We start from the raw sequence: 71,295 nt of genomic DNA, 5'->3' as shown, positions 1-71,295 counted from the left end.
ATCTTTATCGGACGTACCGTAATGACAACATACGTTATTCCCTTTGTCATCGGTATGTTACTTGCCCGAGATTTGATCGTCGGTATCTTCATACCTAGTTCAATCTCGTTACCGGCAAGTCTCTTTACTTGTTCCGTAATACATCATCCCGTAACTAAATCATTAGTCACATTGCTTGCAAGACTTATTATGATGTGCATTACTGAGAGAGCCCAGAGATACCTCTCCGATACTCGGAGTGACAAATCCTAATCTCGATCTATGCCAACCCAACAAACACCTTCGGAGATACCTGTAGAGCATCTTTATAATCACCCAGTTATGTTGTGACATTTGATAGTACATAAGGTATTCCTCCGGTATCCGGGAGTTGCATAATCTCATAGTCAAAGGAATATGTATTTGACATGAAGAAAGCAATAACAATAAAACTGAACGATCAATATGCTAAGCTAATGGATGGGTCTTGTCCATCACATCATTCTCCTAATGATGTGATCCCGTTTATCAAATGACAACACATGTCTATGGTTAGGAAACTTAACCATCTTTGATCAACGAGCTAGTCTAGTACAGGCTTACTAGGGACACGGTGTTTTGTCTATGTATCCACACATGTACCAAGTTTCCGGTTAATACAATTCTAGCATGAATAATAAACATTTATCATGATATAAGGAAATATAAAATAACAACTTTATTATTGCCTCTAGGGCATATCTCCTTCACTTTTTTCCCGACATCTCCGCATTTCATTTTCCTGGCACTTTTGAACATTGTGTCTTTTAAAAGGCTTACTGCACAACTACGTGCCTCCGAGGAATTGCGTACTTCTGGGAACCTGGTTTACCTTCCAAGATTTTTCCTGCGATACTTTCGTACAAGTTACTTTTTCCAGAGTAACGATCTTTTTGCTTTCTCTATATTTAGACCCCTACACCTCTTTGTGCATGAGATTTGATTCAAGTCATTTTCCACACACTTGAGAGCACAGTTTCCTTGTTTGAAGGCCAATATCCCCCTTTACTGGACCCCCTTCTCTATTGTTTGTCTCTTTTTTTCTTTAATCCTATATGTGTGTGTGCGCGGGAGAGTGGGAGAGAGATAGATATGTAGATAGATAGAGAGAGAGGGGGGAGAGGGAGAGCAGTGTTGTTCCTGAAGTTTTGGAGGCACTAGGGCGAACTTAATGAATGGTCCCATCATCTTCATTGGAGGAAAAAATTGATTCCATACATTGACAGAAAAAATCTTGCAAACCTAGAGTAAACAATGATAATTTTCCCTGCTAAATAATATATGATAACGATGTCATACTTTACGTGTAAATCAAATATCATAGAAGTTACAGAGCATAACAAAAATAAATGCCATGTTAACTAAGCTCGAAGCCTCCAACAACCATGAGAAACGTATCAAGATCAATGTTTTCCAACACATCCTTCTTAATACAACATATTGCCAATTCATTTCTTATGACATAGTTGACCCAAATAATTATCAATAACTTCAATTTTAAAAACTTTGTTCAACTGATGTTAGAGTCACATGCACAATTAAGAGAATGCGATAAGCAATTAAGACATTTGGATAACATTCAACAGCTCTAACAAACTCAAATATATGATTAACTGACATGAGTGTATTTGGCAATGTCATCTGCGATACTTTCAATTTAGAAACAAAACCATACAAGCCAACATCTGTTGAGTTGTCATGAGAAAAACTTGTTGTGAAATTAGTGCAACATCTTCTCATATCATTATCATCCAAGGACTTCACATTTCCGGAGTTGAATAAGAAGCTAAATATCCCCCAATGACTTATCCCCATCAAAATCTGTTGGCCGGGGGATTAATTTCAACATCTATCATCATGAGAAAGTATTTAACTCTAAATGGTTCCTCCTCAACTGCTTGTATCTCTTCCATCTGATCATTTTATTCGTGTCATTAGTTCCATCAAACTATTTTGACATTTTACAGGAAATGCAGGCTCCATATCCATGTTTGATGTATATTCATATTGCTTGCTCTGAGGGGTTTCAAAGAAGACCACATTTAAAGTTGTGATAAGTTTACATTTTTCACCAAGTTTCAAACATTAAAACTTGATTATACTCAGTATGTATCTATGAATAGTGGCTACGGTATTGAAAGCTTCCATTATCCAAAAAATAGACTACAATGAGGTATTGCAAAAGTAAACACTCGCTTACTAGTTGGATGTCCCTACATGCATGGTGCAGTTGGTCGAGTCGTATAAACAGATCTTTCACATGAACATGAATAGCGAAGCATATTGACTCAATGATTAGACATGTATAGAACCCCAAATAAAAAGGTTATAGACTCGTTAGTATGATATTACTTTATCACAACCCCTTTTGGTGACGACTGAAGTAGAGAGCACCAATGTAGCATCTCTAACAACATCGCAGATCTCAAAATTTCAAAATGAGGAAAATAAAGATTTAGACATGTTAACTAGCATGTAAGTATTGGTCAAGCTTAGTAGAATTACCTCCTCAGACATGAAGGCCTTTTCAAATTTCTTCACAACTGGCGTCAGAGTGCCATTGTAGTCAAAAAATAGCACAATCGTCTTTAACGCTCTCCTATTTTTTATTAATGTTATGGAATTTGCTTGTCTTTAACACTCTCCTAATTTTTGTAAATGTGTATGTGCAGAATGACGAAACATATCCCTTCTGACCTAATCACGAGTATTTACCTACAAATAGTTAAGTTAGGTTAGGGGCAATTGCCCCCTCCCCTACCTTATGTTAGGGTGGGGAGATTTGACCCACTCCTCTCATGATACATGCTACATTTCTTAGTTAGTTGTCTATGTTGGAGGTCACGTACCCTATTATCACATATGATTTATTACTTGCACAACAAGACACATAGCGTCTCAAAGAGGTTGTCAAAGAGATCAAAGATGCTACCGTGGAAAACACAAGTTCTGTGTTTCGGTGCACTACCGAATGTTTGCAATAAGGTAAAACTGAACCTCAAGTTTCATTATTATTTCCTCCTTACTGTATTAAGATAATTCACCTCATGTTTGGTGTCTTATTTTTGGCATGATCAAAAGTTGGTTAAGAACATCAGGATGAGAATTGCGACAGAATTTCCTCATCTCAAAGTGGCCCAATATAAAAGTTAAGTAGGTTTGATTGGACACCAATCATGTTTAAGTGATCTAACTATATTTAGTACATGTATGCATGTACACATTATATATGTTTTAGAGGTTCGTACAAAGGCAAACTTAACCAAGGGACATACGACTAAGCATCTCCTCCAGCACCTCATCAAACTGTCTGTAATTGTGCCCCTATTGGCTCACCATGGGGCACTGTGTTTGTAATGCATATAGTGGTTGTTTTGATGGAGAGTAATAATAATCAGTTTTAACAAAAAAAATACTGATATGATTATATGAAAAAACAATTTTAAAAACAAATATGCCAGGAATGGATTTACAAAAATCTTGCTTGGACTCGGGACGACTTAAACTTGTTGTAGGTTAAGTATGATTGGTTGTATTTGCACACATGGGGGTACAAAGAGAAAACATATCTGCCTAATACGTAGGAATAAGGTTGTTGATGATAGCACCCTTGTGTTTATTGAATAACAAATGCTAGTATATTCCCCAAAACTTGACTTTTAAGATTTCAGGAATTAGTATTAGATATCCTTGAATTAGTTAGATGAAACCAAACAAGATGTGTTTGTTATGCTGATAAACCAATCCAAACAAAATGGTTCCCTAAATATTCGTTATCAAAACAACCCTGTCACTCGGGTGATTTGTATGAATGGTTGTCGGCTAAGCTAGTTTTTTAGTACCTCTGTCCTGATTTATTGGTCCCCTTTGTATTTCGTGTCAAATTTTGGTCATAAAACACAATAGAGCATTTTCATGCAAAAAAATACAATAGAGCATTTGGTTGTGTGCATCGCTTGATGCAGATGCCGGTTCGGAAAAAAAATTAGAGCACAGTCTTTATAGTGGCTGTCATTCTATTGTGTTTTTTTGGGCCCTTCTAGCCACAGTCTAATGAGCACAATCTGCAGAACATGTTCTATTGGAAGTAATGACGTTTGATGATGTTGTTTGTCTTGTTCGAAGCCTTTACTTGAGGGGAGTTAGGAGTATTTTCTTTTCAGTCTGCCATTCGGTGCTGCTATTTATTTATTTTATATTTTGCACAAAGTCCTAACTTGAGGGAGTTAACAGCCTAACCGTTTGGAGCTTATTCGCTGTTTGGGAGAGCAAGAACAACGAGCTGTCCATAATTGTGCCCCTGTGGGCTCACTATGGGGCGTTGTTTTGATAATGCTTGTAGTGTTTAGGTTTTTTTAATAGAGAGCAATAGTAATTGGTTTTAACAGAACTTGTATTAATATGATCTTTTGGAGAACCAATTTTGAGCATAAATCTATCAGGAACACGTCATACAAAATCTTACTTGGAGTTGGAATTTCTTTTAACTTCTTGTATGTAACCATGATTAGTTGTAAAACTTGACCTTTGAGTTTAGAACTAGTATTAAATATCCTCGAGTTAGTTAGATAAAACCAAACAAGATGCTAGTTCATTATGCTGCTAAACAAATTCTAGCGAAACAAGTTCCCTAAATATTCGTTATCCAAACAACCCGAAACTCAGGTGATTTGTATCAATAATTATCCGCTAAGCCAAATTTCATACAGTATGATATGCAGAGCAGTTGTAACCTTGATTGTGAAAGCAATAATGAAGTGTCTCAACCCCCTGATTGGGAGCCTGCGATGTTTATATAGATTGTAAACGTGAAGTACAAGTCAGTCCGTTGTTGTAACCGGACAGAATACAAGAGAGAGAGGAGATCGAGATAAAGGGAGTTGTAATAGGACAGGAGATCTATCCCTAGATATTTAGGTGTGAGGCGCAAGACAGGAACCCTTGACGCCTCCACATTAACATGTTTAACACCCTCCCTTAATCTGAACTGCGCAAGTTTAGATTACGCTTAAACTCCTCAAACGGCCTTGTAGCCAGTGCCTTTGTAAACCCATCAGCAACTTGATCCTTCAAGTGAACAAATCGAATGTCTAATTCCTTGTTGGCAACTCTTTCCCTCACAAAGTGATAATCAATTTTAATGTGTTTAGTACGTGCATGAAACACGGGATTAGCTGACAAGTATGTCGCACCAAGATTGTCACACCAAAGACAAGGTGTCCGAATGTTATATATGCCAAGTTCCTTAAGCATAGACTTCACCCAAATAATTTCTGCTGTTGCATTGGCAAGTGCTTTGTATTCTGCTTCAGTACTAGATCTGGAAACTGTGGCCTGTTTCTTTGCACACCAAGAAATCAAGTTGGGACCAAAGAACACTGCAAAGCCACCAGTTGATCTTCTATCATCCAAGCAACCTGCCCAGTCAGAATCAGAGAAGGCACTAACAAGAGTGGATGGTGACTTACTGAAGGTTAGACCAACACTTGGAGTGTTTTTCACATATCTCAGTATACGTTTGGCTGTCGTCCAATGAGCAGTGGTTGGTGCATGAAGATACTGACAAACCTTGTTTACTGCAAAGGAGATATCAGGCCTGGTGAGAGTCAAGTACTGAAGCGCACCCACCAGACTTCTGTATTTGGTGCCATCCTCTTGATTCAAGAGTTCTCCTTCAACAAGTGTGAGTTTCTCTGAACTAGACAAAGGTGTTGGGGAAGGTTTGCAACCCTGCAACCCAGCTCTCCTCAAAATATCTGTAGCATACTTTTCCTGAGAAAGATGAAGACCACCTTCTTTGTTTCTCTTGACCTCAATGCCAAGGAAAAAATGCAAGTCACCAAGATCCTTAAGAGCAAATTCTGAGTTCAAATCTGACAAGAGGGCTGTCACTGCTTCATTAGATGAGCTTGTGACAATAATATCATCAACATAGATAAGCACAAAAACTGAAGTGTTTGACTTATTGTAAATAAACAGTGATGTGTCAGATTTTGAAGGAGTGAAACCAAGTTGTTGCAATTTTGTACTCAACCTAGAGTACCATGCTCTGGGGGCTTGCTTCAGTCCATAGAGTGATCTGTCAAGCCTGCATATGTGAGACGGTTTGTTTTTGTCCTCAAACCCAGGAGGTTGCTTCATGTACACTTCCTCTTCCAGAACACCATGAAGAAATGCATTCTGCACGTCTAGCTGTCTAAGACTCCATCCTCTAGACACAGCAATGGATAGAACAAGACGAATGGTAGCAGCCTTAACAACAGGACTGAAAGTATCTTCATAATCTATGCCATACCTCTGTTTAAAACCTTTTGCAACAAGCCTGGCTTTATAACGATCAATCGTGCCATCAGACCTTCTTTTGATCCTGAACACCCATTTGCAGTCAATCACATTTTTACCTTGCTGTGAGGGAACTAAATGCCACGTGTTATTCTTCTAAAGAGCATGATACTCATCCTCCATAGCCTTTTTCCAACTAGGATCAGCAAGAGCTTCCTTATATGTGCGGGGTTCTCCTGTGGAAGCAGCCAAACCAAATTTAACTTTATAATTTGTAGGTTGAATCACACCTGCACGGAGACATGTACGAGGTGGTGTAGCAATAGCATGCGTTGGTGCTGAAGATCCAGATGCACCAGCATCAGCAGAATCGGCGATCTCCCCCTGGATCGAGGCTGGCGATCCCGAGGAACCAGGCACAGGATCTTCTGCGGCCTACAGGACCAGAGGAGAAGACAGGATGGCCACAGAGGATCCGGGCGGGGCGGAATCCATCTAGGAGCGCGCGCCCGGTGCGGTTGCCACAGATGGGACCCATCTGGTGTAGACCCGAGGTTCCGCCGGGAACCTAGTTGGTTGGTGGAGCGCGTCCGCGGGGTCGGACCCAGGCGCAGACCGATGCGGGCTGGCACGGGATTGGCGCGGAGCAGGCGCAGGTGCAGGATGGGACGAAGGAGCGGATCCCGACACAGATCCTGTCGGCACTGGCACGACTGGAAGCGCAGATCCCGAAGACGATTGTAGCGGCTCCATCATGATAGCTACAGGGTGCAACGGAGCACTGTTTTCAGCAGAAATTGCACCGTTTTGGACCCCGTTTTCAGCACATGCTCCACCTGTAGCAGCAGACTCAGAAGACAGATTAGAAGAATTAGTCAAATTTAAGTCAATACAATCATCGAGTTCCACAGGAGTAATGCCGGAAAGATGAGATGGGAGGAGAAGTATTTCCTTTCGAAGGAGAGCTCCGGCATTCGGATGAAGTTTGGCAAATGGGAATTGAGTTTCATCAAACACAACATCACGGGAGATGTACACACGACCGGTAGGCACATCAAGACACTTGACACCTTTATGTTGTGCACTATAACCAAGAAAGACGCACTGTTGAGATCGAAACATAAGTTTCCGAGAGTTGTAGGGACGAAGGTTTGGCCAACAGGCACACCCGAAAACACGAAGTGTATTATAATCTGGTGTGACGTGAAGAAGGCGTTCAGTGGGGGTTTCATTGGCAATAGTGCGACTAGGCCACATATTGATAAGATGTACTGCCGTGAGAAACGCTTCGTCCCAAAATTTTAAAGGCATAGAGGCGGAAGCTAGGAGGGCAAGACCTACTTCAACAACGTGTCGATGTTTCCGTTTAGCGGAGCCGTTTTGTTGATGAGCATGCGGGCAGGACACGTGATGAGAAATTACTATCTTTTGAAAAAAAGAATTAAGCTTCTCATATTCACCACCCCAGTCTGATTGCACGGCAAGAATTTTGCGATCAAACTTTCATTCAACAAGTGCTTGAAAGTTATGAAAAACTTGGAAGACGTCAGATCGTTTTTTAAGAAGATATATCCAGGTGTATTTGCTATAATCATCAATGAAACTCACATAGTAAGAGTGTCTACCAACGGAGGTGGGTGCCGGACCCCAAACATCAGAGAAAATAAGTTGCAATGGCTGAGTAGACACACTAGTAGAAATAGGATAAGGCAACTGATGACTTTTTGCTCTTTGACAAGAATCACAAATAGTTTCTAAATTTCGCTCACCAACAACTGGGAGTTTATTTTTACTAAGAATTTGATGAACAGTAGCAAACGAGGGATGACCTAAACGACTGTGCCACCTTTCAGCAGAAAGCTTGATGGCACCATAGACTTGTTTGTTGAACTGACAATATTGAGGAAGCAGCGCATATAGTCCTTGCACACATGTACCCCTATGGAGAACTCTCTTCGTGACCTGATCCTTGATCAAAAAGAAGAATGGGTGAAACTCAAGAAATACATTATTATCAAGAGCAATACGATGGATGGAAAGAAGAGTTTTGGAAGCATTGGGTACATGCAAGATATCTTTCAGAACTAGATTTTTATGTGGAGTTTCGATAATTGATTGACCAATATGACTAATCTTCATACCTGCACCGTTTGCTGCGGTGTAAATTTGATCGTGGCCGCGGTATTTTTCTTGCATCGTCACCTTGTCGAGTTCTCCGGTGATCTGATTGGTTGCACCCGTGTCTAAGTACCAATTGGTATCGACACCATACGATGCATCAGCTATAGCAGCAACTTTTTTCTTTTGGGATGCGTCATCAGCATAACGCCAATCACAATCTTTGGCGATATGGTTAGTTTTTTGCAAATTTGACAACGACCTTCATACCCTTCATACCCCTAAAAGTTGTTGTGCCCTCTGCTGTTGCGTCGAGGAGGGTAGCCGCCGCTGTTGTTTCCCTGGTGATAATGGCCACCGCCACCACCACCACCATAGTGGCTGCTGCCACCATTGTTGCTGTTGTAGCCGCTAGGATTGTAGCCAGAATTGTTGTAGCCGCCGCCTCCGTTGTGGCCGCCGCCGCCGTTGTTGTAGCTACCGCCACTGCCACCTGGACGAGATCCGCCACCACCACCACCCTTCTGCTGACCACGGGAGCCTTTGTTGGGTCCCTGGTGGCCACGAGAAGCAATGTTGGCGGAGGACTTGAAGTTTCCAGCGCCTGTCCCATGGAACATCTTGACACGCTGGTCGAAATTGGCTACCATGGCGAAGAGGTTCTCGACGGTGACTAGATCAGTACGTGCGTCCAAGGCGGAGATGATGGGCTGATACTCCATGTCAAGCCCCGCGAGGATGAACGACACCAGCTCGTCCTCCCCGATCGGTTTGCCTGTTGCCGCAAGCTCATCAGAGAGAGCACGCATGTGCTCGAAGTAGGTTGCCGCTGGCTGGTTGCCCTTCTGGGCGTTGGTGAGGGAGGCCCGTATGTTGTTGACGCGGGAGAGCGATACAGCGGAGAGCATGTTGCTCAGGGCCGTCCAAATCGCATGTGATGTTTCCATCGATGCAACCTGAACCAGCACCTCCTTGGAAAGATTGCGAAGGAGATATGCGACGATCTGTTGATCTTGAATTAACCAGGGGGCATAGTCAGGGTTGGTGATCACCTGATCCTTGCTGTCCTTGTCCTTGGTGGTGATGATCTTGGGAGGTTCTGCCGTGGTTTTATCGATGTAGCCATATAGGCCGGTGCCCATGTAACGCCCCGAGACCGATGTGCCAGGTGTCTTCCTGTTATTCGCTGTTGTTGCCATTTCATTGCTTGCGTGTCATGCATTGCATATCATGTCATCATGTGCATTTCATTTGCATACATGTTCGTCTCATGCATCCGAGCATTTTCCCCGTTGTCCGTTTTGCTTTCCGGCGCTCCGTTCTCCTCCGGTGGTCATTTCTACCTTTCTTTCATGTGTGGGGATTAAACATTTCTGGATTGGACCAAGACTTGTCATGCGGCCTTGGTTTACTACCGGTAGACCGCCTGTCAAGTTTCGTATCATTTGGACTTCGTTTGATGCTCCAACGGTCAACCGAGGGACCGAAAAGGCCTCGTGTGTGTTGCAGCCCAACACCCCTCCAATTTGGCCCAAAACCCACCTAACTCTGCTCCATCATCTAGAGCGTTCGATCACGATCGCGTGGCCGAAAACCGCACCTCATTTGGACTCTCCTAGCTCCCTCTACCTATAAATATGTGTCTCCCTCCGAAATTCTCGCGCAGATAAACCCTAACCTTCGTCCACCTCGCGCCGCCGGACAAATTCATCCGCGCCGGACATGTCCGCCGCCTCAGCCACGTCGCCCGGACCAATCCCGGGGCGACACATCAGCGCCGCCGGCTCCCTCCTCCAATTCCGCGGTGCCACGTCGCCCGCGCCGCGCCCCACCTCACCGCGCCTCCTCCCACGGCCCGCCGGACCCGAGGCAGGCCCGCCCGGGCCCGGATCTGCCCGCCGCCGCCAAGTCGTCCCGCGCCTCACGCCCGTTGTCTTCTCCGCCTCCGGTCGCCGGCCGAATCGCCAGCGCCGCCGCCTGCAGCGCGCCGCCCCGTCGCGTGTGCTCCTCGCCGGCGCCCCACGGGACGCGTGCTCCGCCGCCGCCATGCAACGTCGTCGCGCCGCCCAAGCCGGTCGTCGCCTCCTCCAACCGCGCCTCACCGGACTCCGGCGATCCCCGCCGCCCTGGCCGAGCGCCACCGCCACCTCGACGCCGCCTCGGCTCCCGTGCGCCTCCGGCGACCTCGCCGGACCCGGCCGCCGCCCTGTCTCAGATCTGGCCAGGTGGGATCAGATCCACCCGGCCCGCCAACCAAACAGCCCCGCGTCTCTAATCTCCTCGTCCCGGGTCCTCCACGTCCCGGTTCCCGCGGGGTAAAATTTCTACTAAGTCCCCGAATTCCCAGATCCATATGCTCATGTTCGTCTTGCTATATCTCCGCATCCGTAGCTCCGATTCATGCATATAGCATATCAAAATGTTCGTCTCAGAGAGTACATCATTTCATTCCATTGCATCATTTTCATTTGAGTTCATCTTGATGCCCTAAATGCTGTTAGAAGAGGGCTACTTGAGTTAATTGTCAGATCTTCTACTTCATCTTAGACATTTGTCATTTTTGCCATGATTATTGTGTGCATGATATGACCATGAGCTCTACATATGTTTTGTTAAGGGTTTTGTTATCTTTCCAGAGGTGCAACCCATGTATTTTTGTGATGTGTGTGGTGCCTAGTGCAAACTTGCAAAGTGAGGCACTTGGTAATTCTGTTTTCAGGGACTTAGTAATTTCACTAAGTCCTGGGATTGTTTAGTTCATGATACCATATGTCCATGTTGTTTCCTAGTGATCCGTGCCTCTTTTGAGGATGATCAGTAAAGGAGTTTTGTTAATATTGTAGTGCTCTATCCATCCATGTCTTTGTTTGCATATATGGAGCACCCTAGCTTGAGTCAATCGAGCTCTACTTTTGCTTCGTTGTGAATCTGGGCAGATCGTCAACTTGTTTGCAATTTTGCCGATGTTGTTGTAGTTGATCCGTGCATGCTATGCTATTGTTCTTGCCATGCCTAGCTTGCATTTTGTGCCTTCTTAATGGATGTATGCTTGTCTTGCCATGACTTGCTCCGTAGTGAGTGCATCGAGCTCGTAAACATGCCTACTTGATATCTGTTTTCAGCATGTCTCAGTTTTCACTAAGTCTGAAAACTGATTATGTTTTTGCTATGTTCATGTGCTTGTTAGTATATTTTGTGATCCCTTTTGGCTCAAGGTCACTAAGGGTCTTTTGTTAAGCTCTTTGAGTAGATCCATGCCATGTTTTACTTTGTCATGTTCAGGTCCTGTAGCATATAGTTTTGTTGCTCCGAAGAGTGCTATCTGATCTGAAATTCCAGACAAGTGTTAATTTCACTAAGTCTGAGATCTGTTTACCATTTGCATTTTTGCCATGCTTGTTTGAACCTCCTAATGGATGAATTGGCCATAGCTCAGTGCTAGACTTTTGTTAAGCATCTTGAATGCATCCCTGCCATGTATTTTGTTGCCATGTTTGGGTGCTGTAGCATGTCCATCTCATTGCATTTAGATGCCTACTTGCTGTAAATCGCAGACCGGTGTCATATTTGAATCGCTTGCCATTTCCAAACCGTAACTCCGATTCCGGTGATCTTTATATCGTTTTCGAGCGATTTCATCTCATCTTTCCAGTGGCACACTTGGTTGTCCAAGTTGAGGCCAGGTTCATGCATTCCTTGTCCAATCATGCATATGCATCGCATCCCGCATATCATACCATGTTCTTGTGTTGGTTGTTTACTATGTGTGTGCTTTCTTTTCCGGTGTTTGCTTCTTCGGGTTGGATCCGGTTACTTCGTGTTTGTGAGTACCCGTTCGACTACGTCCGTTTGTCTTCTTCATGGACTCGTTCTTCTTCCTTGCGGGATTTCAGGCAAGATGATCATACCCTCGAAATCACTTCTATCTTTGCTTTGCTAGATGCTCGCTCTTTTGCTATGCCTATGCTGCGATACCTACCACTTGCTTATCATGCCTTCCATATTGTTGAACCAAGCCTCTAACCCACCTTGTCCTAGCAAACCGTTGTTTGGCTATGTTACCACTTTGCTCAGCCCCTCTTATAGCGTTGTTAGTTGCAGGTGAAGATTGAAGTTTGTTCCTTGATTGGAACATGGAGATCGTTCCTTGTTGGAACATGTTTACTTGTTGGGATATCATTATATATCTTATTTAATTAATGCATCTATATACTTGGTAAAGGGTGGAAGGCTCGGCCTTATGCCTGGTGTTTTGTTCCACTCTTGCCGCCCTAGTTTCCGTCATATCGGTGTTATGTTCCTGGATTTTGCGTCCCTTACGCGGTTGGGCTATAATGGGAACCCCTTGACAGTTCGCCTTAAGTAAAGCTTCTCCAGCAATGCCCAACATTGGTTTTACCATTTGCCACCTAGCCTTTTCTTTCCCTTGGGTTCTGCAGACTCAAGGGTCATCATTATTTTAACCCCCCCCCCGGGCCAGTGCTCCTCTGAGTGTTGGTCCAAACTAGAGCCCTGTGCAGCGCCCCCTCGAGGAAACTCGAGGTTTGGTTTTAGTTGTACGGATTGCTCATCTGAGTGTGCCCTGAGAAAGAGATATGTGCAGCTCCTATCGGGATTTGTCGGCACATTCGGGCGGTGTTGCTGGTTTAGTTTTACCCTGTCGAAATGTCTTGTTGTACCGGGATACCGAGTATGATCGGAATGTCTCGGGTGGAGGTCTATTCCTTCGTTGACCGTGAGAGCTTGTGATGGGCTAAGTTGGGACACCCCTGCAGGGATTTGAATTTTTGAAAGCCGTGCCCGCGGTTATGGGCAGATGGGAATTTGTTAACGTCCGGTTGTAGAAAACCTGAAGTTGACCTTAATTAAAATGAATCAACCGCGTGTGTAACCGTGATGGTCTCTTTCTGGCGGAGTCCGGGAAGTGAACACGGTTGTTGGAGTTATGCTTGACGTAGGTTGTCCTAGGATCACTTCTTGATCATAGCTTCTCGATCGTGCTTTGCCTTCTCTTCTCGCTCTCATTTGCGTATGTTAGCCACCATATATGCTAGTCGCTTGCTGCAGCTCCACCTCATACCTTTTACCTTACCCATAAGCTTAAATAGTCTTGATCGCGAGGGTGCGAGATTGCTAAGTCCCCGTGGCTCACAGATACTTCCAAAACCAGCTTGCAGGTGCCGACGAGTCCGTGCAGATGACGCAACCAAGCTCAGGAGGAGCTCGTTGAAGATCTTGTCCTTTGTGTTGTTCCGTTCTAGTTGATCAGTAGTGGAGCCCAGTTGGGGTCGATTGGGGACCTTTGTCGCTTTTGGGGTTCTTCTTTTATTTTGGTTCCGTAGTCGGACCTTGATTGTATCTGGTTGATGTAATGCTTTATTCATGTAATTGTGTGAAGTGGCGATTGTAAGCCAACTATGTATCTCTTTCCCTTTATGTATTACATGGGTTGTGTGAAGATTACCTCACTTGCGACATTGCTTTCAATGTGGTTATGCCTCTAAGTCGTTCTTCGACACGTGGGAGATATAGCCGCATCGAGGGCGTTACAGCCCATTATCTGGGATCGCGCCTGGACTCGCCAGAGGACATAGTTCGTCCGGGTGAGCGGCTCGGAGACGTTGTAGTTGAGGCCGGAGGAGACCGGAGCGGCAGAGGTAGACATGGCAGTGAGATGGGTTTTGGGAGATCGATGAGGAGAGGCTAGACGTGGTGGAAGAAACTTGCTCTGTATACCATGAAAGCAATAATGAAGTGTCTCAACCCCCTGATCGGGAGCCCGCGATGTTTATATAGATTGTAAACGTGAAGTACAAGTCAGTCCGTTGTTGTAACCGGACAGAATACAAGAGAGAGAGGAGATCGGGATAAAGGGAGTTGTAATAGGACATGAGATCTATCCCTAGATATTCAGGTGTAAGGCGCAAGACAGGAACCCTTGACGCCTCCACATTAACATGTTTAACAGATTGGAGATGAACAGATCACAAGCTTTTCGTGGAATTTTTTTTACTGAGTTTCTTTTTTGCTCCCCTCTACGCAGAGTCACCCCGACACTCAGGGCACTTCTTAGGGCATGTACAATGATGCTATCTTACGAGTGCGACACAGGATAATACTGAGATGGGGGACAGAGAAATCATAAGAAAAGACTTGTCTTCTCTTATTTAAGAGGTGATCTTTTAACCTCTTAAAGAAAAGATGATCTCTTAGCGCATATGTCTCACCACCTTTTAGGAATTGCTAATTATTAAAGATGAAGCTAAGAGATAACCCATTGTAGACATCATTTTATTGTCATCTCTAAATTACATGCAATGTTTAAGATAACATTGTCTTATCAACCACTGTACATGCCCTGAGCATTTGGTTCTCTTATCGATTTGCGCCAAATACATGTTGGCTCATTCTTGGTTCATTTTTGTAAGTTGAACTTCTTTATTATTTTAGATGATTTGGAGCGAAATTCATGGTCTTTGTACAAACAGTGCATCGTACCAAAAATCATGTTTTTGTAGGGGATACCAAATATCATGTTGAGAAAAACACATTAAAGGGAATTCATGAGAGTTAGTTGGATAAAATCAAAAATAAATTTTAAATATTACTGTAGTTAGCCAAAACAGATGATTCGTATAAATGATTATGGGTTAAACAAATTTTTAGAGAAAAGTTATAATGAGTTTATTTTTTACTCTTGTATCGAGAATCACATCGACATGGGTTTTTTAGCACCTGGATCTCTTTTTTTTTTGGCTGAAAAACGTCAAAAATGAAATTGACCGGAGTGGGATTTGAACCCACGCCCTTTCGGACCAGAGCCTTAATCTGGCGCCTTAGACCAACTCGGCCATCCGATCAGCCGTGCTTTCTTTCCATTTCTACTTTATATATCCGCATGCAAAACGAAGCTCGCCGTGACCTCCTCTCCAAAAGAAACAGTGCGCGGCACAGACACACAAGACTTTTGGTGGATTGTGGCACCGGTGTTCGGGCACTCGTTTTTTTTACGGGAGTGTTTGGGCACTCTTGAATCAACATGACCCGTCGTCTCGGCGAAACCACTGAAAAAGGGCGTGCGATTTGGTACGCAGTCGCCGGCCTTCTTCACCCGTTAGTTGCTCCTTGACCCTGGAGTTGGCTAACCGAATTAACTGCTCATGCCCACCTCTGTCTCTGTGTGGGTACAGTCCTAGGGCAGTTCTTTTCAGCGATTTTCCCAAAATTACCCCCCTCCCCAGCTTCTCCCAGAATCGTCATTCCATATTTTTTTTATAATTCTATCTAGTTAAAGTCTAATTAGCTAGGATTGTAAAAACTATATGGAGTAGTGATTCTGGAAGAAGCTCGGGAGGGGGGCGATTCTGGTAGAATCGCCCAAAAGAACTGGCCTCTATTCTCCTAGAGAGAGATTGGCATGAAGCAGACTGCTTTCGCTTTCCTTCACTGTTCTTGGCGTCAGTGTGGTTCTTGGTTGGTTGGTGGTCTAACTTGGTCATTCTTCTTCCCCCTCGTCTGCTACAACAAACAAACTTCTCCGACCACTCTGTCCCAAAGCCAAGGCGAGGGTGGTTAGGATCACGCACAAGCCATCCAGGATCACAGTCCGGAGGTACACCCAACAATCGGAGTTGAGTTGGACGGGCCCTGTTATTTTTCCTTTGCTTCAGCGCCGCAGTTCGTTGGCCTGCCCGAACAATTAACAGGTCAGGTGCAACCAAATCGCGCAGGCGACGTCAAACAGCCGATTCCCCGACCATTCGGTTAAGCAACCAACTTGAACTTGCTGACGAAGCATATAGAGAACTAAATAATACTACTATGCCACACGCGTACCACCGCCAGGAGCGAAATGAAATCTCTAGCACCGCCTCTTCTTTTTCTCGGCAGACGTAGCCACTCCGAAGAACAGTGCTGCATAACGTAAAAAACGTCCACGTTGCTGCTAAACTATACGCATGTCGGCCAGCAGAGACAGTTACACGTTTGTTTAGTTGCCACATAGTGATGCACTTGGTACCTACAGTACGTATTACTGACCGATGCGACGAGAAGCCGTCCGTCTCAGCTCGAAAACAGCTCGCGAAAACGACGAGGTTATGGGCGCAGCGTAGTGTTTTGTGACATGCTAATCGGACGGGTTTGGCCACCTGTTACGACGCCCGATGTCACGGAGAAGCTGCGGTCAGCAGCCAAATTATTCGCCTAACCGGATAGCACTGGACGCTAGACACTTGGGCAGAAAAGGCGAATATTCATGTAAAAGAAAGGCGAGGATAAAAAAATGTTGAAAAGGAAGAAAAACGATGCTCGGGAAGGATACTGTAATCATGCTCCATCATCATGGCACGGTGCAATCACGCTGAGAACAACATGCGCCTACTTTTACGGAAAAGTCAGAGCAAACAAATGGTTCCATTCCATCCCTGCAAAAGAAAAGAAAGATAACGAATTATTTGATTTCATGTGAAGTTTCTGCGTCATAAACAACTCGAAAAACTGACTGCATCAAAATTAGTGCCTGTTCCTGAAGCATCTTTGGATCCCTTTGGACCTCTTTCCAAGGAGAACGGCAGGGAATTGGAAGTTACTACGTACTGTGGCGTGGCCATGATGAAACCAGCCAGAAAAAATGAAGGAGCACTCTGCACACGCATGCGAGCAACTGTATCAGTATAATTGATTGCCAATCAGCAAAAGCGACCGCACGGACGGCAACGTTCCCGGCGGCATGGCATGGGAGCCACGACGCGCAACACCACAAAAGAAGTGACCGCAACATCTTCCACTCACCTCTTCAACGTGTCATTGCGCATACATACCACTTTCTCCCGCAAGGACACGCATCAGCTCAAGTGGCCATCTTCTGATACAGTATAAAACTTCTGAATGACCCTTTGCCCCAAATCTTCGTTTGTAGTATTGTTAAGCTTTCGGTATTTGAATACAAGGATTCATTCTTGATTTCAGTATTTCACTTTTTTTTTGAACCAAGCATAATCCTTTTCCATTACTTTTCATAACGAAAATACATACGTTTTCACCAAAGGTTCAAAAGGAAACTAGAAAGGGGAAAGCGAGTTCAGCGCATCTTTGAAAAACCCACTGTAAGCACTCGTCATCGAGCAGCTTACTAGGGGATTTCAGTATTTCACTTATTCAAAACAATATATACACGCCATAAATCCCATTTCATTGGAAGGCCAAATCGCTCTATCAATGAAAATGATATGCAAGCTTTGATATTCTCAATTGAAAAGAAGGCATATAGAAAGACATCGCAAACATCATTTCCTTTGACAAATGATATTTTCGTCCAGTCATCTTATCAAGGTGATACAACCGGCCTGCGCAAAAATCTTGCTTCACTCCCAAAATGTCGCTGCAAAAAGTGACGCTGCTCGTGAAAGGATAATTAGTTTTTGTCATTTCCGAGGGGTTTCTCAGCAATAAATCTCATTTCAGTGGAAGGCCAGAGCTCTTAATACGCAAACTTTGCATATTCTCGATTGAAAAGAAGGCAAAAGCTATAGACAGGCACCGCAAACATCTTTTCCTTTGACAAAACAATATCTTCGTTCAGTCGTCTTATCAAGCTGATACAACCGGACTGCGCAAAAATCGTGCCTCAGTCCCAAAGTGAGGGCTGCAAAAGGTGACACTGCTCGTGAAGGGATAATTAGTTTTTGCCCTTTCCGAGGGGTTTCTCAGCGTGCGAAGTGCACTTCTTAAAGCCCTCCCCCTTCTCCCTAATTCTAGCTTGCTGACAAATACACAATCCACTGGGGAAAAAAAGGACATGTCAGTACCGAGAAAAAAGAAAAAGTAATACTACCAAGTAAACAAAAGCAGTGGGTGCAAAAGAGACCTTTTTCCGGAGCATAAGTTATTGGGCGTTGCAGCGGTGCTGCTGTGTTCCCAGTCCCAGAGCCTGCCTGCAGAGTGCAGACGGCCAGACGGGTGCTGCAGTGACCAACGCGGCAGCCATGACCACGACCACGGCCACGACCAAGATGAGGGGGAGAGGAGCTGCGGCCATTGGAGCGGCGCTGCTGTTCTTGGCCACCGCCTCCTTGGGGGCTCATGCCAACACCGACTCCAACGATGGTAAGCGAGTTGTATTATTACTTCTTGTACTCAATTTTATTTTCTTTCGGTTTGATTTTACTTCGGAAAACCAACAAACAATGCATTTCTTAGCTTGACTGAGTAGCAACGGATGGGGAAAAATCTGTGTTCTTGGTTCCTCCTTCCCCCCTGCTTTGGTCGGTTCACCTCAGTGCAGATAGGCCGCTTTCGGTACCCATTCCTGGATTCCTGAAATTTTAGGTTTAGATGGAAACAGGAAACCATTGTGCTAAGAAGATGCGTTTCGGCTCAGGAGAGGAAGCTGGAAGATTCATGGACCCAACGGTCTCATTCGACCCGTCCTTGCTTTATGCTTTTGGTCAATTTGGAGCTCTGCTTTGTTCATTGGCATCCCATAAACATTTTCCTTGGTTGTCAGTTAACCAAACCAAGTAAAGATGTTTCTTACTTTCTTTAGCTCTTCGTTTGTTCCTGCTGCCTTTTTTTATCCTTTCTTGGTGGGAATTTTAGGGTTGTTGCAGTTTGGGACGAACAAATAGCAGAGTTTTCAGAAGTTATAATTTTCCTTAATTATAATATTTTCCTAGTGGTGATGCTAAATTTGTGGCAAGTTCTAGATTTCTTGGTTTTATCCACCTAGATGTCTGACTTCAGCAGAGAGTTTCTGAAAAATTAGTTCATTTGTTCTTTTATGCCTGGTTCTGTGCGGGGTTGCAGACAGCTGCTAGTCCGAAAAAAATGTTTGTGTGATTGCCAAAATAACCCAGCTCTTGGTTCTATTAATATTTCATTTGGTTCGAGAATCAAACTAGTCTTGATGAACATTTGGTTACAGAATAATGGGGATACCTTGTTAGACATGACTACTTATTTGCAAAAGTCAACTTCGAAATCGTCGATGGTACAGACAAGTTAAGTACAGTATTATTTTCCAATTTGGAAGTAAGACAAGTTAAGTATGATTCTGAAACGTACTATATAAAACTATCAGTGTTTACAAAATCTTTAGTGACCAATTCCAGCATGCAGGAATGAACTAAATCATACATAACATCACTATCCTTCACACTATTACAACATTAGCAAGACAAGTTTGGTATTATTTGGAAGCCGTACTATATATAAAATTAATAATTGTTTACAAAATCTTTAGTGGCCAATTCCAACACTCAGGAATGAACTGAATCATACATAACATCACTAGCCTTCACACTATTACAACATTAGCGATGGAATGAGTAACCACATTTGCATTCCCATTAGACGAGTTAAGTATTGGTTCTGTGCAGAAGGAAATTTAAAGGAAATATTGCTACATAATGAACTAAACGATAATTTCCTTTTGCTTTTTTGTGTTGAAAAAATACTTTCATTGGGAAGACCAAAGTAAGAACAAAACATCGTTACTCATTTATCTGAAATATCGATCCACAAGCATTACTGATTCTCCCAAAATCTGCATTTGCCTATGCAGTGACAGCCCTCAATGTCTTCTATACAACAATGAACCACCCACCCCAGCTGAAAAACTGGGTGTCACAAAATGGAGATCCCTGCGGGCAGTCGTGGCAGGGGATCACTTGCTCGGGTTCCAGAGTGACAGCAATGTGAGCTGAGATTCAGATGTGGTGTTTTTGCAAGTCACAACTGTTTATCCTTCTTATCTGATATTTATTTATCCTAATACCTGACAGAAACTTACCGGGCATGAGTCTTAACGGGACTTTGGGTTACAATATGAACCTACTGACTGCACTAGTTCAGCTGTTAGTGAGATCTCTCTCATCCCAAACATCAATGCCCTCTCACCAAAAACAAGTTTTGATCTAGTTTAGTTCTGTGCAGTGATATGAGCAATAATTATCTTGGAGGCAGTGACATTCCCTATAATCTTCCTCCAAATCTCGAGAAATTGTAAGTAGTACTTCTATGTGCAACTCAAGCTGCTCTTATCTATATGCGGAACAATCTTTTAGTTCTTACAGAGAACTTGATCTGCAGAAATCTTGCTGGAAATCACTTCACTGGAACCACACCATACTCTATTTCCCAAATGGTCGCACTTAAGGATTTGTAAGTTACTTATCTCTGATAAGCCGATGTATCAGCTGACTTTCTTTGTCATTTTTTTTTCTGGTATGATCTGACCAAATTATTTTAATGTCTCCGTTGCAGAAATCTTGCTCATAACCAGCTCTCAACCATCAGTGATATGTTTAACCAGCTCACCAACTTAACAACAATGTGAGTGATTTTCTGTTTGAGCAGTAAGCTGCCAAGCTAGTGAAAAAACTGAACCATTAATTCATTTCACTCAGGGATATCTCATTCAACACATTTTCTGGTAATATTCCACAAAGCTTCAACTCTATAACAAGTTTGAAAACACTGTGAGTACATTGTTTTGTAATGTTTCTGCATCAATTTGTTTCATCAACAAGAATAAAGTCCATATGTTGATTACAAATGTAATATCTCCTCTTGCCAGTTATCTGCAGAACAACCAATTCAGTGGCACGATAGATGTCCTTGCCAATCTTCCTCTTACTGACTTGTGAGTTGATATACCCACAACCTTTTCTAATTCACGGTTGAATCGTCCTATAAATGCAACATTCGACCATTCTTGCAGAAATGTCGCGAACAACCAATTCACGGGCTGGGTCCCTGATAAGCTAAAGAAAATAAGGAGTCTACAGTAAGCAGTTTTACTACAATTGTCATGGTTTGGCTGATATAAGCATGTAGAATGGAATCACAGTTAGTACTCCACTCCTTTCGTAGGACAACTGGAAACTCATTTAGCAATGGTCCCGCGCCACCACCCCCACCAGCTACAAATCCAACGCCAACGCCAACGCCAACGCCTCAACGCCCTGCTCTTCCAAGTAGTAATGACAACAATGGTCCGTCCAACAGCGGCAGCAAACACTCCAAACTACAAGGTGGTGCAATAGCTGGAATTGTTATATGTTTGCTGGTTCTTGGTGCAATGTTTGCATTCTTTGTGATCAAGAGGAAATCTTGGAAGTTGTCCCGAGGACAAGACCCCGAACAGAAAGAACCTCTAAGTCCCCTTGCTTCAGGATTTAAACGTAAGCGTCATTGCCTCTGAGTTCCACATGGTCATCTTACTACAGTTCTCTAGCCCAGGAATAAATTATTCAACCTTCCTTTTCCAGTGAATTGTGCATTTCCTTACTTCTTTACTCACAATTTCCATTTTGCAAGGTGTCTCTCTTAAAGTCAAAACTATATTTTTCAGAGATGAAGTCCATCAAGATCATCTCAACAACTGGCAAGGATCAATTTCAAAAGACTGTTTCAATGAGCTTAAAACCTCCAACAAAAATTGACTTGCACAAGTCCTTCGATGAAAATGATCTCACACCCAAGTCTGTTACAAGGAAGATAAGTTTGTCTTCCATCAAAATACCTGCATACACAGTTGCCGACCTGCAGATAGCAACAGGAAGCTTCAGTGCTGACCATTTCATCAGTGAGGGATCATTTGGACGTGTTTTCAGAGCACAATTCAATGATCAGAAGGTGCTTCCCCAATTACTTGATGTCCATTATTTCCCGGATTAAACATATCATTCATGCCATCATACATATCATTCATATCTTGTCCTACTAAACATCTACAGTATGGGGATTTTATATCTGTCATAAATATTTTTCATCAAATTATACCTGCTTCAAAATATATCCATGTAATAGCACGAAAGTTTGTTGTATGCATGGGAATACCCGATCTATGCTTGTATCATTGCAAAATGCTGTTGTCTGATTTTATATGGTGCTAATTGGGCTCAACAATCTCATTTCATTAACCATGACTTGATGTTGAATAAAGTCCCCTTGCTACTATTGCATTCTCATCATCTTCCGGTATTTTCAGGTCCTGGCTGTAAAGAAAATCAACTTTTCTGCATTCCCAGGCCATCCTTCTGATTTGTTCATTGAGTTGGTTGCAAATATTTCAAGGCTAAATCATCCAAACCTTGCTGAGTTAGTTGGCTACTGTTCAGAGCATGGGCAGTGCTTGTTGGCATATGAATTCTATCAAAATGGTTCTCTGTGTGACTTACTTAACCTGGTGGATGATCAAAGCAAACCACTGTCCTGGAATAGCCGTGTAAAGATTGCTCTTGGATCTGCAAGGGCATTAGAGTAAGTGGAACATGCCTGTCAACCCTTCGTATTAATCTGGAATTAAAAATTCATGTCAATGACAATCATCGGCATTCTGCAGATACCTACATGAAACATGTTCGCCGTCTGTGATCCACAAGAATTTCAAGTCATCAAACATTTTACTGGATAATGAGCTGAACCCTCACCTTTCGGATTCTGGATATGGAGATCTTATTCCTAACCAGGAATTCCAGGTAATGTCGTGCACTATATCCTCAGACTTCCTGACAACCTGCCAGGAATATCACACAATTTAATGTTAATCATCAAAGGGAAATGCTAGAATTATTTGCCATTTTGCAGCTGAAACATATTATCATTTTGTTTATGTCAATTATCCATAATTAAGTATTTCACATAGCATGATGCTAGTTTAATATGGATATTAGTGGAGCAAACATGAGTTGCTGTTCAACTATTACTTGTTAGTTGGATGCAAGGCTAGATAGTATCTGATCGAACAAGTGAGATGATACTGAGTTTGGTGTTCTGCATATTTCGCAATGCAGGTGCTAATGATCATAATTTAGGGCCAAACATTTCTGTCAATAATTACTTACTTACATATCATCAATTCCAGGAATCAGAAGAAAACTCAGGATATAGGGCACCTGAGATAGCCATGTCTGGCCAATACTCACTGAAGAGCGATGTATATAGCTTCGGAGTAGTCATGTTAGAGCTCCTCACTGGCCGCAAACCTTTTGACAGGTACGCACCGCAATCAAATACTACTGCACTATCCATATCTCTTCCTGAAATTGTTTCAGAAGTGCCCAAGAATATTCAGGCAACTCCCTGTAAACTGTAATAAGAACATGTAGCCCACTGAAGTGTACTGAACTTCCAGTTACTGTCTGAAATGAATCACCGCAGGTCCCGACCACGGTCCGAGCAGTCGCTGGTCCGATGGGCCGCCCCGCAGCTGCACGACATCGACGCGCTGGACCAGATGGTCGATCCAGCGCTCCAGGGGCTGTACCATTCCAAGTCCCTGTCCCGCTTCGCCGATGCGATAGCTCTTTGTGTGCAGGTGCATTCCATAACACCTCCTCTTGCAGTTCTCATGTGTCTCTGAAATTTTTTTTTGCCACACCGCTGACGCTTGTCCTGAAACCTGAGCAGGCAGAGCCAGAGTTCCGGCCGCCGATGTCCGAGGTCGTCCAGTCGCTGGTCCGGCTCGTGCAGCGGGCGAACATGACGAGGATGTCCAGCAGCGAGAGCTACACGCGGCGCGACGGCGAATCCGGCGACTACGCAGTATAAGCGTCACACTGTTGTACATAGGCCTGAAAGTGTTCCAGAGACCTTTTGGGAAGTAGTAACAGTTGTACAGATTTACAGTTTTGTTGCCGAGTCTTAGGGTCATTCTTGTTCATCCGTCCCAGCAGCAGCCAGTAGATGCTGTCCGCCGTAGCAGTGAAGTCGTATTCAGTGACAGTTTTCTGCCGCGTTATGATTCTTCTTTGAAAGAAAAAAATCCTTGTGCAATTGGGACGGTGATAGTAAAAATCCCCCTTTTTTTTGCGAATGTGTCCTTGTATCACCCTGATCGAACAGCGAAATGAAACCTCTAGTCTCATCAAAACATAAAATAAAATAAAACGAACCTCTAGCGAAATCAACCAGCATCATCCGCTTGATACAAAGGAAAAAGGACGCCTGAGAAGCTGGGGAGAAGAACATATCCGCATACCATGATTGGTTACTGACAAGCACCGGCCACCGCGACGAAGTGGCGGGCGCCCTGCGCACACGCCGCCGGCCGAGGGAAGGAGAGAGCTCGCGTTTCGTTCGCCACGATCTCTTGGCGCGCGCTCCTCGGAGAAGAGAGACGCCGATCGTGCGCACGCGTGCGTGTGTGTGTGGGCTCAGCGGTCGCGCAGCTCGTCTGTGCCCTTGGTATGGGCTATTGGGCTGTCGCGTGCACTGTACGTAACAAGCCCAGCCAGCGCTCCCGGTAGGTAGTAGGTTAGTGTAGGGGGGGTAGCCGATGATGATGGAGTAAACAAATCCGAACCCAGCAAAGCAGCACCCCCCCGCCGCCGAAGGCGCGGCGCAGCATCCTCTCTCTCCCCTCCACTCCCCCCGCCGAGCGACCGACGGTACCACCAACCTCCGCTGTCAGCCTAGGCTCGAAGGACCAGCGCCGCGGTGCGTCACTCGCCTGCATCTCCAGGTACGCTTGTGTGTGTGTCTCTCTCTCCGGCTTCCGTTACGCCGCAGATTTAGTTTAGCTCCAAAGTACAGCAAGCAGATTTCGCCGCAGCTGACGCGGCCGAGCAGATTCACTCCGCAGGGCATCGACCACGGGGATCCCTCCGCACGGCAGGGAAGAGGTTGATGTGAAAGAGAATCTAATCAGCAGGGCTAGTCCTGGCTCGCATGCTCCAACATGCTCCATGCTAAGGAGACACTGAGGAAGATGTACTCAGTCGCCAAGGGCTACTACTGCGGGGGCCTAGCGGCGCCCAACACGTTTCCAGGTAGCTCTCCTTCCAAGCTCGAATCTGTTCACCAGCCCCTCTACATTCCAGTTCAAAGGCATTTCTAACTCGTTCGTTCTTCTTAATATAACAGCAGCATGGGATCTAAGGCATTCTCTCAACCCCTCAAGGAAAGCGCCGGGGTTTGTTAATCCATGCAGGGCCCGTTCATATGCGCACATCGTGGGAAGCCCTGCCGACCAAGAGATTGTGATCGCTCTGGGAAGCAATGTAGGGGATAGGATCAGTTCGTTCGACAGGGCGCTGCGGCTGATGAAAGACTCGGGCATAAAGATCACCAGACACGCCTGTCTGTACGAGACCGCCCCTGAGTATGTGACGGACCAGCCGCGGTTCCTCAACTCCGCTGTTCGGGGCACCACCAAGCTGGGGCCTCATGATCTGCTCAAGAAGCTGAAGGAGATCGAGAGGGATATAGGGCGGACCGCCGGGATAAGGTACGGCCCAAGGCCGATCGATCTGGATATTCTCCTGTATGGCGACTCCCAGATCAGTACCGAGACCCTGACTGTGCCACATGAGCGCATCCATGAGAGACAATTCGTTTTAGCGCCTCTTGTTGACCTTCTAGGGTCCTCGGCTGACGATCATATGGAGAAAAGCTGGCACTCCCTTTCGAAGTGCAGCGGTGGGTTCTTTGATGTGTGGAACGAGCTTGGTGGTGAATCTTTAATTGGGACACAAGGTATCAAGAGGGTTATGGCTGTTGGAAATCGTCTATTGGATTGGAGTGAGAGGACCCTTGTCATGGGGGTGCTTAACTTGACGCCGGACAGCTTTAGTGACGGAGGTAAGTTTCAAGAAGTGGAGGCTGCTGTTGCTCAGGCCAAGTTGTTGATATCAGAAGGCGCGGACATAATTGATATTGGTGCTCAATCCACCAGGCCCTCTGCAACAAGACTATCTGCAAGTGAAGAACTTGAGAGGCTGGTCCCTGTTCTGGATGCAATCGTCAAAATCCCCGAGATGGAAGGGAAGCTGATCTCAGTAGACACATTCTACGGACAAGTTGCTGCTGAAGCTGTAAAGAGAGGAGCCACCATGATTAATGATGTGTCTGGCGGACAGCTTGACCCAAGTATTCTTGAAGTTGTAGCTGAACTTGGAGTTCCATATGTTACCATGCACATGAGAGGTGATCCATCAACTATGCAGAGTGAACAGAATTTACAGTATGATGATGTCTGCAAAGAAGTTGCTTCTGAGTTATACACACGGTTAAGAGAAGCAGAGTTGTCTGGAATTCCTTTGTGGAGGATAGTTCTTGATCCCGGCATTGGGTTTTCCAAGAAACTCAGACATAATCTTGAAATAATCAAGGGCTTGGGATCCATTAGAAAAGAGATGGGTAAAGTGAGTTTAGGTGCTTCACATGTGCCAATATTACTTGGACTCTCAAGAAAAAGTTTCTTAGGTGAAATATGCAATCGTGCCGATCCAGTTGAGAGAGATGCAGCTACAGTTGCTGCTAATGCAGCTGGGATTAGGAATGGTGCTAACATATTAAGGGTTCATAATGTTGGATATGGCGTGGATGCTGCAAAAGTCTCTGATGCATTGCGCATGTAAAAAGTACACCGCCAGAATAGAATTGAGACCAGTCTCCAGTTTTGTACAAGAGAATGGTGATGTAGATTTGTAGAGTAGTTACTGTCACATCACTGGCTTCTCAGTTCATACCTCATACCATATCGGGTGTATGATCACTTAATAAAGCAATGAAAGCTTGTCTATAACTTTTGCCATAAACCAAAGATGTACATTTTCTTGTGCCGGCTCCTTCCTAGAATCTTCAAGGAAGCAAAGGTAAACTCTCAACTCAGATCATCCAGAGAGTAACCAAGAAAAAAAGGTTGTAAAGGCTGCTACTAAGTTTTCTGCGTAATTTCTTATTTAACACTATCATATAATTTATTTTAATTCAACAAATTCCAATGGATTTTGACAATTTTGGAATTTCAAGTTGTTTCAGGTCCTTTGTTTTTGCACCTTTAGATTGTTATGTGTTATTAGCTCACATATTGTTATGCAAATTTTATTCCAGCTTGCTTTTCCGTGACACTTCCTTCTCTTTGTGACTCCGTATTTTTGTTTTGATCTTGTTGTACCAAATGAGGAAACTCATGCTTTGCAAGTGCCGTATGATATTACTGGGCTTCAAGGGCTGGTCTGTGATCTATTTTTTTTCCGAGGGTTTAATATTGAGACCTTCTGTGATATACTTAGACCTTCTGTGATATACTTTGCCTGAAATTGTCTACTCGAAAGCATTATTTGTTGCCACAGAGTTGATTTCCATCTCTCATGCAGTTTTCTGGGTTTTATCAAACTTCTTGTGACTCCCTATATGTGTTTTGATCTTGTTGTACCTGATGAAGAAACTTATGCATTGCAAGTGCCGTATGACATTACTAGGCCCCAAAGCTTGGTCTATGATCTAACCAGTTTTCTGAGGGTTTTATTGTCTAGATGCGAGGCCTCTGTAATGCACTTTATTTGGAATTCTCCAGTTGAGAGCATCATTGTTGCTACAGAGTATGTTGGCATCTCTAGCTTTTGGAGGTTTTAAATGAACTTCTTGTTGTGACTCGTTATTTGTGTTTTGATCTTGTTGTACCCAATGATGAAACTCATGCATTGCAAGTGCCGTATGACATTACTAGGCTTCAAGGCTTGGTCTATGATCTAACCAGTTTTCTGAGGGTTTATTATGTGATTGTGAGACCTTTTGTAATGTACTTTGCTTGGATTTGTCTGCTTGAGAAAATCATTTGTTGTTTACAGAGTTGATTTCCATTATAGCGGAGGCTTCTAAAAATAGTTCTGGTTGGTTTATGATCCAATGAGGAAACTTATGCATTGCAAGTGCTGTATGACATTACTAGGCCTCAAGGCTTGGTCTATGATCTAACCAGCTTTCTGAGGGTTTTATTTTCTAGATGCAAGACCTTTTTACTGCTTTTCGCATGGAATTTTCTACTTGAAAGCATCATCTGTTTCTATACAATTGTTTTCCACCTTGGCATTTTTAGTTTTAAATCTTAACTGCTTCCTAATAATTAAAAAGTTTACCTGTGATTCGCTTCTTGTGCATTTTTGTTCCTCCTGTGTCCACTGATGAAACCTTAAGAACTGCGTGCTGGATCATTATACCGCCATAGAACATGGCTTGTCCATGATATCAGTGCAGGTTTGGCAAGGGCTTGCCCCTTTTATACTATTGGGCACTTGTTAGCATATTTTGTACAGATTTGTTGTGTAAATTGAAGCTATTCTAGCTTGCCGGCAATCCTGTTCTACTCAATGAGGAAATTCATGCATCGCAAGTGCCGTATGACATGCCCTCAAGGCTTGGTCTTTGATTTAACCTGATTTCTGAGGGCTTTATTATTGTTTAAATGCATGACCTTTTTAATATGTTTTTTTTTTGGAAATGTCTACTTGGGATCGTCATTTGTTCCTACAGGATTGACTTCCACCTTTCGTACATATTTCGCTTTTGAATATCCATAGGTGGCTTCTTGTGCATTTCTGTTCCTGCCATGCTCACCGATGAAACCATATGAACTGCCAGTGCCTGATGGTTACAGTCATGTCAATTGTATTGATGCAGGATTTAAAAACCGACCAGTTTTCTACCGGCTTTGAAGGATCTCCATGTGTGGCTCCTGTGCCATTTTTATCCCTGGCCACTGCTGAAATCGCAAGTAACTGCAAGTGTGGGATGATCATTGCTAGAGGAAACCCAATCAGTGATTCAAGTCGGGTTTTCGAGGCCTTGTCTTCTCTAGATGTATTGGACTTCCCTGTCAAATGATTATATATATGCCTCAAGGACTCTTATTCTTGACACGCTGTTCTGTGCCATGTATATTTTTCCTTGGGAGTTGTTCATAAGGTGCAATGGCACAATGTGCTCGATTTGCTAAGAGGCTTTGTTTTCCTTCCCTGAAGTACAATCATCATCTAAATAGTTGAGCGTGAAAAAGTCAGAAGGAAATTTGAAAATCATCAGCCAAAGTTCTCAAAAACGCTGTCTGTACAAGAGCTTAAAAATCATGTGGAATCTTGTCAAATGTTAAGTATCGGTTCATGTTCTGAATGTTCCAAGAGCTCGTCTACTGAAATTATGTGCTTTACTATTGCTCCGTCGGTTGACTAATGACTAGTTGCTCTGGAGCAAGAGTCAGAGGAGAACACGAGAGATGCGATCTTGACCGTACACAGGCCATCGATCGACGGCCCGAAACCGCCCAGCGACACTCCGCGTTCCCCTTCCGCTCTCGCGCATCTGGGATCGAGCAAGACAATAATCCTGTCGCCGTCGTCGACTCCCAAATTACCACCTCGCCCCCAATCGTCTTCGGTTCAGATCGGCGTCCCAGATCGTCGGAGCATCGGATTCGCGGCGAGCCGACGGCGAAGACCATGGAGACGCCGCCGCCGTTCCAGGAGTCGGCCCACTGCGACGTCTGCCGCTGCACCTTCTCCACTTTCCGCCGCCGCGTACGCGTCCTCCCCCTCCCTCCCTCCCTCTCATCCGTGCAGAGATTCTCTTCGTTTGGCCGCGTCCCTGATCTCTGACTGATTTGACGCTCTCGCAGCACCACTGCCGCAGCTGCGGGAGGACGCTCTGCCACGAGCACTCTTCGTACCACATGGTAGGGAACCTCAAAACTGAGCAAGTTTGTGAGTGTAGGGAGTCAAGGGTTCCCAAGCTTGCTTGATTAAACTTTTTGCTTCGATTGGTTCCAGGCCCTGCCGCAGTACGGGATATACACGGACGCCAGGGTCTGCTACGAGTGCTTCAACAAATCATCATCCAGGTAGCTTAGCTCACTAGTTTGCTACAATCTGATGAATCTGACCGCGCAAACACTGACTATGTTTGGTCTGGATATAAACTGAATTTTTGTCTATCTTCCCGTGCGATGTTGCAGACGCGGGGGTGTTGATAACGCGAGTTCTGCCGGGAGCGTTTCGGGTGCTGCAGACTCCTTTTCAGGGCTGAATTTGGATAAAGATGATGATTCGTTGCCCACGAGAAGTTCAGCGGTTCAGACTCCAGTTGCCGTTATCGAGTGCAAATGCAGGATGCCTTTGTGCATATGCGAGGCACCAAAACCTGAACCTGCGCCTGTAAAGGTTGACGACAATCCGATCCATTTAATCGATTGTTGTAGGTGTATATTAACATAATTATTCTTATGTACCAGAATATCAGTGCCGCTTCGTCAACTGCACAATCAAACCCAAAGCCTAAAAAACCTTCTAGCAACCAGCAGTCATCTGAATCAAGCTCGAAGAAGGCTTCAGCTACTTCCAGCAGCAACTCAAGGTTCGGTAGACTTGTCATGTTCTGGCATTGTTAAGAGGAATTCTAACTTATTGTCATATATGTCTCTCGTAATCTTCGTAGTATGCTTTTGCACTATGTGATCAACTTTGTTTGGCAAGATCTATTGCATATTTTGGTCATTATCTTAAATGCCAGGACCTATACATTCTTTGTAATATGAAGATTACATATGTGCATTAGGCACAAACATTTTGCCTGTAGCTGACCTTCTCATCTCTGTGTCCTGATTGTTGTTATTCCAGCTCATTCTTAAATCTTGGCCTGATGAGCAACGACAGCAATGATAAGACTCCGTCTGACTATGAAGTTACTGGAGAGGTAAGCTTAGGAACAGCTCAATAGTGCTCATTTTCTGTTTCTTTATTCAACCCATCAGGTACTTGCGATATCTCTGGCCTGGCATTCTAGGAGTTTTCTGTTAAAAATCCAATCTTCATTCCTTTTTAGGGACTGAGAGAAGCGATTAAGGGTGGGGATATTAAAGCTGTGAAGAAACTTCTTAGCCAGGTACTGTTTCTAGCTTTTCTCTCGTTTTATTTTTATCTACTTGTTTTTTACAATTACATTGCGCAGGGAGTCGATTCTAACTACTGCGACAAGCAAGGATTCACTTTGCTACATTTGGTATGTGGTTGTTTTACCAACTCCCTTGTGGTCAACTTATATTTGCACATCATTGTACCATTTTGTGTAGCCGTTTGCTTATAAATGTTCGGTCCTACAAGGGAAACACCATTTGCGATGTAAAGGCCAGAGCACACCCATGCATCTGAATGATATAAAACACGTGTGCACTAATACTGAAATGAGATGTATCTGCTGATAAATTAAGTATCCAAAGATTCACTTGACCAGATTACATTGCCTTCTCTGGAACTGTTGCTTCTGTATGTGCCAAATACAGATGATATCCCCCCCACAATTAAGAACCCCTTTGCACGCCAACATGATTACTTATCCTGTTCATTTTTTTAATAATTTAGTGGTGCACATGCTTTATTGTGCTACAGAAGATTGTTGTGTTTGGCACATACATATAGAAACGAGCAAATCACCATCTACTGAACATCTATCTGCCTATGGACAATCGCAGGCTGCGCTATTTAACCAGACTGAGATTGCTCTTATTCTCATGGATAGTGGAGCCAATATTCAACGCAAAAATGGGCAAGGTTGGTTGCTTTTACTATCTGAGGCAGTTTTATCATGGATAGCATATATTGCTCAAATACTGTACATTGTCGAGTTCCTAAAGTTGATTTATAATCTTCTTAAGCACAAAAGTTTCTTTCATCAACATGTTCCTATCCGATCTACCAATCCACTGAATTAATATTGATACCGTCGAATGTTCTTTACACACATATTCGTGCAGTTCAAACCAAAATACGAGCTAGCATGGACAAAAGGAAGAGTTTAATTGGATTGCAAGGCTCTTTGGTGGCTTTGATGTTTTTTATGCTTATGTATTCTGTCAACTACTATAAGTTGTGATGGAATAAAAGCCTATCTCCACGGGCTTTTCCAGACAGCCTTGCAAAGTTAGCTGGAAAGAACCTAGCTAACAGCATATATGCAACATTTTAGCTTTTAGCTTGTAGATAGAAGTAGATAAGCTAAAATACTATATACATCCACACTTGATATACAATAGAATGATTGCTCTAAAATACTATATACATCCACACTTGATATACAATAGAATGATTGCTCTAGATTACTTCGTTCTGAATGCTACTTTTAATCATCAATAGTGCTGTGCCCAAATGACGGTGACAGAATCGATAACTTTGATGAACTTTTTGAGCAGGGGAAACTCCTTTGGATTGTGCCCCGCCCATGCTGCAGTACAAAATGCGGCAGAGGGTGGAAGAGCTTGCTGCGTCACAAAGACCTGTATGAGGGAGATGGTCTCTGTTTGGGCCTTTCTGCTGGCCTCCCATCTTTCGACGTGCCGAAGACGGTTATCTGCTCCTGAGTGATTGCAAATAAACTGCTTGAGGGGGTTCGGTGATTCATTTAGGTATCACAGCATCGTCGTGTATTAATGCTGGAATCTCACAGGGAGTGGTCTTTTGCTCCTGAATAAGTTATGCTGCCCAATCTTCATAATTTCTTCTTGTATTTATGTTTCGACATCATGACTTCTTCCCCAGATCCATTGTATACTACTAATACTACTCCCTGGCGCCCATGTTGAAAAAGTAAATGACGTTTCTGGCATTATTGATATGTTGCCAAACACAACAAAGTTTTAGCCAATATTTCCTCTCGCGAGATGGTACTTTGTTTGTGAACGCGAGGAAGCATATAATATTACGAGGGGATTTGTATATTGCTATGAAAAGCTAATGATATTTTGGTACTAGTACATTGTTTCACATTCACATGGGTGATTGAAATGGTTTTTCCTTAGAGGTGGTTGAGTCTTGGTATTTGTTTTGCATTATACTAGGTGCATCGATTAAAAGAGTGTATTATTATTTCACGCGCTGTCCATGTCACGTCGCACCCCCTGGTCGAGCTACCCACAAGGCCACCACGCGGATGAAGTCAGAGCTCGTCACAGCCTCGTCAGCGCCGCCGCGGCGACCCAGATCTTTTCAGCGCGCCGGCGAAAATATCTCGGGCCCGTATTCTTATCCATCTTCCTCGCCGATCTTCTCTCTGACCGGACGCAGCTCCGTTCTGTTGAGGATAGCGACCACCGAACTCATCGGCGACCGCGACAGCCGAAACCCATGATGAATCATGGATAGAACTGGATAGCGGTCGATCGATCTTCCAGTAAAAATAGTCACCGAAACAAACCAGCGCAGGAGCGTTGCTTTTTCCAAAAGGCACTAGCTTACTTAAACATCTTGTCTGGTGTCCCCCTGGAGCTAAAGTCGAGGTCGTGGCAAAACAAAACCTAATTATTACTAGCCGAGAAAGGATAGAAAAGATGGCATAGAATACACAGCACAAGTTGCTGCCGGGACAAAAGGCGCGACGTCACGGCAGCCACCAGCCCATCCCAAACCCAAACCTCATTACCATCGACCAGAAAATATCATCGTTTGCTTGTTTGTGCCGGGAAAATATCCATAGTCTTTCTTTCTTCTTTGTACCAAACGCGAGATCGTGGTTTCTGAAAATATCTCGGCCGCGGTACCGTCGAACCATCCGGATCGGAATAAACAAGGCACGAGGTAGGCGGTGCAGCGCGGCCACCTGCCGCACGCGCTCGCGCGTGACACTGTGGCGGATATTTACCGCCCCTCCCCAAGGCCACGTGGAAAAGCGGCGCCACCAAGGAAATAAAAGAGAAACCTCCGTCGGCCGGCCGAGGCATTCGAGATCTTTTCTGTTTTCTCATCTCTCTCTCTCTCGCTCTGGCTGGTCGTGCGGTGCTGGGAAGGAGACGACGATGGAGGAGGAGGAGGGGCGGGCCGGCCTGCGGGAGCTCGCGCGCTTCCCGGTAAGCGTTCTCTTCTTCTTCGTCTTCCCCGTCTAATTACCCGCAGATTTGTGCAGCTCTGGATTGATTCTGAAGTTGTTTCTTTGCTATGGCAGGACGTGATGGTGGTGTGCTCTTCGGCCGGATGGACGGACCAGAAGCACATGCTCTACCTAGGCTTGTTGCAGGAGTCGTTCGTGAACCGGTTACACGACGGTGAAATCAGCTTCAGGGGCCTCTTCGATCTCTCCCCAGGACCAGGAGCTTCAGGGCCCAAGCAACCGTCCAAGGTTGACAGAGCAAAGGTTGAGCCGACCAGAACGCCTTGCTGTGGAAATCAGGGAGATGGGGAAGTCCATTCCATGGATGATGATGATGATGATGATGCATCGTCCACTGAGACCGTGCAAGAGTCCTGCTCCCAAGCAAGCGCGACGAGCTCTGGACCATCTTCCCCGTGCCATTCTGCCAAGCGCGGGCGCTCCCCTTCTAGCACTGCAGGTACGTTGTTCCTCAAAGATGCTCCCTCCGTTTTTAAATATAAGACGTTTTAGATATTTAAACACCGACTACGTATAGATGTATATAGACCCATTTTGCTTCGTGTATAGGCATATAGCCTGTATTGAAATCTCTAAAAAAAAGCTTATGTTTAGGAACACTTATGTTTTAGTTTGCTAGTTCAACTTATGTTTGTCTTGAATACATTGATTTCGTAGCACCGTCTAGTTTACTCAGCTATGTGTTTTACCAAGAATAAATGACCAAAAGTTCAAAGAAGAAAGGATAAACGATCAATCACCCTGCCAGTCCCTCCATTCCGAATTACTTGTCGCCGGTATAAATGTATCTAGATGTATTTTAGTTCTAGATATATCCATTTCTACGACGAGTAATTTGGAACGGAGGGCGTAGCAACGAAATCGGGGATGACACCACTAGTCCTCATTGACGCACATTTTTGTGGAGTACGTATAAGATTATGAACAGACATCTTCAAATTAGTCTGTTTTCATAGAGTTGGGTGACACGGCAAGGTTCTTACAAGGGAACTACTTGTGCATTTCCTCAGAGGGGTCGGATCAGAACTTCATCGACGAGGATACGATCACGAGAGAAACCGGAGAATCAAGAGAAGGACGACGGCGCAGCATCAAGCGACTCAAAGTCTGCTGACATGATCAAGTAAATGAGATATCTGTTCTTCACCTTTCAATCGTGTTATTATATTGATGTTCGAGAAATCAATGTTCATATTTTTACGGAATCATTCTAACGTCTGCACGCCCCATGGTTTTGCAGGCAGTTCATCATCCAGGAATGCACGAGAGAAGGGTACTGATGTAATGTGATCACGGTCGTCTTTGTGCAAGGTCATGGAGCAAAAGGAAAATTCACACACTGTTTGTTTAGGTTGTTCTTTGTGGTCGATCGAATCGACTGGTGTTGCCTACTCACCCGGTGAAATCACCTAGAGTTCTAGAATAGAGATCGAGACTCGAGTAACACGTATGAAGCCCAAGCTTGTTGTTAAGTTTAGTAGATTTGTGTAGTGCAAGTTTGAACAAAGATAGTTTTACAGACAATAGCTTTTTCGACACCGAATTTTGTTGAGACTTTGATGGAACACACGTGAACAGAGATATAGATAGACATGAGACGTAAGGTGCGGCTCTTTCTCTATTTCATGTCTTTGGAGAGAATACATGCTTAGGGCACACAAATTTCCTCCCGCATCCGTCCATGAATAGAGACTAGTCCATGGACACGGATGCAGGAGACCACTATCCTGTCCATAAAAAGTTCAAATGTATTTCGATCCATACAGCATGCCGGATCACACCAGCGTCGGACCGCATGCCCGATCACAATCAAAAAGAGGCAAATATGCTTAATTTTTACATGCCCGAATCCAAAGAATATTAGTCCGGTAGTCTGTGCATTTCTGTCCTGCCGGACCGACAGTCCCAGCCGTCTGCTCCTTGATCAAGGAGGTGTTGTCGCCACCGCGTAGGCAGCATCTACCTCCGCGTCCACGTATGCCTCTGCCACGTCCTCATTCTCCACCGCCGCCAAATGATCTTTCTGCTGCTGTAACATCTGATAGCGGACGGATTGCACGATAATTCTTACGTCAGCATCCAGAGAGTCCACATTCAAGGTCAACATCTTGCGTCCTCCGCATTGGCAACGATCTTCAACTTCTCTTCCTCGAGCACAGCCTTCCTCTTTTCAATCATGGTCCTCCTCTCTTCGAACTTGAGCTTCTTGTCTGTCGCCTCCATCAATAGTTTGAACCATCTGGCAGCGTCCGCCACGGCCGTGCCGACCGCCTCATCCGCCACGACCTCCACGCCCAATGCCACCACCAGGACCATTGTTAGCCAACCGCTTCTTGAGCTTCTCCTTCTTTGCGGTGTTCGCTTTGACGCGGCGAGTTTGCCGCATCGCCGAGCTGATCTTCTGGGCGAGCGTGATACTCGGATCCTTCGGCACCTCCGCCGTCTCCGTCTCGACAGGTTCTCCGACGGTTTGATGCGTCGGCGGCTGCTACCTCTTGAGCACTGCGTTGGTTTTCCCTTGAAGATGAAAGGGTGATGTAGCAAAACAGCGTAAGTATTTTCCTCGGTTTTTGAGAACCAAGGTATCAATCCAGTAGGAGACCACACGCGAGTCACCTCGTACCTACACAAACAAATAAGAACCTCGCCAACCAACATGATAAAGGGGTTGTCAATCCCTTCACAGCCACTTGCAAGAGTGAGATCTGATAGAGATAATGATAATAAGATAAATATTTTTGGTATTTTTATGATATAGATTGAAAGTAAAGATTGTAAAATAAAATAGATTAGAAACTTGTATGATGGAAAATAGACCCGGGGGCCATAGGTTTCACTAGTGGCTTCTCTCAAGATAGCATAAGTATTACGGTGGGTGAATAAATTACTGTCGAGCAATTGATAGAAAAGCGAATAGTTATGAGAATATATAGGTATAATCATGTATATAGGCATCACATCCGTGACAAGTAGACCGACTCCTGCCTGCATTTACTATTATTACTCCACACATCGACCGCTATCCAGCATGCATCTAGAGTATTAAGTTCATAAGAACAGAGTAACGCCTTAAGCAAGATGACATTATGTAGAGGGATAAACTCATGCAATATGATATAAACCCCATCTTTTTATTCCCGATGGCAACAATACAATACGTGTCGTTTCCCTTTCTGTCACTGGGATCGAGCACCGCAAGATTGAACCCAAAGCTAAGCACTTCTCACATTGCAAGAAATATCAATCTAGTAGGCCAAACCAAACTGATAATTCAAAGAGACTTGCAAAGATAACCAATCATACATAAAAGAATACAGAGAAGATTCAAATATTGTTCATAGATAAACTTGATCATAAACCCACAATTCATCGGATCTCGACAAACACACCGCAAAAGAAGATTACATCAAATAGATCTCTAAGAGAATCGAGGAGAACTTTGTATTGAGATCCAAAGAGAGAGAAGAAGCCATCTAGCTACTAGCTATGGACCTGAAGGTCTGAGTTAAACTACTCACACATCATCGGAGGGGCCATGGAGTTGATGTAGGGGCCCTCCGTGATCAATGCCCCCTCCGGCAGAGCTCCTAAAAAGGCCTCAAGATGAGATCTCTTGGGTACAGAAGGTTGCGGCGGTGGAAATAGGGTTTCATGGTGCTCCTGTGTAGCGACCAGACCTCAAACGGTCCAATCTCTGTGCTCAGGTGTCATCCCTGGATCAGTAATGCTGACACCACACAGTACTTGAAGGATTTATAACAGAGTAGCAATCACACACTTATTACAACGAGTGTCTCAAAAGAGAACTTATTACAATAAATATGGCTTAAGGCCATCTAATAACGATAAGAGCGGAAGACTTGAAAGATAAGTGAGTCCATCAACTCCAACGGCATCACTGAGTATAAAACCACGACCTAAAAGCACCTTACTCGTCGTCTGAAAAGTCTGCAACATGAACATTGCAGCCCGAAACGGGTCAGCACATGGAATATGCTGGCAATGTAACACATAGAGAGCAATGAAGGAATACGGCTATACTACATGCATATTTGGCTGGTGGAAAGCTCTATGGTTACAGTTTTGCGTAAAGCCAATTTTCCCCTACTGCAAAGGAATAAATTTTATTTAACTATCATGGTGGTTGTTAAACATTGAGAATGGTTGACAGCATTCTCAATCCCAATTAAGAAACATCAATAAACCCAACAATATTAATTTAGAGTAACATGATGAGATTCACATGATAATCCAAGTACTAGATACTCAAGACGTACATAACTGAGGACACGGCTAATCATGATTAGTTTATACACTTTGCAGAGGTTTGCGCACTTTTCCCCACAAGACTCGATCTCCTCCGTTGGGATTCTCGCACTACATGGTGTTTGATAAACGGATGACCGAGACATAGTCTTTCAGAAGCGCTAGCACCTTACGATCGGGTAGACCGTTACACCTACTTTTCCCTACATCTGCTAGTCTACCACTGTAAGAGTTCGCACGACTTACTCAACTATGCTAGAGCCCATAGTAGCTTGTGGCTGCACACGGAAGTTTCTAGCATGAATAATCTCATGATCCCTTTGAGCCTGGGTGGCGGTCCAAAAGAAAAACAGGCAATCGCTGGAATACCCAGGTGCCTCAATCCACCCAGATGTGTATTTAAGTTGCCACCTTAGATAAACCATTAATTAAACAAACTCACATCTGTCATGGATTTCATTCACCCAAATCCACGTCTACTAGCATAGCATGGCATAATAAGCAAACGTAGAAGTAACTCCCAAAGGTTTGATAAATAACAGGTGATAGGTACTACCTCAACTACTTCCCAAACCTACAATTTAATTAGATCCTAGTCATGCAATGTGTGAGGGTTGATCTAATGCAATAAAACTGGGTAGTAGGAGGTATGATCAAAGTGTTACTTGCCTTGCTGATGATACGTGAAACCTAGCGATTCGAAATAGCAAGCGGCGCAATCCGGGTACTCTATCGCAAACAAACAAGCATACAATAAGTACTCAACTAATGCACAGGTAAAACTCAAATAAGAGATCTAACCAGAAAGTTCAACTTAAGAACTCCGGTTGGCAAAAAGAACCAAATCGAACGAAGCAACGAAAGACAAACGGCAAAAGAAACAGGCTTCGTTTACTATTCTGGATCTAGGGCAACTTTTACAGAGGCAAAAACTTGTTTGAGTTGGTTAAACGGAAAGAGGGTTTCGAGATGAACTCCAGGCGCTTGAATCGTCTGATTCCGATAAACGAGCGAGAAGTTATACTAGAACAAAAATCGGATCAGGAATCGCGATCGGAAAAATCGCGGATTTAATCTGAGAAAAAGAAAAATGACGAACAGGTTAACGAACGAACGTTCGTTATCTGATTCTAAAAGATGAACGCGTTCGTTAAAACGAACGAACGAGCGAACGCTCGCTAATTAACTAAACCGAGAAAAAAAACCAATCTATCTAAAAATCGAATCTAAAAAAACCGAAAAAACCCGGCGGCGGCGGGGCGACGGCGGCGGCTAGGGTTTGCGGGCGGGGCGGCGCGGGGCGGCGGCGGGTGGCGGCGCGGCGCGGCGCGGCTATGGTTAGGGTTTGGGACGGGGCGCGGTTGGGCTATTCGGGCCTCGGGGCGGCGCTAGTTAAAGGCCTCGGCCAGGGAGTCCTGGCCGGATATGGCCTGTAGGTCGGTTCGGACTTTTTTTAAATAATTACGCTCAGAAAAAAACAAAAGGAATACTAAACGGACTCCAAAAATCCTGAAATAAATTTTCCCCAGCTTCTAAAATCAAGCCGCACAGGATGAATATTTATTTGGGGCCTAAATGCAATTTTGAAAAACGCGCATTTTTCCTAAATTCAAATAAAATAGCAAAAGAACCAAAATAAAATCTTATTTGATTTTATTATTAAATCCTCAATATTTCTTTATTTTGGAAAAGTCATTTTATTCCCTCTCTCATACTTTTATAATAGAAATAATTGAAGATAATGTAAGTGCATCTAGTGCCACCCCTAGTTGGTTTTGGAGAATTAACGAAAAACCTAGTTGAGGGACTAATGTGTTTGTGAGAATTGCAGGATAACACATGTAGAAGTCCCTCATTGATTCGGTTTTCCTACCAGAGATGACCCCTAAAAATGAATGAAGACATTGAAGTCAAAGGTGGTATGTGAAGACATTCACATTGAAGACTATGACAAGAGAAGACATCGCATGAAGACTATGGAGCGTGAAGACTTAGTTCTTTCATCGTTCTTTTTCTTCTTTGTTGAGTCATAGGAACCACCGTACTGTTAAGTGGGGTCCAAAAGAACCAGTCAGAATGACTGAAGTGATGCTTAACCAAAATCCTATGTCTTCGAGTGAAGACTATGAGAGCAAATCTTGTCCAGAGTTGGATAAGTCAGCTTTGCTTGTAGCCCAAATAAAGTTGCCGTGTGTGTTTGAAATATGACCGTTGGAACACGTGTCAGTTCCTTAGTGACCGAGGGTCATTTCGAACAAATCAGGTCGGGTTGCCTAGTGGCTATAAATAGCCCACCCCCTACAATCATAAACGGTTGGCTACTCAGAGTTAGAGTACGGCTTTTGTCGTTTGAGAGCAACCCACCTCGAAGCCTTTGAGAGAGAATTCCTTGCGAGGATAAAGCCCTAACCACCCAGAGCCAAAGAGTGTTAGGCATCACTTAAGTCTTCCTGTCTGTGTGATCTGAAGACTTATTACACTTGAGGACTGTGAATCCTCCAGCCGGTTAGGCGTCGCGTTCTGAGCATCCAAGAGTCATTGTGGATCACCGGTGAACGAAGTCTGTGAAGGTTTGGAAGTCTACCTTGAAGACTTACCAGAGTGATTGGGTGAGGACTGGGTGTCCTTAGCTCAAGGGGAATAAGGTGAAGACGAGGTCTTCTGAGTTGAATCTCAGCCTCCCTAACCAGACGTACAGTTGTCACAGCAACTGGAACTGGTCCAACAAATCATTGTCTTCAACGAGTCACTAGTTTCATCCTTCCCTTCCCTTTACTTACTGTTGGTCCTTGTGAAGTCATTGTACGATTGCATCACCATTTGGCTTCACTGAGTGATTACTTGTTCTGATTGGCTTCACAATATCTTCCTACCTGATCCTTACTGCCTAGCTGCTATTAGTCATTGCGCTTTCACTTCATTGAATACTTGACTATGGTTTGCCTAGTGTAGTCTACCTTCCGCTGCATGGTAATAGGTTTATTTGTATCGTTTGTCTTTGAAACTTCCATGTTTTGAAGACTTTCATAAAAATTGCCTATTCACCCCCCCTCTAGTCGATCACTAGCACTTTCAGATAAAATAAATAAAATCAAATGATCCTATTTTCAAAATTTGAGAAAACTCAAATATGAAAATAACGAAATCCCCAACTCTCTCCGAGGGTCCTTGAGTTGCGTGAAATTTCTAGGATCAACCAAAATGCAATAAAACATGATATGCAATGATGATCTATTGTATAACATTCCAAATTGAAAATTTGGGATGTTACATCCTGGATGTTTGCGGGGTATATGAATATATATAGGAGGAAGAAATAGGTCCGTGGAGCAACGAGGGGCCCACGAGGGTGGAGGGCGCGCCCAGGGGGTAGGCATGCCCCCTGCCTCGTGGCCTCCTCGTTGATTGCTTGACGTCCACTCCAAGTCCTCTGGATCACGTGTGTTCCAAAAATCACGCTCCCGAAGGTTTCATTCCGTTTGGACTCCGTTTGATATTCTTCTTATGCGAAACACTGAAATAGGCAAAAAACAACAATTTGGGCTGGGCCTCCGATTAATAGGTTAGTCCGGAGAGTAATATAAAAGTGTATAAATAAGTCCATTAAACATCCAAAACGGAATATATATATAATAGCATGGAACAATAAAAAATTATAGATACGTTGGAGACGTATCAGCGGCGGAAGGAAGGAGAGGGTGGGAGAAAAGAGCTTGAATTGGGTGGAGTGTTGGAAATATGCCCTAGAGGCAATAATAAAATGGTTATTATTATATTTCCTTGTTCATGATAATTGTCTATTGTTCATGCTATAATTGTATTAACCGAAAACCGTAATACATGTGTGAATACATAGACCACAACATGTCCTTAGTAAGCCTCTAGGTGACTAGCTCACTGATCAATAGATGGTTATGGTTTCCTGACCATGGACATTGGATGTCATTGATAACGGGATCACATCATTAGGATAATGATGTGATGGACAAGACCCAATCCTAAGCATAGCACAAGATCGTGTAGTTCGTTTGCTAGAGCTTTTCTAATGTCAAGTATCATTTCCTTAGACCATGAGATTGTGCAGCTCCCGGATACCGTAGGAATTATTTGGGTGTATCAAACGTCACAACGTAACTGGGTGGCTATAAAGGTGCACTACAAGTATCTCCGAAAGTATCTGTTGGGTTGGCACGAATAGAGATTGGGATTTGTCACTCCGTATGACGGAGAGGTATCTCTGGGCCCACTCGGTAATGCATCATCATAACGAGCTCAATGTGACTAAGGAGTTAGCCACGGGATCATGCGTTACAGAACGAGTAAAGAGACTTGTTGGTAATGAGATTGAACGAGGTATAGAGATACCGACGATCAAATCTCGGGCAAGTAACATACCGATAGACAAAGGGAATTGTATATGGGATTGATTGAATCCTCGACATTGTGGTTCATACGATGAGATCATCGTGGAACATGTGGGAGCCAACATGGGTATCCAGACCCCGCTGTTGGTTATTGGCCAGAGAGATGTCTCGGTCATGTCTGCATGGTTCCCGAACCCGTAGGGTCTACACACTTAAGGTTCGGTGACGCTAGAGTTGTTATGGGAAATAGTATGTGGTTACCGAAGGTTTTTCGGAGTCCCGTATGAGATCCCGGACGTCACGAGGAGTTCTGGAATGGTCCGGTGGTGAAGATTTATATATGGAAGTCCAGTTTCGGTCGCCGGAATGGTTTCGGGGGTTATCGGTATTGTATCGGGACCACCGAAAGGTGTCCGGGGTCCACCGGGTGGGGCCACCTGCCCCGATGGGCCAATTGGGCTGAACAAGGGTGGGAACCAGCCCCTAGTGGGCTGGTGCGTCCCCCCAAGGGCCCAAGGCACCTAGGGTTGAAAACCATAGGGGGTGGGGGCGCCTCCCACCTAACTTGGGGGACAAGTCCCCCCTTGGCCGCCCCCTCTAGATGCATCTAAGGGGGGCCGGCCCCCTCTCCCTTCACCCTATAAATAGAGCGAGGTGGGAGGGCAGCCGCACCCTTCCCCTGGCGTAGCCCTCCCCCTCTCCAACACCTCCTCCTTCGTAGTGCTTGGCGAAGCCCTGCCGAAGAACCACGAGCTCCATCACCACCACGTCGTCATGCTGCTGGAGTTCTCCCTCAACTTCTCATCTCCCCTTGCTAAATAAAGAAGGAGGAGACGTCCCCGGGCTGTACATGTGTTGAACGCGGAGGCACCGTCCGTTCGGCGCTTGATCGGATCTTCCGCGATTTGAATCGCCGCGAGTACGACTCCATCAACCGCGTTCTTGTAACGCGCACTTCCGCTTAGCGATCTTCAAGGGTATGAAGATGCACTTCCTCTCTCTCATTGCTAGCATCTCCTAGATTGATCTTGGTGACACGTAGGAAAATTTTGAATTATCGCTACATTCCCCAATAGTGGTATCAGAGCTAGGTCTATGTGTAGATTCTATGCACGAGTAGAACACAAAGTAGTTGTGGGCGATGATTTGGTCAATTTGCTTACCGTTACTAGTCTTATATTAATTCGGCGTCATTGTGGGATGAAGCGTCCCGGACCGACCTTACACGTACGCTTACGTGAGACTGGTTCCACCGACTGACATGCACTTGATGCATAAGGTGGCTAGCGGGTGTCTGTCTCTCCGACTTTAGTCGGATCGGATTTGATGAAGAGGATCCTTATGAAGGGTAAATAGCAATTGGCATATCACCGTTGTGGCTTTTGCGTAGGTAAGAAACGTTCTTGCTAGAAACCCATAGCAGCCACGTAAAACATGCAACAACAATTAGAGGACGTCTAACTTGTTTTTGCAGGGTATGCTGTGTGATGTGATATGTCCAAAAGGATGTGATGAATGATATATGTGATGTATGAGATCGATCATGTTCTTGTAATAGGAATCACGACTTGCATGTCGATGAGTATGACAACCGGCAGGAGCCATAGGAGTTGTCTTAATTTATTGTATGACCTGTGTGTCAATGAAAAACGCCATGTAATTACTTTACTTTATTTCTAACCGTTAGCCATAGTAGTAGAAGTAATAGTTGGCGAGACAACTTCATGAAGACACGATGACGAAGATCATGATGATGGAGATCATGGTGTCATGGCAGTGATGAAGGTGATCATGCCGCGCCTCGAAGATGGAGATCAAAGGCGCAAGATGATATTGGCCATATCATGTCACTTTATGATTTGCATGTGATGTTTGTCATGTTTACATCTTATTTGCTTGGAACGACGGTAGCATAAATAAGATGATCCCTCACTAAAATTTTAAGAAATGTGTTCCCCCTAACTGTGCACCGTTGCGAAGGCTCGTTGTTTCGAAGCACCACGTGATGATCGGGTGTGATAGATTCTAACATTCGCATACAACGGGTGTAAGCCAGATTTACACATGCAAAACACTTAGGTTGACTTGATGAGCCTAGCATGTACAGACATGGCCTCGGAACATGAGAGACCGAAAGGTCGAACATGAGTCATATAGTAGATGCGATCAACATGGAGATGTTCACCGTTGATGACTAGTCCGTCTCACGTGATGATCGGACACGACCTAGTTGATTCGGATCATGTATCACTTAGATGACTAGAGGGATGTCTATCTGAGTGGGAGTTCATTAAATAATTTGATTAATTGAACTCATTATCATGAACATAGTCTAAATTGCATTTGAAAATTATGTTATGGATTAATAGCTCGCGCTTTAGCTCCTTGTTTTAATGCGTTCCTAGAGAAAGACTAAGTTGAAAGATATTGTAAGCAACTGTGTGGACTAGGGCCGTAGTCTGAGGATTGTCCTCACTGCTACACATAAGGCTTCTGTCCTTGATGTACCGCTCGGTGTGACAACCCCTCTGGCGTCGTCTGTGGATGTTGTGAACATCTGGCAGACACGTTTTGATGACTACCTGATAGTTTAGTGCGCCATGCTTTACGGCTTAGAGTCAGGGCTCCAAAAGCGTTTTGAATGCCATGGAACATTTGAGATGTTCCAAGAGATGAAATTGGTATTTCAGGCTCATGCCCATGTTGAGAGGTTTGAGACCTCTGACAAGATCTTTGCCTACAAGATGGAGGAGAATAGCTTAGCCAGTGAGCATGTGCTCAGAATGTCTGGGTACTTCAATCACTTGAATCAATTGGGGGTTAATCTTCCAGATAAGAGAGTGATTGACAAAAGTTCTCTAGTCACTATCACCAAGCTGCTAGAGTTTCGTGATGAACCATAACATGCAAGGGAAGATAATCCCGGAGCTATTCGTCGTGCTTAAGGTCGTAAAGGTAAAAATCAAGAAGGAGCATCAAGTGTTGATGGTTAATAAGACCACTGGTTTCAAAGAAGGGCAAGGGCAAGAAGGGAAACTTCATGAATGGCAAGCCAGTTGCTGCTCCAGTGAAGAAACCCAAGAACCCAAACCCGAGACGAAGTGCTTCTATTAGGGGAACGGTCACTGGTAGCGGAACTACCTCAAATACTTGGTAGATAAGAAGGCTGGAAACTTCAACAAAAGTATATTTGATGTATGTGTTATTGATGTGTACCTTACTAGTACTCCTAGTAGCACCTGGGTATTAGATACCGGTTCAGTTGCTAATATTGGTAACTCAAAACAAAAGCTACGGAATAAAGGAGACTCGCTAAGGGCGAGGTGACGATGTGTGTTGGAAGTGTTTCCAAGGTTGATGTGATCAACATTGCACGCTCCCTCTACCTTCAGGATTAGTGTTGAACCCGGATAAATGTTGTTTGTATTGGTGTCTGCGTTGAGAATGAACATGATTAGATCATGTTTATTGCAATACGGTTATTCATTTAAGTCAGAGAATAATGGTTATTCTGTTTACATGAATAATACCTTCTATGGTCATGCACCCAATGTGAATAGTTTATTGAATCTCGGTCGTAGTGATACACATGGTCATAACATTGATGCCAAAAGATGTAGAGTTGATAATGATAGTACCACTTTCTTGTGGCACTGCCGCTTAGGTCATATTGGTGTAAAGCGCATGAAGAACCTCCATACTAATGGACTTTTGGAGTCACTTGATTTTGAATCACCTGACACATGCGAACCATGCCTCATAAGCAAGATGACTAAAACCCCGTTTTCTGGAACAATGGAACGGGCAAGTGACTTGTTGGAAATCACACATGCTGATGTGTGCGGTCCGATGAGTGTTGACGCACGCGGTGGATATCATTATTTTCTCACCTTCACCAATGAATTGAGTAGATATGGGTATATTTACTTAATGAAGCATAAGTCTAAAACGTTTGAAAAGTTCAAGAAATTTCAGAGTGAAGTTGAGAATCATCATAACAAGAAGATCAAGTTCCTACGATCTGATCAAGGGGAGAGTATCTGAGTTATGAGTTTGGCAATCACTAAAGACAAGGTGGAATCGTTTCTCAATTGACGCCACTTGGATCACCATAGCATAATGGTGTGTACGAATGTCGTAATCACACCCTATTGGATATGGTGCGATCTATGATGTCTCTTACCGATCTACTGCTATCATTTTGAGGTTATGCATTAGAGAAAATTACATTCACTTTAAATATGGCACCATCTAAATCCGTGGAGACGACATCGTATGAACTATGGTTTGGCAAGAAACCTAAGTTGTTGTTTCTTAAGGTTTGGGGCTACGATGCTTATGTCGATAGGCTTCAGCCAGAAAAGCTCAAACCCAAAGCAGAAAATTGTGTCTTCATAGAATACCCAAACAAGACGACTGGGTATACCTTCTATCTCAGATCTGAGGGCAAAGTGTTTGTCACTAGGAATAGGTCCTTTCTCGAGAAAGAGTTTCTCTCGAAAGAATTGAGTGGAAGGAAGATAGAACTTGATGAGGTTGTTGAACCTTCACTTCAACCAGAGAGTAGCGCATCACAGAAATATGTTTCTATGGCACTTACGTTAGTTGAAGAGAAAGCTAATGATGATGATCATGAAGCTTCAGATCAAATTACTATCAAACCTCGTAGGTCGACAAGGGTGTGTACAACTTCTGAGTGGTAACCCTGTCTTAAAGGTCATGTTGTTGGAAATGATGAACCTATGAGCTATGAAGAAGTGATGGTGGGCCCGGATTCCAAAAAATGGCTGGAAGCCATAAAATCCGAGATAGGATCCATGTATGAGAACAAAGTATGGACTTTGGTGGACTTGCCTGATGATCGACAAGCCATTGAGAATAAATGGATCTTTAAGAAGACAGACATTGATGTATTGTCACCATTTATGGAGCTCGACTCGTCTCAAAGAAGTTTCCGACAAGTTCAAGGAGTTGACTGTGATGAGACTTTCTCAATCATAGCGATGCTCAAGTCTGTTAGAATTATGTTAGCAGTTGCTGCATTTTCATTTATGAAATCTGGCAGATGGATGTCAAAAAAAGTTTCCTTGACGGTTTCCATGAGGAAAGGTTGTATGTGATACAACCAGAAGGTTTTGTCGATCCTAAGGATGCTAAAAGGTATGCAAACTCCAGCGATCCTTCTAAGAACTGGAGCAAGCATCTCGGAGTTGGAACATACGCTTTGATGACGTGATCAAAGCATTTGGGTTTATACAAAGTTTGCAAGAAACTTGTATTTGCAAGAAAGTGAGTGGGAGCACTAAAACATTTTGATAAGTATATGTGGATGACATATTGTTGATCGGAAATGATGTAGAATTTCTGGAAAGCATAAATGGTTATTTGAATGGAGTTTTTCAAAGGAAGACCTGTGTAAAGCTGCTTACATGTCGGGTATCAAGATCTATAGAGATAGATCAAGACGCTTGATAAGACTTTCACAGAGCACATACCTTGACATGATCTTGAAGGAGTTCAAGATGGACCAGTCAAAGAAGGAGTTCTTGCCTGAGTTGTAAGGTGTGAAGTTAAGACTTGAAGCTCGACCACGGCAGAAGAAAGAGAAAGGACGAAAGTCGTCCCCTATGCCTTAGCCATAGGCTCTATACGATATGCCATGCTATGTACCGCGATGTGCCTTGCCACGTGTGTGGCAAGGGGGTATAAGAGTGATCCGGGAGTGGATCATTGGACGATGGTCAAATTTTTTTTCCTTAGGAATAAGGAAATGTTTCTCGATTATGGAGGTGATGAAGAGTTCGGCATAAAGGGTTACATCGATGCAAGCTTTAACACCTATCCGGATGACTCTGAGTAGCAAACCAGATACATATAGTGGAGCAACCATTTGGAATAGCTCCAAGTGGAGCATAGTAGCAACATCTACAATAGGAAATAGGGATTTGCGAAGAACACACAGATCTGAATGTTGCAGACACGTTGACTCAAACCTCTCTCGTAATCATAACATGATCAAACCCTAGAAGTCATTGAATGCTAATCACATGGTGATGTGAACTAGATTATTGACTCTGGTAAACTCTTTGGGTGTTAGTCACATGGTGTCGTAATTTTGTCATGGCAGATGTCCTAGTGTGAGGACTTAGTCGTGAGGCCAATGCATCTATGCGGTAGCTTGAAGGGGTTGATCGGAATCGAGAGACACAACACGCAAGACAAAGATTTAGACAGCTTCGGGCCCCGGGAAACATCATCCGGTAACAACCCTACATGCTGTTTGTGGCTAGGTCTCATTATCATCACGAGAGAGTCGCCGGTAAACTGTCTCTTTGTGTCTAGCCCTAGAGATTGTTTCTTCTTGCTTGTCCTTCTTGAGGTGCCCTGCCCCTCCTTATATATGTTGAAGGGGCGAGTTACATGACTAGTCCTAGTAGGATTAGGATTACTCTATTACAAGTGGAATCCTAATCTTGCTTCCTTTGTAGGAGAATATTCCATATGCCTTTCCTCTTAAGCCGGACCACCATAACATGAGTCAGTCTTCTGGGCCTTGGGCCTTGTCATCCATCTGAAACACCCGCCGGGTCACCAATGAGTTTTCAGGCTCGTGAGTCGTCACACCAATGAACCGCCAGACACGTGAGTCGCCATCCTCTGGCGGGTTACCAATGAAACGCCAAGTCCGGCCGGGTCATATATCCGTCTGGGTAATATATCCGGCCGGGTCATACCGCGGGGTATAACCCCGACACATGGCGATGTGAACTATGAGTGTTGATAACATGGCGATGTGAACTAGATTATTGACTCTAGTGCAAGTGGGAGACTGTTGGAAATATGCTCTAGAGGCAATAATAAAATGGTTATTATTATATTTCCTTGTTCATGATAATTTTCTATTGTTCATGCTATAATTGTATTAACCGGAAACCATAATACATGTGTGAATACATAGACCACAACATGTCCCTAGTAAGCCTCTAGTTGACTAGCTTGTTGATCAATAGATGGTTATGGTTTCCTGGCCATGGACATTGGATGTCGTTGATAACGGGATCACATCATTAGGAGAATGATGCGATGGACAAGACCCAATCCTAAGCATAGCACAAGATCGCGTAGTTCGTTTGCTAGAGATTTTCTAATGTCAAGTATCATTTCCTTAGACCATGAGATTGTGCAACTCCCGGATACCATAGGAATGCTTTGGGTGTATCAAACGTCACAACGTAACTGGGTGGCTATAAAGGTGCACTATAGGTATCTCCAAAAGTATCTGTTGGGTTGGCACAAATCGAGACTGGGATTTGTCACTCCGTATGACAGAGAGGTATCTCTGGGACCACTCGGTAATGCATCATCATAACGAGCTCAATGTGACTAAGGAGTTAGCCACGGGATCAGTGTTATGGAACGAGTAAAGAGACTTGCCGGTAGCGAGATTGAACGAGGTATATAGATACCGACGATCGAATCTTGGGAAAGTAACATACCGGTAGACAAAGGGAATTGTATATGGGATTGATTGAATCCTCGACATCGTGGTTCATCCGATAAAATCATCGTGGAACATGTGGGAGCCAACATGGGTATCCAGATCCCGTTGTTGGTTATTGGCCGGAGAGATGTCTCGGTCATGTCTGCATGGTTCCCGAACCCGTAGGGTCCACACACTTAAGGTTCGATGACGCTAGAGTTGTTATGGGAAACAGTATGTGGTTACCGAAGGTTGTTCAGAGTCTCGGATGAGATCCCGGACGTCATGAGGAGTTCCGGAATGGTCCAGAGGTGAAGATTTATATATGGAAGTCCAGTTTCAGTCACTGAAATGGTTTCAGGTGTAACACCCCGAGAATCATGCTACAGTAATCTCCCCCTAATGGTGGCCATGTCATCGTGATTACTATGCAGCTTGCCACTTGTCCAAAAATCAAAGCCTTTTTCAAAGTAACAATAAGTCAAATAAATTATTTTCTTTGAACTGTAAAACTAAAATGCTCACCTTATCCTATAAATTTCCCTGATCACTGTCCTGTTGAAACCAACCTCTTGTGAATTCCCAAAATGCCCATGGGAATTAATTCAGTGCTCCAGCAGCATTTAAATTGGCCTTTTCAATTTCTAAAAATGGTTAGACAACTCCTTTTGCCCCCAAACTTTTTATTCCATCTCAAGTTATTGTGTTAGATTTATGTGTCAAGTTTTGTTCAAGACAAAAGTCTCTTGGTATTAAAAGAAATGCAAAACTGAAATGAAAATAGAAAAGGCAGAAAACCAAAGTTAAAATAAAGACCCCCCTCTCTCTGTCTGGGCCTTAGCCGCTTGGTAGGCCCAGTCGGCCAGCCCACCGGCGCACCTACCTCCCCGACCGGCCCAACCCCTCCCCGAGCCATCTCCCTCCTTCCCTGTTCGATCGACCGGGGGAGGTGCTCTAGCTCGTCGCCGCACGACCGCCTCGCTAACCTCGTCAGAGGGGATAAAGCCATGCCCCACCCCGCGGCGCCTCGCTCCCCTCGTATCCCCTACCCCACTCGTCCTCCACTCGCGCCGCTCCCCACTCCTCCTCTTCCCCTCCTCCAGATCCCCTCCTCCCTCGCCCGATGCTGCCGTCGATGTGCGTCGCTCAATCCTGCGGCCACCGGCACCCCCGAGCGTCGAGGCTTCATCTACGGGATGCACCGCCATCTCCTACGTCCTCCTCGACCAATGGATGAACCCGGGGTTGTCTGCATCGCCAGCATCGACCCCATCCCCAATCACCGGCCATCGCCCTGCCTCACCGGATCTCCTCGCCGGAGACTCCCCGACCTCGGCAAGCTCGTCCACGGCCTCCCCAGGGTGAGCCCACGCCGATTCCCCTCGTCTTTCCTTCTGTTTGGTGCGTCGTTGCCCAGCCCTGCGCCACACGAGCTCCGGCTGAACCCGCGCTCACCGAGCCATGGTCGCGCCCCGCGTGCCTCCTGATACGTCTCCAACGTATCTATAATTTTTGATTTCTCCATGCTATATTATCTACTGTTTTGGACATTATTGGGCTTTATTATCTACTTTTACATTATTTTTGGGACTAACCTATTAACCGGAGGCCCATCCCAGAATTGCTATTTTTTGCCTATTTTAGGGTTTCGAAGAAAAGGAATATCAAACGGAGTCCAAACGGAATGAAACCTTCGGGAACGTGATTTTCTCATTGAATACAACTCAGGAGACTTGGACCCTATGTCAAGACACGTAATAGGAGGCCACGAGGTAGGGGCGCACCTACCCCCCCCAGGCGCGCCCTCCACCCTCGTGGGCCCCCTGTTGCTCCACCGACGTACTTCTTCCTCCTATATATACCCACGTACCCCCAAACGATCAGATACGGAGCCAAAACCCTAATTCCACCGTCGTAACTTTCTGTATCCATGAGATCCCATCTTGGGGCCTGTTCTAGAGCTCCGCCGGAGGGGTCATCGATCATGGAGGGCTTCTTCATCAACACCATAGCCCTCCGATGAAGTGTGAGTAGTTTACCTCAGACCTACGGGTCCATGGTTAGTAGCTAGATGGCTTCTTCTCTCTTTTTGGATCTCAATACAATGTTCTCCCCCTCTCTTGTGGAGATCTATTCGGTGTAATCTTTTTGCGGTGTGTTTGTTGAGACTGATGAATTGTGGGTTTATGATCAAGTCTATCTATGAATAATATTTGAATCTTCTCTGAATTCTTTTATGTATGATTGGTTATCTTTACAAGTCTCTTCGAATTATCAGTTTGGTTTGGCCTACTAAATTGATCTTTCTTGCAATGGGAGAAGTGCTTAGCTTTGGGTTCAATCTTGTGGTGTCCTTTCCCGGTGACAGTAAGGGCAGCAAGGCACGTATTGTATTGTTGCCATCGAGGATAACAAGATGGGGTTTTCTTCATATTGCATGAGTCTATCCCTCTACATCATGTCATCTTGCTTAAGGCGTTACTCTGTTTTTAACTTAATACTCTAGATGCATGCTGGATAGCGGTCAATGAGTGGAGTAATAGTAGTAGATGCAGGCAGGAGTCGGTCTACTTGTCTCGGACGTGATGCCTATATACATGATCATACCTAGATATTCTCATAACTATGCTCAATTCTGTCAATTTCTCAACAATAATTTGTTCACCCACCGTAGAATACTTATGCTCTCGAGAGAAGCCACTAGTGAAACCTATGGCCCCCGGGTCTATCTTTATCATATCAATCTCCCACTACTTAGTTATTTACTTCTCTATTTAATTTGCCTTTATTTTACTTTGTATCTTTATCATAAAAATACCAAAAATATTATCTTATCATATCTATCAGATGTCACTCTTGTAAGTGGCCCTATAGGGATTGACAACCCCTATTTGCGTTGGTTGCGAGGATTTATTTGTTTTATGCAGGTACGAGGGACTCACGCGTAGCCTCCTACTGGATTGATACCTTGGTTCTCAAAAACTGAGGGAAATACTTACGCTACTTTCCTGCATCATCCCTTCCTCTTCGGGGAAAACCAACGCAGTGCTAAAAGAGGTAGCACCTCCCTGCCGCGCTCCACCGTGCCTCGCCCGTGCGCGAGCACCAGCGACCGTGCCCAGCCCCTCCTTCCCACGTTGCTGCCTGCTCCACGCTGCGGCTGCTACCGCCCAGGCCGCAGCCGCCCGCTACACGCACCTCCCCGCATTGTTGCTTGTGGCCGCCGCCGTCCGCAGCTCCCTGCAACGCACGAGCTGAAGGAAATATGCCCTAGAGGCAATAATAAAGTTATTATTTATTTCCTTATATCATGATAAATGTTTATTATTCATGCTAGAATTGTATTAACCGGAAACATAATACATGTGTGAATACATAGACAAACAAAGTGTCACTAGTATGCCTCTACTTGACTAACTCGTTAATCAAAGATGGTTATGTTTCCTAACCATGAACAAGGAGTTGTTATTTGATTAACGGGATCACATCATTAAGTGAATGATCTGATTGACATGACCCATTCCATTAGCTTAGCACCCGATCGTTCAGTATGTTGCTATTGCTTTCTTCATGACTTATACATGTTCCTATGACTATGAGATTATGCAACTCCCGTTTGCCGGAGGAACACTTTGTGTGCTACCAAACGTCACAACGTAACTGGGTGATTATAAAGGAGCTCTACAGGTGTCTCCAAAGGTACATGTTGGGTTGGCATATTTCGAGATTAGGATTTGTCACTCCGATTGTCGGAGAGGTATCTCTGGGCCCTCTCGGTAATGCACATCACTTAAGCCTTGCAAGCATTGCAACTAATGAGTTAGTTGCGGGATGATGTATTACAGAACGAGTAAACAGACTTGCCGGTAACGAGATTGAACTAGGTATTGGAATACCGACGATCGAATCTCGGGCAAGTAACATACCGATGACAAAGGGAACAACGTATGTTGTTATGCGGTCTGACCGATAAAGATCTTCGTAGAATATGTAGGAGCCAATATGGGCATCTAGGTCCCGCTATTGGTTATTGACCGGAGACATGTCTCGGTCATGTCTACATTGTTCTCGAACCCGTAGGGTCCGCACGCTTAAGGTTACGATGATAGTTATATTATGAGTTTATGCATTTTGATGTACCGAAGTTTGTTCGGAGTCCCGCATGTGATCACGGACATGACGAGGAGTCTCGAAATGGTCGAGACATAAAGATTGATATATTGGAAGCCTATGTTTGGATATCGGAAGTGTTCCGGGTGAAATCGGGATTTTACCGGAGTACCGGGAGGTTACCGGAACCCCCCGGGAGCTATATGGGCCATAGTGGGCCCTAGTGGAAAAGAGAAGAGGCAGCCCAACATGGGCCGCGCGCCCCTCCCCTCCCTTGGTCCGAATAGGACAAGGAGAGGGGGCCGTCCCCTCTCTCTCTTTTCCCCCCTCCGCGAATCCTATTCCAACTAGGATTGGGGGGGGGGAATCCTACTCCCAGAGGGAGTAGGACTCTCCTGGCGCGCCTCTCCTAGGCCGGCCGCACCCCCCCTTTAGTCCTTTATATACGGAGGCAGGGGCACCCCAGAGACACACAAGTTGATCCACGTGATCTTATTCTTAGCCGTGTGCGGCGCCCCCAGCCACCATAGTCCTCGATTATATTGTAGAGGTGCTTAGGCGAAGCCCTGCGACAGCAGTACATCAAGATCGTCACCACGCCGTCGTGCTGACGGAACTCTTCCCCAACACTTTGCTGGATCGGAGTCCGGGGATCGTCATCGAGCTGAACGTGTGCTAAAACTGCTTGATCGGTCGGGCCGTGAAGACGTACGACTACATCAACCAAACGCTTCCGTTGTCGATCTACCAAGGGTACGTAGATCACACTCTCCCCTCGTTACTATGCATCACCATGATCTTGCGTGTGCGTAGGAAACCCCAATAGTGGCATCCGAGCCTAGGTTTTATGTGTTGATGTTATATGCACGAGTAGAACACAAGTGAGTTGTGGGCGATATAAGTCATACTGCTTACCAGCATGTCATACTTTGGTTCGGCGGTATTGTTGGACGAAGCGGCCCGGACCGACATTACGCGTACGCTTACGCGAGACCGGTTCTCCCGACGTGCTTTGCACATAGGTGGCTTGCGGGTGACAGTTTCTCCAACTTTAGTTGAATCGAGTGTGGCTACGCCCGGTCCTTGCGAAGGTTAAAACAGCACCAACTTGACAAACTATCGTTGTCGTTTTGATGCGTAGGTAAGATTAGTTCTTGCTTAAGCCCGTAGCAGCCACGTAAAACTTGCAACAACAAAGTAGAGGACGTCTAACTTGTTTTTGCAGGGCATGTTGTGATGTGATATGGTCAAGACATGATGCTGATTTTTATTGTATGAGATGATCATGTTTTGTAACCGAGTTATCGGCAACTGGCAGGAGCCATATGGTTGTCGCTTTATTGTATGCAATGCAATCGCGATGTAATGCTTTACTTTATCACTAAGCAGTAGCGATAGTCGTGGAAGCACAAGCTTGGCGAGACGACAACGATGCTACGATGGAGATCATGGTGTCACGCCGGTGACGATGGTGATCACGACGGTGCTTCGGAGATGGAGATCACAAGCACAAGATGATGGCCATATCATATCACTTATATTGATTGCATGTGATGTTTATCTTTGATGCATCTTATCTTGCTTTGATTGACGGTAGCATTATAAGATGATCTCTCACTAATTATCAAGAAGTGTTCTCCCTGAGTATGCACCGTTGCGAAAGTTCTTCATGCTGAGACACCACGTGATGATCGGGTGTGATAGGCTCTACGTTCAAATACAACGGGTGAAAAATAGTTGCACACGCGGAATACTCAGGTTATACTTGACGAGCCAAGCATATACAGATATGTCCTCAGAACATGGAGACCGAAAGGTCGAGCGTGAATCATATAGTAGATATGATCAACATAGTGATGTTCACCAATGAAACTACTCCATCTCACGTGATGATCAGACATGGTTTAGTTGATTTGGATCACGTAATCACTTAGAGGATTAGAGGGATGTCTATCTAAGTGGGAGTTCTTTAAGTAAATTAACTGAACTTAAATTTATCATGAAACTTAGTAAGTATCTTGCTTGTTTATGCTTGTTTGTAGATAGATGGCTCGTGCTGTTGTTCCGTTGAATTTTAATGCATTCCTTGAGAAAGCAAAGTTGAAAGATGGTAGCAATTACACGGACTGGGTCCGTAACTTGAGGATTATCCTCATTGCTGCACAGAAGAATTACGTCCTGGAAGCACCGCTGGGTGCCAGGCCTGCTGCTGGAGCAACGCCAGATGTTATGAACGTCTGGCAGAGCAAAGCTGATGACTACTCAATAGTTCAGTGTGCCATGCTTTACGGCTTAGAATCGGGACTTCAACGACGTTTTGAACGTCATGGAGCATATGAGATGTTTCAGGAGTTGAAGTTAATATTTCAAGCAAATGCCCGGATTGAGAGATATGAAGTCTCCAATAAGTTCTATAGCTGCAAGATGGAGGAGAATAGTTCTGTCAGTGAGCATATACTCAAAATGTCTGGGTATAATAATCACTTGATTCAATTGGGAGTTAATCTTCCAGATGATTGCGTCATTGACAGAATTCTCCAATCACTGCCACCAAGCTACAAGAGCTTCGTGATGAACTATAATATGCAAGGGATGAATAAGACTATTCCCGAGCTCTTCGCAATGCTGAAAGCTGCGGAGGTAGAAATCAAGAAGGAGCATCAAGTGTTGATGGTCAACAAGTCCACTAGTTTCAAGAAAAAGGGCAAAGGGAAGAAGAAGGGGAACTTCAAAAAGAACGGCAAGCAAGTTGCTACTCAAGAGAAGAAACCCAAACCTGGACCTAAGCCTGAAACTGAGTGCTTCTATTGCAAGCAGACTGGTCACTGGAAGCGGAACTGTCCCAAGTATTTGGCAGATAAGAAGGATGGCAAGGTGAACAAAGGTATACGTGATATACATGTTATTGATGTGTACCTTACTAATGCTCGCAGTAGCACCTGGGTATTTGATACTGGTTCTGTTGCTAATATTTTCAACTCGAAACAGGGACTACGGATTAAGCAAAGATTGGCTAAGGACGAGGTGACGATGCGCGTGGGAAACAGTTCCAAAGTCGATGTGATCGCGGTCGGCACGCTACCTCTACATCTACCTTCAGGATTAATATTAGACCTAAATAATTGTTATTTGGTGCCAGCGTTGAGCATGAACATTATATCTGGATCTTGTTTGATGCGAGACGGTTATTCATTTAAATCAGAGAATAATGGTTGTTCTATTTATATGAGTAACATCTTTTATGGTCATGCACCCTTGAAGAGTGGTCTATTCTTATTGAATCTCGATAGTAGTAACACACATATTCATAATGTTGAAGCCAAAAGATGCAGAGTTGATAATGATAGTGCAACTTATTTGTGGCACTGCCATTTAGGTCATATCGGTGTAAAGCGCATGAAGAAACTCCATACTGATGGACTTTTGGAACCACTTGATTATGAATCACTTGGTACTTGCGAACCGTGCCTCATGGGCAAGATGACCAAAACACCGTTCTCCGGTACTATGGAGAGAGCAACAGATTTGTTGGAAATCATACATACAGATGTATGTGGTCCGATGAATATTGAGGCTCGTGGCGGATATCGTTATTTTCTCACCTTCACAGATGACTTAAGCAGATATGGGTATATCTACTTAATGAAACATAAGTCTGAAACATTTGAAAAGTTCAAAGAATTTCAGAGTGAAGTTGAAAATCATCGTAACAAGAAAATAAAGTTTCTACAATCTGATCGTGGAGGAGAATATTTGAGTTACGAGTTTGGTGTACATTTGACAAATTGTGGAATAGTTTCGCAACTCACACCACCCGGAACACCACAGCGCAATGGTGTATCCGAACGTCGTAATCGTACTTTACTAGATATGGTGCGATCTATGATGTCTCTTACTGATTTACCGCTATCATTTTGGGGATACGCTCTAGAGACGGCCGCATTCATGTTAAATAGGGCACCATCAAAATCCGTTGAGACGACGCCTTATGGACTGTGGTTTGGCAAGAAACCAAAGTTGTCGTTTCTAAAAGTTTGGGGCTGCGATGCTTATGTGAAAAATCTTCAACCTCATAAGCTCGAACCCAAATCGGAGAAATGTGTCTTCATAGGATATCCAAAGGAGACTATTGGATACACCTTCTATCACAGATCCGAAGGCAAGACTTTTGTTGCTAAGTTCGGAAACTTTCTAGAGAAGGAGTTTCTCTCGAAAGAAGTGAGTGGGAGGAAAGTAGAACTTGACGAGGTAACTGTACCTGCTCCCTTATTGGAAAGTAGTGCATCACAGAAAACTGTTTCTGTGACACCTACACCAGTGAGTGAGGAAGCTAATGATGATGATCATGAAACTTCAGAACAAGATACTACTAAACCTCGTAGATCAACCAGAGTAAGATCCGCGCCAGAGTGGTACGGTAATCCTGTTCTGCAAGTCATGCTACTAGATCATGATGAACCTACGAACTATGAAGAAGCGATGGTGAGCCCAGATTCCGCAAAGTGGCTTGAAGCCATGAAATCTGAGATGGGATCCATGTATGAGAACAAAGTATGGACTTTGGTTGACTTGCCCGATGATCGGCAAGCAATTGAGAATAAATGGATCTTCAAGAAGAAGACTGATGCTGACGGTAATATTACTGTCTACAAAGCTCGACTTGTCGCAAAAGGTTTTCGGCAAGTTCAAGGGATTGACTACGATGAGACCTTCTCACCCGTAGCGATGCTTAAGTCTGTCCGAATCATGTTAGCAATTGCCGCATTTTATGATTATGAAATTTGGCAGATGGATGTCAAAACTACATTCCTGAATGGATTTCTGGAAGAAGAGTTGTATATGATGCAACCAGAAGGTTTTGTCGATCCAAAGGGAGCTAACAAAGTGTGCAAGCTCCAGCAATCCATTTATGGACTGGTGCAAGCCTCTCGGAGTTGGAATAAACGTTTTGATAGTGTGATCAAAGCATTTGGTTTTATACAGACTTTTGGAGAAGCCTGTATTTACAAGAAAGTGAGTGGGAGCTCTATAGCATTTCTGATATTATATGTAGATGCCATATTACTAATTGGAAATGATATAGAATTTCTAGATAGCATAAAGAGATACTTGAATAAGAGTTTTTCAATGAAAGACATCGGTGAAGCTGCTTACATATTAGGCATTAAGATCTATAGAGATAGATCAAGACGCTTAATTGGACTTTCACAAAGCACATACCTTGACAAAGTTTTGAAGAAGTTCAAAATGGATCAGGCAAGAAAGGCTTCTTGCCTGTGTTACAAGGTGTGAAGTTGAGTAAGACTCAATGCCCGACCACTGCAGAAGATAGAGAGAATATGAAAGATGTTCCCTATGCTTCAGCCATAGGCTCTATCATGTATGCAATGCTGTGTACCAGACCTGATGTGTGCCTTGCTATAAGTCTAGCAGGGAGGTACCAAAGTAATCCAGGAGTGGATCACTGGACAGCGGTCAAGAACATCCTGAAGTACCTGAAAAGGACTAAGGATATGTTTCTCGTATATGGAGGTGACAAAGAGCTCACGTAAAAGGTTACGTTGATGCAAGCTTTGACACTGATCTGGACGATTCTAAATCGCAAACCGGATACGTGTTTACATTAAACGGTGGAGCTGTCAGTTGGTGCAGTTCTAAACAAAGCGTCGTGGCAGGATCTACATGTGAAGCGGAGTACATAGCTGCTTCGGAAGCAGCAAATGAAGGAGTCTGGATGAAGGAGTTCATATCCGATCTAGGTGTCATACCTAGTGCATTGGGTCCAATGAAAATCTTTTGTGACAATACTGGTGCAATTGCCTTGGAAAAGGAATCCAGATTTCACAAGAGAACCAAGCACATCAAGAGACGCTTCAATTCCATCCAGGATCTAGTCCAGGTGGGAGACATAGAGATTTGCAAGATACATACGGATCTGAATGTTGCAGACCCATTGACTAAGCCTCTTCCACGAGCAAAACATGATCAGCACCAAGGCTACATGGGTGTTAGAATCATTACTGTGTAATCTAGATTATTGACTCTAGTGCAAGTGGGAGACTGAAGGAAATATGCCCTAGAGGCAATAATAAAGTTATTATCTATTTCCTTATATCATGATAAATGTTTATTATTCATGCTAGAATTGTATTAACCGGAAACATAATACATGTGTGAATACATAGACAAACAAAGTGTCACTAGTATGCCTCTACTTGACTAACTCGTTAATCAAAGATGGTTATGTTTCCTAACCATGAACAAGGAGTTGTTATTTGATTAACGGGATCACATCATTAAGTGAATCATCTGATTGACATGACCCATTCCATTAGCTTAGCACCCGATCGTTTAGTATGTTGCTATTGCTTTCTTCATGACTTATACATGTTCCTATGACTATGAGATTATGCAACTCCCGTTTGCCGGAGGAACACTTTGTGTGCTACCAAACGTCACAACGTAACTGGGTGATTATAAAGGAGCTCTACAGGTGTCTCCAAAGGTACATGTTGGGTTGGCATATTTCGAGATTAGGATTTGTCACTCCGATTGTCGGAGAGGTATCTCTGGGCCCTCTCGGTAATGCACATCACTTAAGCCTTGCAAGCATTGCAACTAATGAGTTAGTTGTGGGATGATGTATTACAGAACGAGTAAAGAGACTTGCCGGTAACGAGATTGAACTAGGTATTGGAATACCGACGATCGAATCTCGGGCAAGTAACATACCGATGACAAAGGGAACAACGTATGTTGTTATGCGGTCTGACCGATAAAGATCTTCGTAGAATATGTAGGAGCCAATATGGGCATCCAGGTGCCGCTATTGGTTATTAACCGGAGACATGTCTCGGTCATGTCTACATTGTTCTTGAACCCGTAGGGTCCGCACGCTTAAGGTTACGATGATAGTTATATTATGAGTTTATGCATTTTGATGTACCGAAGTTTGTTCGGAGTCCCGCATGTGATCACGGACATGACGAGGAGTCTCGAAATGGTCGAGACATAAAGATTGATATATTGGAAGCCTATGTTTGGATATCGGAAGTGTTCCGGGTGAAATCGGGATTTTACCGGAGTACCGGGAGGTTACCGGAACCCCCCGGGAGCTATATGGGCCATAGTGGACCCTAGTGGAAAAGAGAAGAGGCAGCCCAACATGGGCCGCGCGCCCCTCCCCTCCCTTGGTCCGAATAGGACAAGGAAAGGGGGTCGGCCCCTCTCTCTCTTTTCCCCCCTCCGCGAATCCTATTCCAACTAGGATTGGGGGGGGATCCTACTCCCAGAGGGAGTAGGACTCTCCTGGCGCGCCTCTCCTAGGCCGGCCGCACCCCCCCTTTAGTCCTTTATATACGGAGGCAGGGTCACCCCAGAGACACACAAGTTGATCCACGTGATCTTATTCTTAGCCGTGTGCGGCGCCACCAGCCACCATAGTCCTCGATTATATTGTAGAGGAGCTTAGGCGAAGCCCTGCGACAGCAGTACATCAAGATCGTCACCACGCCGTCGTGCTGACAGAACTCTTCCCCGACACTTTGCTGGATCAGAGTCCGGGGATCGTCATCGAGCTGAACGTGTGCTAAAACTCGAAGGTGCCGTAGTTTCGGTGCTTGATCGGTCGGGCCGTGAAGACGTACGACTACATCAACCAAACGCTTTTGTTGTCGATCTACCAAGGGTACGTAGATCACACTCTCCCCTCGTTGCTATGCATCACCATGATCTTGCGTGTGTGTAGGAAATTTTTTGAAATTACTACGTTCCCCAACACCAGCTCCCCCGCGCCCCTCTTGCCTACCGCTCCTCGTCCCGCCGCCCACGCCGCTCCACTTGCGGCGCCTCGCCCCTGTCCGCCGCCCCTGCCGCCGCTGCGCGCCACTCCACCCCCGCGCCCGGCGACCGCATCCACCGCGCCCCTGTCTCCCCCCGCGCTCCAGGCCCTCCCCGTCCGGCCACGCCGCGTGCGCGCGCGTCCGCGCCGGAGGCCGCACTCCCACCCTCCTGCTCCGGCCGACTGCGGCTGGCCATGGCCTCGCCTCGTCGTCCACTAGACGTGCGCGGGCAGGGCGAGCGTTCCCAGCCCTTGGCCTTTGGGTCGCTGCCCAGTGGGGCCCCACGCCATTTTTTGTGTAAAAAGGAAAAACAAAAAAAAATTAAATATATATATATATATTAAATATTAAATATATAATTAACTTAATTAATTTGTTTAATTAAAATAATTACTTAATTAACTTAATCACTAGATTAGTTAAAACTGGATTTAATTAATTAAGCCTAGTCTATGACAAGGGGACCCCATCCCCTGTTGACTAGTCAAACTTTGACTAGTCAACTGGGACCCCCCTGGACCCACATGTCACCCTCTGGTACACTTCTGTGTACACAGATCTGGGTACACCTAGCATTTACTCATTATTTTCGTTTTATTTTTTTAATTGCAGAATATTACTAAAACTTTGGAAAATCATAGGAAGTAATCCGTAACTCGGATGAAAATGTTTTCTATATGAAAGTTTCTCAGAAAAATCCAACGAATCCGAATACATGGTCCATTCACCTGTCACATGCCCCTGATACGTCTCCAACGTATCTATAATTTTTGATTGCTCCATGCTATATTATCTACTGTTTTGGACATTATTGGGCTTTATTATCCACTTTTATATTATTTTTGGGACTAACCTATTAACCGGAGGCCCAACCCAGAATTGCTGTTTTTTGCCTGTTTTAGGGTTTCGAAGAAAAGGAATATCAAACAGAGTCCAAACGGAATGAAACCTTCAGGAACGTGATTTTCTCATCGAATACAACTCAGGAGACTTGGACGCTACGTTAAGACACGTAACAGGAGGCCACGAGGTAGGGGGCGCGCCTACCCCCCCAGGCGCGCCCTCCATCCTCGTGGGCCCCCTGTTGCTCCACCGACATACTTCTCCCTCCTATATATACCCACGTACCCCCAAACGATCAAATACGGAGCCAAAACCCTAATTCCACCACCGTAACTTTCCTTATCCACGAGATCCCATCTTGGGGCCTGTTCCGGAGCTCCGCCAGAGGGGGCATCAATCACGGATGGCTTCTTCATCAACACCATAGCCCCTCCGATGAAGTGTGAGTAGTTTACCTCAGACCTACGGGTCCATAGTTAGTAGCTAGATGGCTTCTTCTCTCTTTTTGGATCTCAATACAATGTTCTCCCCCTCTCTTGTGGAGATCTATTTGATGTAATCTTCTTTTTGCGGTGTGTTTGTTGAGACCGATGAATTATGGGTTTATGATCAAGTCTATCTATGAATAATATTTGAATCTTCTCTGAATTCTATTATGTATGATTGGTTATCTTTGCAAGTCTCTTCAAATTATTAGTTTGGTTTGGCCTACTAGATTGATCTTTCTTGCAATGGGAGAAGTGCTTAGCTTTGGCTTCAATCTTGCGGTGCCCTTTCCCGGTGACAGTAAGGGCAGCAAGGCACGTATTGTATTGTTGCCATCGAGGATAACAAGATGGGGTTTTCTTCATATTGCATGAGTCTATCCTTCTACATCATGTCATCTTGCTTAAGGCGTTACTATGTTTTTAACTTAATACTCTAGATGCATGTTGGATAGCGGTCGACGAGTGGAGTAATAGTAGTAGATGCAGGCAGGAGTCGGTCTACTTGTCTCGGACGTGATGCCTATATACATGATCATACCTAGATATTCTCATAACTATGCTCAATTCTGTCAATTGCTCAACAGTAATTTGTTCACCCACCGTAGAATACTTATGCACTCGAGAGAAGCCACTAGTGAAACCTATGCCCCCCGGGTCTGTCTTTATCATATCAATCTCCTACTACTTAGTTATTTACTTTGCTATTTACTTTTCCTTTATTTTACTTTGTATCTTTATCATAAAAACACCAAAAATATTATCTTATCATATCTATCAGATCTCACTCTCGTAAGTGGCCCTATAGGGATTGACAACCCCTATTTGCGTTGGTTGCGAGGATTTATTTGTTTTGTGCGGGTGCGAGGGACTCGCGCGTAGCCTCCTACTGGATTGATACCTTGTTTCTCGAAAACTGAGGGAAATACTTACGCTACTTTGCTGCATCATCCCTTCCTCTTCGGGGAAAACCAACGCAGTGCTAAAAGAGGTAGCAAGAAGGATTTCTGGGCCGTTGCCGGGGAGGTCTACACAAAAGTCAACATACCAAGTACCCATCACATACCCTTATCTCCCGCATTACATTATTTGCCATTTGCCTCTCGTTTTCCTCTCCCCCACTTCACCCTTGCCGTTTTATTCGCCCTCTCTCTCTATCCTCCCTCTCTTTCTCTATTTGCCTCTTTTGCCCATTTCTTGTTTGTTCGTATGGTTGGAATAGTTGTTTATTTATTACTAAATAGAGAACCTAAAACCTATGGATCCTCATCCTCTTGCTAATCTTTTTAAGAGATCCAATTATGATGAACCAATTGCTAGTGAGTTTTGTGCACTAGATTATCTTTATGAAGTTTTGCTTGAAACTAGTGAATCTGAAAATTGTGATGAAGTACTTTATGGAGTGATTCACGATAGATCTTTGAATAAAAAGCATGATTGCAATGATTTTACTATAAATTCTCTTGATGTCAATTGTGCTAATAATATGCAAAACCCTAAGCTTGGGGATGCTAGTTTTGCTATGTCTACTACTTGTTGTAATGATCATGATTGGGGTGATTCTTCTTTTGATCTTGAAAATTTATTTAAGCCCCATGATGAATATGAGATTGATAATAGTGTTCACAATATTATTAAAAGTGGGTTTGGAGAAGTCATGACTTTAGTTAATGTTAATCCCACTATTTTGGAAGAATGTCAACTTTGCATGCATGTGGATCATGTTGAAAATATTTTATGTGATAGCTATTTTGTTGCATTTGCTTATGATCCTACATTTAATTATTATGAGAGAGGAAAATATGGTGGTAGAAATTTTCATGTTACTAAATTACCTCTCGTTATGTTGAGATTATTATTGTTTCTTTCCTGTTCCATGCATATGCTAGTTTTTGCTTGCCATGATAATTTGTTTGCCTATAAGATGCCTATGCATAGGAAGTATGTTAGACTTAGATGTGTTTGTCACATGTTTTATGATGCTCTCTTTGTGCTTCAATCCTTGTCTTTCATGTGAGCATCATTGAAATATTATGCCTAGCTATAAGGCTTTAAAGAAAAGCGCTTGTTGGGAGACAACCCAATATTTATCCTTGCTGTTATTTAATAAATAAATTTTTAGCCTCTGTTTTGGTTGTGTTTTTTATGTTTAATTAGTGTTTGTGCCAAGTAGAACCGTTGGGAAGACTTGGGGAAAGTCTTGTTGAACTTGCTGTAAAAAACAGAAACTTTAGCGCTCACGAGAACTGCTGTCATTTGTATTTGGAAAGTGATATTTGGTTAATTCTTTTTGAAGATGATTAATAGATAAATTCCTCACGTCCAGCAAATTATTTTAGAATTTTTGGGGTTCCAGATCTTGCGCTAGCTACAGATTACTACAGACTGTTCTGTTTTGACAGATTCTGTTTTTCGTGTGTTGTTTGCTTATTTTGATGAATCCATGGCTAGTAAAATAGTTTATAAACCATAGATAAGTTGGAATAAAGTAGGTATAACACCCATATAAATAAATAATGAGTTCATTACAGTACCTTGAAGTGGTCTTTTGTTTTCTTTCGCTAACGGAGCTCACGAGATTTTCTACTTTAAGTTTTGTGTTGTGAAGTTTTCAAGTTTTGGGTAAAGATTTGATGGATTATGGAACAAGTAGTGGCAAGAGCCTAAGCTTGGGGATGCCCATGGAACCCCCAAGATAATCTAAGGACACCTAAAAGCCAAAGCTTGGGGATGCCCCGGAAGGCATCCCCTCTTTCGTCTACTTCTACCGGTAACTTTACTTGGAGCTATATTTTTATTTACCACATGATATGTGTTTTGCTTGGAGCGTCTTGTATGATTTGAGTCTTTGCTTGTTAGTTTACCACAATCATCATTGCTTTACACACCTTTTGAGAGAGCCATACTTGATTTGGAATTTGTTAGAATACTCTATGTGCTTCGCTTATATCTTTTTGAGTTATATAATTTTGCTCTAGTGCTTCACTTATATCTTTTAGAGCACGGTGGTGGATTTGTTTTATAGAAACTATTGATCTCTCATGCTTCACTTAGATTATTTTGAGAGTCTTAATAGCATGGTAATTTTCTTAAAATCCTAATATGCTTGGTATGCAAGATTAATAATAAAACTCTCTTATGAGTGTGTTGAATACTATGAGAAGTTTGATACTTGATAATTGTTTTGGGATATGGAGATGATGATATTAAAGTCATGCTAGTTGAGTAGTTGTCAATTTGAGAAATACTTGTGTTGAAGCTTGTGGTTCCCGTAGCATGCACGTATGGTGAACCGTTATGTGATGAAGTCGGAGCATGATTTATTTATCGATTTTCTTCCTTATGAGTGGCGGTCGGGGACGAGCGATGGTCTTTTCCTACCAATCTATCCCCCTAGGAGCATGCGTGTAATACTTTGCTTTGATAACTTGTAGATTTTTGCAATAAGTATATGAGTTCTTTATGACTAGTGTTGAGTCCATGGATTATACGCACTCTCACCCTTCCACCTTTGCTAGCCTCTCTAATACCGCGCACCTTTCACCGGTATCAAACACCCACCATATACCTTCCTCAAAACAGCCACCATACCTACCTATTATGGCATTTCCGTAGCCATTCCGAGATATATTGCCATGCAACTTTCCACCGTTCCGTTTATGACACACTCCATCATTGTCATATTGCTTAGCATGATCATGTAGTTGACATAGTATTTGTGGCAAAGCCACCGTTCATAATTCTTTCATACTTGTCACTCATGCATCATTGCATATCCCGGTACACTGCCGGAGGCATTCATATAGAGTCATATTTTGTTCTAAGTATCGAGTTGTAATTGTTGAGTTGTAAGAAAAATAAAAGTGTGATGATCATCATTATTAGAGCATTGTCCCAGTGAGGAAAGGATGATGGAGACTATGATTCCCCCACAAGTCGGGATGAGACTCCGGACGAAAAATAAATATAAGAGGCCAAAGAAGCCCAAATAAAAAAAGGAGAAAGAAAAGAGGCCATAAAAAAGAGAAAAGGCCCAAATAAAAAAAATAAAAAAATGAGAGAAAAAGAGAGAAGGGACAATGTTACTATCCTTTTACCACACTTGTGCTTCAAAGTAGCACCATGATCTTCATAGTAGAGAGTCTTTCATATTATCACTTTCATATACTAGTGGGAATCTTTCATTATAGAACTTGTCTTGTATATTCCAATGATGGGCTTCCTCAAATTGCCCTAGGTCTTCATGAGCAAGCAAGTTGGATGCACACCCACTTAGTTTTTTTGAGCTTTCATATACTTATAGCTCTAGTGCATCCGTTACGTGGCAATCCCTACTCACTCACATTGATATCTATTGATGGGCATCTCCATAGCCCGTTGATACGCCTAGTTGATGTGAGACTATCTTCTCCTTTTTGTCTTCTCCACAACCACCACTCTATTCCACCTATAGTGCTATATCCATGGCTCACGCTCATGTATTGCGTGCAAACTGAAAAAGTTTTGAGAATGTCAAAAGTATGAAACAATTGCTTGGCTTGTCATCGGGGTTGTGCATGATTTAAATATTTTGTGTGGTGAAGATGGAGCATAGCCAGACTATATGATTTTGTAGGGATAACTTTCTTTAGCCATGTTATTTTGAGAAGACATAATTGTTTTGTTAGTATGCTTGAAGTATTATCATTTTTATGTCAATATGAACTTTTGTCTTGAATCTTTCGGATCTGAATATTCATACCACAATTAAGAAGAATTACATTAAAATTATGCCAAGTAGCACTCCGCATCAAAAATTCTGTTTTTATCATTTACCTACACGAGGACGAGCAGGAATTAAGCTTGGGGATGCTTGATACGTCTCCAACGTATCTATAATTTTTGATTGCTCCATGCTATATTATCTACTGTTTTGGACATTATTGGGCTTTATTATCCAATTTTATATTATTTTTGGGACTAACCTATTAGCCGGAGGCCCAGCCCAGAATTGTTGTTTTTTGCCTGTTTTAGGGTTTCGAAGAAAAGGAATATCAAATGGAGTCCAAATGGAATGAAACCTTCGGGAACGTGATTTTATCATGGAATACAACTCAGGAGACTTGGACCCTACGTCAAGACACGTAACATGAGGGCACGAGATAGGGGGCGCGCCTACCCCCCCAGGCGCGCCCTCCACCCTCATGGGCCCCCTGTTGCTCCACCGACGTACTTCTTCCTCCTATATATACCAACGTACCCCCAAACGATCAGATACGGAGCCAAAACCCTAATTCCACCGCCGTAACTTTCTGTATCCACGAGATCCCATCTTGGGGCCTGTTTCGGAGCTCCGTCGGAGGGGTCATCGATCATGGAGGGCTTCTTCATCAACACCATAGCCCCTCCGATGAAGTGTGAGTAGTTTACCTCAGACCTACGGGTCCATAGTTAGTAGCTAGATGGCTTCTTCTCTCCTTTTGGATCTCAATACAATGTTCTCCCCCTCTCTTGTGGAGATCTATTCGATGTAATCTTATTTTTGCGGTGTGTTTGTTGAGACCGATGAATTGTGGGTTTATGATCAAGTCTATCTATGAATAATATTTGAATCTTCTCTGAATTCTTTTATGTATGATTGGTTATCTTTGCAAGTCTCTTCGAATTATCAGTTTGGTTTGGCCTACTAGATTGATCTTTCTTGCAATGAGAGAAGTGCTTAGCTTTGGCTTCAATCTTGCGGTGCCCTTTCCCGGTGACAGTAAGGGCAGCAAGGCACGTATTGTATTGTTGCCATCGAGGATAACAAGATGGGGTTTTCTTCATATTGCATGAGTCTATCCCTCTACATCATGTCATCTTGCTTAAGGTGTTACTCTATTTTTAACTTAATACTCTAGATGCATGCTGGATAGCGGTCGACGAGTGGAGTAATAGTAGTAGATGCAGGCAGGAGTCGGTCTACTTTTCTCGGACGTGATGCCTATATACATGATCATACCTAGATATTCTCATAACTATGCTCAGTTCTGTCAACTGCTCAACAGTAATTTCTTCACCCACCGTAGAATACTTATGCTCTCGAGAGAAGCCACTAGTGAAACCTATGCCCCCCGGGTCTATCTTTATCATATCAATCTCCTACTACTTAGTTATTTACTTTGCTATTTACTTTGCCTTTATTTTACTTTGTATCTTTATCATAAAAACACCAAAAATATTATCTTATCATATCTATCAGATCTCACTCTCATAAGTGGCCCTATAGGGATTGACAACCCCTATTTGCGTTGGTTGCTAGGATTTATTTGTTTTGTGCAGGTGCAAGGGACTCGCACGTAGCCTCCTACTGGATTGATACCTTGGTTCTCAAAAACTGAGGCAAATACATACGCTACTTTGCTGCATCATCCCTTCCTCTTCGGGGAAAACCAACGCAGTGCTAAAAGAGGTAGCAGCCCCTAGCATGCTGAACATGGAACCATCCCCTCTCTTTCATCTGTCGGAATTCGTCTAACATCGGGGATTCGTCCTCGGATGTTTATCCCCTACGTCTGCAACGTGTAGTACTACGTTAGGACAACCCTAGCTCTGCCTGTCGTCATGTAATGCTTAGTGGTACCTTTGTTTGCTCTGTATTTACTGTTTCTCCCCCCTCTTCTCTCCGGTAGACCCCGATACCGATGCCGCCCCTATGATCGACTACGTCGACGACACTTCTTCCTTTACAGCAGAGCTTCCAGCCAAGCAAACCCCCTTGAGCATTCCGATATCGCCCATTTCTTTCCCTCTCATGCTTGCATTAGAACTGCTACTGCTTTCTGTATGATCCTACTCTGATGCATAGCCTGTTGCTGTTACCTGCTTTCATACCTTACCTGCTTATCCTAAACTGCTTAGTATAGGTTGGTTAGTGATCCATCAGTGACCCCCACCTTGTCCCAGTTGCCCCGCTTTATGTTCGATGACTCGATCAACGTGATCGACGTCTAGGCCCCGACACCGCACATCACCCCCTAGTTGTACGACTCTACAGAGTTACCATCGAGTGCTGAGGGTGGAACCTCTTACATCACTCCTGATGAGATCTCCGTAGTGTAGCTATACGGTCGAGGTCATCGAGGGTGATTTCCTCCTTAACCACTTCTATGACGGCTCTGTCATGCAACCCCTCAAGTGTGAACCTCGAGGGTGAATCCTCTTACGTTCACCTTGATGATAACATCGAGTGGAATTCACCGGGGGTGATTCCTCGGATTTTCCCCTTGGTGTTAGACACACAGTTACTATGGTTACTATGACTTTACACTAAACCATGTTACTAAAGACGGGTCGGCCCTGAGGGGTACCCGCGCGAGCTGAATTACGAGTGATGTGGAGACGGGTTGACCTGGAGGGTGCCCGCGAGATAATTACGAGGCGTGGCCGGGCATTCCTAGCCCTAGCCGCAAGTCCTCGAGATGGGGTGACGGGGTCACATCTTTCGTGAGTCTCTGCTTGTTACCGCGTGCTCCTAATCCACTATGGTTTGGATATTTGATCTGAGGGGCCTCTGGCCTGATAGCACTAACCATCATGTGGGCATAGTATGGGCGTTTTGCGTCGTATACATTAGCCGAAGCTTAATAGACATCAGCGACTGAGCAGCGCGCGCCGGGTTGGAATGGTTAGCACCTACCTTTTTGAAGGAGGTAGCTAGGTTGGCTCACCGGCTGCCCACACAACATGCAGGAGTTCCCGGGGCGATGGCCCAAGACCCCTGGGGGAATAGGTTTATTTCGACGTGCTGGCCTCTCTATAAAGCCTAGGTCGGGTTGCAGCATATTGTTTGGCTGAGGCCGGGCATGACCCAG

General features: G+C 44.1%; 4 protein-coding genes and 1 non-coding gene across 6 annotated transcripts; 4 read left to right on the top strand and 1 right to left on the bottom strand.

Annotated features, from left to right (window-relative positions):
• Positions 1-15,197: 15,197 nt before the first annotated feature.
• TRNAL-AAG (transfer RNA leucine (anticodon AAG)) lies at positions 15,198-15,278 on the bottom strand. Its single transcript has one exon. It is a non-coding gene; the product is annotated as a tRNA-Leu (tRNA).
• Positions 15,279-18,268: 2,990 nt separating this feature from the next.
• On the top strand, positions 18,269-24,208 carry LOC125536221 (protein STRUBBELIG-RECEPTOR FAMILY 7). The gene is made up of 16 exons (XM_087543443.1): positions 18,269-18,525; positions 19,982-20,114; positions 20,202-20,273; positions 20,353-20,421; positions 20,509-20,580; positions 20,683-20,751; positions 20,826-20,897; positions 20,996-21,061; positions 21,140-21,205; positions 21,292-21,602; positions 21,773-22,056; positions 22,412-22,683; positions 22,766-22,901; positions 23,288-23,418; positions 23,584-23,740; positions 23,833-24,208. The coding sequence occupies exons 1-16, from the start codon at positions 18,405-18,407 to the stop codon at positions 23,971-23,973; spliced, it is 2,172 nt and encodes a 723-aa protein (XP_087399569.1). The 5' UTR covers positions 18,269-18,404; the 3' UTR covers positions 23,974-24,208.
• A 492-nt stretch (positions 24,209-24,700) lies between these two features.
• On the top strand, positions 24,701-29,296 carry LOC147984246 (folate synthesis bifunctional protein, mitochondrial-like). Of its 2 annotated transcripts, none has more exons than XM_087543445.1 (4): positions 24,701-24,886; positions 24,994-25,193; positions 25,291-27,020; positions 28,828-29,296. In XM_087543445.1, the coding sequence occupies exons 2-3, from the start codon at positions 25,103-25,105 to the stop codon at positions 26,781-26,783; spliced, it is 1,584 nt and encodes a 527-aa protein (XP_087399571.1). In that variant the 5' UTR covers positions 24,701-24,886; positions 24,994-25,102; the 3' UTR covers positions 26,784-27,020; positions 28,828-29,296. The 2 variants fall into 2 exon arrangements, with proteins under 2 accessions (XP_087399571.1, XP_087399570.1); XM_087543444.1 differs by having other exon boundaries at positions 25,288-27,020.
• Positions 29,297-29,465: 169 nt separating this feature from the next.
• Positions 29,466-32,944, top strand: LOC125536222 (Ankyrin repeat family protein). The gene is made up of 10 exons (XM_048699404.2): positions 29,466-29,720; positions 29,819-29,875; positions 29,970-30,040; positions 30,155-30,359; positions 30,431-30,552; positions 30,816-30,891; positions 31,021-31,080; positions 31,147-31,197; positions 31,667-31,745; positions 32,384-32,944. Exons 1-10 carry the CDS (start codon positions 29,643-29,645, stop codon positions 32,473-32,475), a joined length of 891 nt encoding a protein of 296 aa, XP_048555361.2. The 5' UTR covers positions 29,466-29,642; the 3' UTR covers positions 32,476-32,944.
• A 770-nt stretch (positions 32,945-33,714) lies between these two features.
• Positions 33,715-35,598, top strand: LOC125536225 (uncharacterized). The gene is made up of 4 exons (XM_048699405.2): positions 33,715-34,033; positions 34,129-34,513; positions 35,085-35,197; positions 35,315-35,598. Exons 1-3 carry the CDS (start codon positions 33,983-33,985, stop codon positions 35,186-35,188), a joined length of 540 nt encoding a protein of 179 aa, XP_048555362.2. The 5' UTR covers positions 33,715-33,982; the 3' UTR covers positions 35,189-35,197; positions 35,315-35,598.
• Positions 35,599-71,295: the final 35,697 nt, after the last annotated feature.

This window comes from Triticum urartu, chromosome 2A (genome assembly GCF_056163025.1).
Source record: "Triticum urartu cultivar PI428250 chromosome 2A, HENAU_Tu73, whole genome shotgun sequence".
NCBI lineage: Eukaryota > Viridiplantae > Streptophyta > Magnoliopsida > Poales > Poaceae > Triticum > Triticum urartu.
This window is presented reverse-complemented; position numbering and strand designations above follow the sequence as displayed.

What these genes read in the sequence shown, in the direction of transcription:
- LOC125536221 (XM_087543443.1), top strand. Translation starts at nt 18,405, where the DNA reads ATGACCACGACCACGGCCACGACCAAGATGAGGGGGAGAGGAGCTGCG. An exon ending in AAGAAAATAAGGAGTCTACA is followed by an intron (nt 21,206 to 21,291) that starts GTAAGCAGTTTT and finishes CTCCTTTCGTAG; the next exon opens with GACAACTGGAAACTCATTTA. An exon ending in GGATCTGCAAGGGCATTAGA is followed by an intron (nt 22,684 to 22,765) that starts GTAAGTGGAACA and finishes GGCATTCTGCAG; the next exon opens with ATACCTACATGAAACATGTT.
- LOC147984246 (XM_087543444.1), top strand. Translation starts at nt 25,103, where the DNA reads ATGCTCCATGCTAAGGAGACACTGAGGAAGATGTACTCAGTCGCCAAG. An exon ending in GGCGCCCAACACGTTTCCAG is followed by an intron (nt 25,194 to 25,287) that starts GTAGCTCTCCTT and finishes TTAATATAACAG; the next exon opens with CAGCATGGGATCTAAGGCAT.
- LOC125536222 (XM_048699404.2), top strand. Translation starts at nt 29,643, where the DNA reads ATGGAGACGCCGCCGCCGTTCCAGGAGTCGGCCCACTGCGACGTCTGC. An exon ending in ACTTCCAGCAGCAACTCAAG is followed by an intron (nt 30,553 to 30,815) that starts GTTCGGTAGACT and finishes TTGTTATTCCAG; the next exon opens with CTCATTCTTAAATCTTGGCC. An exon ending in TCAACGCAAAAATGGGCAAG is followed by an intron (nt 31,746 to 32,383) that starts GTTGGTTGCTTT and finishes CTTTTTGAGCAG; the next exon opens with GGGAAACTCCTTTGGATTGT.
- LOC125536225 (XM_048699405.2), top strand. Translation starts at nt 33,983, where the DNA reads ATGGAGGAGGAGGAGGGGCGGGCCGGCCTGCGGGAGCTCGCGCGCTTC. An exon ending in GGGAGCTCGCGCGCTTCCCG is followed by an intron (nt 34,034 to 34,128) that starts GTAAGCGTTCTC and finishes TTGCTATGGCAG; the next exon opens with GACGTGATGGTGGTGTGCTC. An exon ending in CTCCCCTTCTAGCACTGCAG is followed by an intron (nt 34,514 to 35,084) that starts GTACGTTGTTCC and finishes GCATTTCCTCAG; the next exon opens with AGGGGTCGGATCAGAACTTC.